Below are 72,089 nucleotides of genomic sequence, written 5' to 3' on the forward strand. Positions count from 1 at the left end.
AATTTGTGAGGATTCTTATCAAGCCTTCCCCAGGAAAGGGGGTGTAGGGCTTTGGGGGGATATTTTGGGGGGAAAGACGTCTCCAGGTGGTCTCTTTCCCTGTTCTTTGTTTAACACGCTTGGTGACTGCAGCACACTGTTCAAGGACAAGGCAAAATTTGTACCTTGGGGAAGTTTTTAACCTAAGCTGGAAAGAATAAGCTTAGGGGGTCTTTCATGCAGGTCCCCACATCTGTACCCTAGAGTTCAGAGTGGGGAAGGAACCTTGACAGAAAACAACAAAAAATGGGATTCTGTATGGAAAAAGCAGGCTAATCATCCAAAACTACAGATATTCAGTGGGAGAGAAACATGGGCTGCAATAGTACTAAAACAAATCTAGGACTGATACTGGAAGTACGTTTGCAAGACTGAGGGTGAATGTTTGCAATGTGATGAGGATGTAAAAAGAGACTAATGCAGTTTTGGCCAGCATACAGAAAGGCAGCACACAACAGGGCAGTACTGGGGTCTCTACACACAGCTCTGGTGTAACCCTGCCTGTGACACCCAGAATTCAGTTTAGTAACACTTGAGGGCTGATGAATAATTAAGACAGCAGCTGAAAATGCAGAGCTTTGCTATGTGCGAAGTCAAATATCTGACAGGTAGTAAGACTCAGGGGAAAAGGATCTAGCAAGGTACCAGTAACTGGGAGTAATGAGATAAATGAAGAAATAGAAAAGAAGACCGAACATCAAGAAGATCTTCCAGACCAGGAGATCTCTTAAGCAACAGAATAATCTCCTAAGGGAAACAATAGACGTCCCCTCATCACATGACTAGTCTGGACACAACAGCAGAAGTACCACAGAGGGAGCAATCCTGCTTTGGCAGAAAAATGAACTGGATGAACTAAACAGACCATTTTTCATCTCTGACTTCTGTTATGTATCATCTCCTTCATTTTGTGCTACAGAATACATTGTAGTATAGGATTTCTGGAATTAGCACATGCACCGCTTGCTATCCTAGTGGATTCTGTTGCTTTTCCCTGTCTGAATTTCCTCCCCCTTAAGCTGACACCGTGGGTGCTGTCACCCATATAATGACCAAGGTCTGACAGTTGACTGGCGACATGTCTTCTGTTAGGGAAATTGTTTTTCCCTTACCCTTCACCACGTCAACAAATGCAAATAGCAGATAGGCAAACACCATCATTGCACTTAGTGAGACAACCTCTGAGGTATTGTATTATTATCCACATTTTACAAAAGGGAAAATTAGACACAAAGGCATAAGATGATTTGCCTAAGTGGCATTAAATTCAAGAATTGCATATGGCACTGGGAGGCAGGATATCTGGGTTCTGGTTTGGACACGGACATGTTAAATAACCATGGGCAAGTTACTTATTAACCTCTTGCTGTTTTTACTGGTTTTGGCCTCTGTGATACATTTCCATGAACAAATGCTCCAGCAGTGAATTAAAAGTGGAGATGGGCCAAAACTGAAACCCACATCCAAACGTAAGAAAAGTTTGGATCTAAGCTTCATGGCTTCAGCCTATTTACAGATTTAACAAGAGCTGGTCAAAAGCTTGTAAGATTTAAGATTTTGATTAAAAAAATCAACAAAGTTTAGATTGTTTTAAAGAAATTATTGGTTGAAATTTGTGATTTTTTTTTTTTTTTTACACAAAAAATACATCCTGTTTTTTGACCAGCTCTAATTGAAATGCAGTTTCTCTACCCACAGCTGGTCATTCATAGATGCGTGGATTGTGATTATCTAATCTGACTGCCTTTATAACAAAAGCCATAAAATATCCCCAAGGTAATTCCTAGAGCATCTTTTAGAAAAGCAACCAGTCTTGATTTATCCAATCTTGAATCATTGTTTCCCCTAAATCATTTTAAGAGTTCACAGATTTAGGGAATCAAAACTTGGGCTAAGCAAACCAGTTCAAATAAAATAAGAATCCCCTGAATCTGTCCCCAAATTTCAGAGGGTCACATTCTGATATCCTCTCTCACATTCATTAGCTCCTTACTACACAGGTAGTCCTGTTGATTCCAGTGGGACTACCAACGGCATAAGGAGCTACTCAGTTGGAGCAGGGGTATCAGAATCAGGCTCACAAAAGTGCCAAAACAGTAGAAGAAAGATGCTTTTGTGATATCTCCAGTCTGAATGACAAAAGAAAACAGAAAACTTATTTGGGTTTGAGGAGAAACATCTTTCTGCAAGATTTAAAATCTACTTTTGCAGGCAGACTAAGCGATAGTTAAGTTTTGAATAAGCATCCAAAGTTTTCCCATTAATTAGAACCTAGAAAAATGTTCCGCTGTTTCAGACACTCATTTATATTCACCAGTAATGTAAATGGCATTTTGTTGTACAGGAAACCAGCACTGTTAGCATTTTATAAGTTTACCTAAGCAAAGAAGTTTCCTTTTGGATCTTTGAAATTATCAGGCTTAACTCTTAGATCCTGTATAGGAAACATTTTCCACCAGAACACCCTGATATACTATAGCTCAGCCTTCCACATTAGTGTCAGGCGTTTAGCTTGTTCAAGAATTACCTTATTTTGGACAGAAAATTGGGGTTTGACTAAATGAAATTTTTCCCAAGATGTATCTGCTTTTCTTGAAGATGTTCAGTTGTTGATGGGAAAACCAAAAGCTGAAGTTTTCATTTTTCAGCAAATGAAAAAAAATTGCTCCCTCTCCACCCCAAAATTCTGACCAACTCCTATAATGAAATTAGTTGTGCCTGTGCAATCTAGGAAATAGACTTGCTATAGTTTTCCCAGAGGAGCTAAAGTAGGACAGTCAGATCAGCAAAATAGTCCAGAATACTGGACTATTTTTAGATATGGCTTGCTATTACATACAGCACACTCCTTTCCTTTAGAGTGCCATTTGAGAGCCTATCCTCCGTCATTGCCAATTGTTGCGTCTGTCAATGGGTGACCAGAAACACGGTGTGCTAAGCCATTTAACAGACTAATTTTTTGTAAGGAGGAGGCAGCTATGAGCTGTATAAGGCTCACACTAGAGAATCAGAGTACTGGCGTTCAGTTAGAAGCCTGCTGCTGGACTGCCGAGAGCTCTTGTTCTCGTTCTTTAGATAAGGATCCAGATGAACTGCGTGAAAACTATATCTATGGAATTTATTGGGGGAGTGGGGGTTTTATGTTGTGCTGGTTTTTGGATGTGGTAAATACAGCACAGTTTGCGTTAAGCTATCTTTTCATCTGACCAGTAGGTCTTTCAAAGAGCAGTTACTCAAGGAATGAGGTCACACAGACATGCAGCTGAGTTGTCCGAAAAAAGTTATGCCTAGGCCCCCATTCTTCCATCCACTTTTTATAAGAATAGGCACACTGATTAAAAATCTCCAGCTGCCAGCAACATTTCTCAGTTCATTATCCAGGAGCAACACAAGAGCAGCAGAGCTGACCAAGAACTGTCAGCATATTCAGTTCTACTTATGGTCATCTTCTGAAGAACTTCAGTGGCTATTATTGAGATATCCCAGCCCACCTTTGGAATGCATTAGCACACTGCAGAAAGCAAAGAAGCAGAGGCCCCCACATATTACCAGATATTCTCCTATGGGTCAGCAGTGACAAAACTGGGAACCAACAGTCCCTACCTTTTTCCTTCCAATCATTGTTATAGGCAGAAGTTCACATGTGCACCCAGCCACATTTTCCCATTTATTATCCAAGAGAAGCCAAACTAATTAAGTAATCAGCCTCCAACAATCTATTCTTTCAGCATGAGAGAATCACAGCCTCCCATTAACTTTCCATGAAGTACCAGAAAAGCTAAGTGAGAAACCACAAGCCTGAAGATATTTTCTCCTCCAATTTACATTTTAATGAAAGAGAAGAGAACTTATTGCAAAGTGCTAGGAGTTGATAGGGTTGTGTAGACTCTAAGGTCTGACAAATACATGCACTGACCCACATTTTTACATTTGATAGGACAACGGGGGAAACTGTTGAAGAGCTCATTTGGAGCTGCATTAATTACACTTTCTATGTGAAAATAGCAAAACATGCCACCGAGAGCTAGCTTGCAGGCTGTATTTGTGGGACAGTTTAGACTAGTGTTTAGAACAGATAACTGGGTGCCAGAAAGGTCCAAAGCTGCAATGGTGGCTGAGCCACTGATTGTGTGATCATCATGGTCAAGGCGCTTGACTTTCTTGTGCCTTACTCAACTCAGTTGTAAAAGCTATAAAAGCAGCATGACTTCACTGAAAGACAGATGCTGTGTCTGGGTAGACCTTTCCTGGGTAATTAGATTTCCCCAAGTCATTGTCACTGAAAAACAGAGGAGTTAGTGACAGGTTTTTGGCTGTGGCATTTACTTTCTCTGATTTAGCACAGGCATTAATTAAGGCTACGGTTTGGGATTTCCTATTCTCTTATCACAGCTGGAGAACACAGCAGAAGTGAAAAAGTCCTGCACTGCCATTCAGCTGTTTATTTCGTCCACTTTTCTAATAGGACAGTAGCAAAACTATCTGAGAAATTCCAGCTTGTATCCTAGACATGAGAGCACTTTGAATCACTTGCTATAGCAGAGGACTGGCAGAGACATTGATCCCAAGCCCCATAGTTCTGCCTACTTAATATGTAACTGCTGGGTAGTTGCAGCCTCTTATGTTTTGGTTTTATTCCAGATCATAACAGTAGATTAAAGAGGAGTCAAGTTTGTCCTTGCTTACACTTACTATGCATGCGTAAGTGGTTGACCCTAACAAAGCTCTTCAAATATCATTGAACAGAATGATCAAAAAGTGCCAAAACTCTGTTCCTCCGTAGGAATTGCACACAGCAGCCTAGGCCTGGATTTATGGTCTCTTTCCTCCCTCCCAGTATGGGAGCTTCAAACATTTTCTTAAAAAAAAAAATCTCACCTTCCCTAGATCTATCTAGATATACAGATGGCCCCCACCACTGTAGCATCTGTGCAGCACCTCCCACGTTTGCATGGATTTAGCATCACAATACCCCTGTGAGGTTGGGAAATGTTATTGCCATTTGCAGATGGAGGCACAAAGAGACTAAAACATCTGGCAGAGGTCACACAAGAAATCTGTGGCAGAACCAGTAGCTGAATCCACATCTTCTGAATCCCAATTCAGCACCTTTGTTGCTCTCAATGGCAGAGCAGAAAGGCAACTGAAACACACGAGCCTGCTACAGGGCTCTTTTAAATGAGAGAACAATGGACTTGACTATGGTTGGCAGATGGGTAGCCATATTCTGCTGCTTACCTTCTATGGAGTACAAAGTTGAAAAGAAGAGGTAGCCAGCAAATGAATTCACCATTGAGCACTGAATAAGGAAAGCAGCATTGTTTAAGAGAGAGAAATACTTCCTGGATAAGTCATCATTTTACCCTCCAGGGAGTAAGTGGCAAAGGCAGTTGTGAAGTGCCTGGCCATTCACAAAAAAGAGATGGTGTTCAGAAAAGTAAGCTCAAGACAGTGACAGATATCATCGGCCAGTGATAAAGCAGCCTTGGGTGAATGAATAGCATTTCCCTCTCACTGTCACAGTGAGAACAGCAGAGCATTTAAGACATACAGACATTTTTTTCCCTGCTCATTTTTTAAAATGTGGAAACAGTGGGTCTCCTAAGCAGGCTCCCATCTCAAGATGTGTGTTCCCTCATATTACAACTTCAGCAAGACAGCACAAATTGTACTAGCATTAGAGCAGGGCACACCCTGCCTCGACCTCAAGGATATGCCTCCCCTACCTCATCTTGCAGAACCTGATGGATCAGAGCAAAAGAGTAATCCCTGAGCAGGAAGGGAAACTTGGGTAGCAGTAGAGCGCTTTAAGGGCTTTCATAGGAGTCTCTCAGTGTTATCAGGATATGTAGAATCTCGATACTGTAGGTCTTAACCCCAGCACATCACACGGATGAACTAAAGCCACAACTTAGACAAAGTTGAAGGAAAAGTATTCTAAAAAGATACAAACAAACAAAAACCAGAACTCACGAAGCATGCGGCTATCACCACCACAAGTACCTGGCTCGTTGATTGGTCCCTTTGCCCACATCCTTCATTTGTTTTTTGTCTGTTCCATTTTCACCAGGACAAGGACCTATCTTCATACACACCTGTAAAGTACCTGTGGGCATGCTCAAACAGTAAATAATAAAGTGGAGAACTTTCCACAGGCTGCCTTCTAGCCACATAGTTCATTATTCTCCTGCATAGCAAACGGACTAGAATTACAACACTCAAATTTCAATCTACCAAAACCAATCCCAAACCACATTAATTTTAAGACATCAGAGTTGTTTCCTTTTTGCAGGGTGGGGGTGGGAGACACAAGAAACCACCAATAAATATTTTGTATAGAGCTTTACATTTTTAAGAATGAGTTCTACAACTTTCCTCTAGTCTTTCCTATTATCCTAGAATTTCCTAATTTAGAAATAATTATGTATGTGCTAGTAACAGTCTGTAGAAATAGTCTGTATGTAATTCCATTAATTAATCCTATATGCCATATCTGAATTGTAAGGGATGAGTTAGAAAAGAATTCTGCCAAGATCATAGGATGTACTGCCCTGAACTTATGGAATAGGTGTTTGTTTCAGGACCAGACGGTAAAGTCTTCCAGTTCAGACATTTCATCTCAGCTGGCTATCGCAGAGATCCAGATGCCTAGAAAGGAGAGCAGCAAGCAGCATCTGACGCCACAAGGGATCATATTCAAAAAGCTCAAACTGATCTGAAGTTGTGACTTATCCATTGCCAAGAAGATCTTGGCCTTGGATGTGCTAATAAATAGTGTTTGTTGAATTCTCATTGCAGATGTTTACTTTTTTAAAAAGTTATGTATGTCTGTATGGTTTCTGCAAGTGTTAGATAAAGTTACCTTTTCAAACACCTTAGCCCAAATTTTCAATCTTTATTCATGTTGGTAAGGACTTGTCAGAGTGTTTTTAAAGGGACTTATTGTCTACATATGCCTCATTATGAACAAAGTTGCGCAATGAGGCTGTAGGGAAAGAAGCATATGCCTGAAAGCTCTGATTATTCTATTGTTACTATTCTGTTGTTGCTTGGGCACTTGGAATGAAATCCCGGCCCCTATGAAGTCAATGGGGCGGGGATTTTACATTTATTTTTTGCTCAGTTGCAAGCACAGGTTTACAAGGGCATTCCAGTTCATCCAAACATTGGCCCCAATGATACCATAATGGAGGTGAGGCTGATTCCAGTTTGTGTAAAAGTCAGTTGGATCAAGCTAAGATTTTGTCATTACAGAGATGATACCACTCATTTGACTCAATTACAAATTTCCCATTGACTTTCATGAGAGCAGGATCAGTCCTTTTCTTACTGATAAAATTAGTCACTGTAAGACTGACTGACTATATGTCCTGGTTTTCTGCAAAACGTACATTGCATTATCTTGCTAGTACATGCGACAGGGCCTCTGAAAACTTGCGGGAAACCATTGACTACATTTTAGCCTATACTTTGCTGTGTGTCTAGTAACGAACTATTGAAATTCTTGAAGGACAATTCCAATGTATTGGGAGACTTTAATTATTTTAATTTTCTATCCGAACCTCAGGAAAACAACACCTGTAAAGGTCTAGTATACTAGCAATGGAGTTGATTCTACAAAAGTAAAAACAGCTAAAAACTGAAATTTCAGAGTGGGGGTAGTAAATTGGCATATCTGGAAAAAAACATTTTCTGTCGATACTAAAATGTGAGTGGCTTTCAGGAGATGTACTCATGCTTCTTAGAAACATATGATTAGTTTAACAGTATTGTCCAACAACTTACATTTTCACTCATATTATAATACATCAAGATGGATACAGAGCTTTGATATTGTATCTGTAATTATTAGACATGTACTTCCTTGTCTCACCCCATTCTTCATTTACTAAAAAACATTTTAAGAACAGTAAAAAGAAACCTTGAAAATGGACTCTGATCATTTTGTTCACCAGAAATTGCTCTCTGTGGACACAACTTTCATGTTTAGATTTATCAGACTAATTCTATATAACCCCAAATTCACACCTATAAAACCAATTTACAGGTTTGTGATATATAGCTAAATACCAACAGAAAGAGGCTGAGAGTCAGAATGGATAAAACAACAATTTCATTTGTATAAGTAATGTGATTATATTATTCTAACATTTTATTGACTCTTTAAAATGAAATAAACTCTGAGATTAAGAGGGCCATAGACAGACATTTTTATTGACTAGTCTGGTGTCCTTTCAATACCAAATTGATGAGCAATCATGGCAGACAATCTTATTAAGCTAGTTTGCAGATTTATGAAGACCCTGTAGTTTAATAAACTGTTATGGGGCAATGAAAGTTTATGTAGATCACTAGAAATATCAGAAGAGTACTCCAAAAGGCACCATAAAATGGCACATTACTCGTTTAATTCACGACCTAACTAAAATAAAATCAGTAGTTGTTTTATTAGTTTGTCCTCATCATAGCAAAATCCAGTTTTCCTGCCTAGAGTATCTACTACTTGGTGAACAGACTGGAGCCCTAGTCTGGAGAACAATAAGTTCAAGAGACCTGAATTTCACTTAATGAAAACGGTCTTCTCTTTGGGGGGGTGATAGGACACACTTAAAGTAAGGACAACAGAAAGAAAGATAAAGGTGGATGGGACGCAAGTACAGAGAAAGTAAATGACAACAAAAATTAAGCCGATGATCCCTTCCTCTGTCAGAGAGAAAAGGTACAATGGTTACATCCCCACCGTCTCTTCGGTGCCTTTAAGGAGAGAAGCTAGAGTTATATCCCGCCCCCCATTTTCCACCATCTGAGAGGAAACACATTTACACCTCCCCTTTTTCTATGCCCACCAAACTACATGGAAAGAAAAACAGTTCCTTGCAGTTCTCCCTTCTCCCACATACCCACTCTGCTTCCTTAAAGAGAAATGGGGAACCAGGCACACCTTTTGTACAATCCCATTTCACCCCCCCTCCCGCTCTCTCTTCAAATGCTTAAACTGAAAGCTCTTTGGGGCAATGACTGTTTAAAAGACATATGAATAAAGTGTCAAGCATGGTGGAGACCTTTAGGTACTGCCACAATACAAATAATATTGTAAAAGTTTAGATTATATTTATGAGTAACAGGAGCTAAGAATAATTCTTTCAAGCTACACAGTATACCAGCTCTTACTTGTTACTCCACCTCCATCTGCTCTGGAATGACATTAACACACAGCTACTCCCCTGTTCCACACCTGACTTGGAAAATGCAGGTCACTTTATCCTCTGGACAGCATAAAACACATGCAAATTCAACTGGAAAATGAGACTAAAGGCTACGGTGAAGGCAGTTACGGCTACCAGAGAGAGAGAAAATGATTCTGTAGTCCAGTGGTTAAGGGCTCCAGTCCCCCTACTCCCACCACTCTTTCATTATTTATCCACAGTGGAACAGCTTCAACGGGAGAGACTGAGGAACCCCACATAGGAATTATCTGATAGCAGGGTGGGCAAACTTTTTGGCCTGAAGGCCACATCTGGATATGGAAATTTTATGGCAGGCCATGAATGCTCATGAAATTGGGGGTAGGGATGTGGGAGCAGGTGAGGGCTCCAGCTGAAGGTGCAGGCTCTGGGATGGGGCTGGGGATGAGGGGTTTGAGGTGCAGGAGGGTGCTCCAATCTGGGACCAAGAGGTTCAGAGAGTGGGAGGAGGATCAGTGCTGGGGCAGGGGGTTGGAGCATAGGGGGGAGTGAGGGCTCCGACTGGGGCTGTGGGCTCTGGGGTGGGGCTTACCTGAAGCAGCTCCCTGAAGCAGTGGCATGTCCCCCCTCCATCTCCTATGCAGAGGCACAGTCAGACAGCTCTGCATGCTACCCCATCGCAGGCGCCACCTCCGCAGCTCACTTTGGCTGCAGTTCCGAGCCAATGGGAGCTGCAGGAGCAGATCCTGGGGCTGAAGCAGTGTGTGGAGCCCCCTGGCTGCCCCTACACGTGGGAGCCAGAGAGGGGACATGCTATCTGCTTCCCAGGAGCCACACGGAGTGGGACAAGCCCCTGAGCCTGCTCCCAGGCTAGAGCGCTGGAGCAGAGCAAGGCCCCGACCCCTCTCCCAGGAGGGAGCTCCAGGACTGCATTAAAAGGCCTGACAGGCTATAGCATCCCCACCCCTGTCCTATAGTTCAATGGTTAGAGTACACAGAGTTGGGAGACCCCTGTTCAAGTCCTGTCTCCTCTTCTGGCAGAGAGAGGGAGATCAAACCTGAGTCTCCCACATCCCAGGTGATTGCTCTAACCACTCATCTAAAAGTTATAAGGTGGTCTTTGGGTTCCTATGGGTATGGTACTTGGAGGTAGGGTTAAGATTCCTATGGGTAGGGCTCCCCACACTAGGGTTAGGGTTCTTATGGGTAGGGTACCTGGAGTTAGGGTTCGGGTTCCAATGAGTAGGGTACCTGGAACTAGCCTTAGCGTCCCTATGGGTAGGGTTTCTATGGGTAAGGCTCCCCAAACTAGGATTAGGGTTCACATGGGTAGCTTACTTCCAGCTACAGTTAGGATTCCTAGAGTAGGGCACCTGGAGCTAGAGTTAGTGTTCCCATGGGTATGGTATTTGGAATTTGGATTAGGGTTCCTATGGGTAGGGCTCCCTGCCATAGGGTTAAGGTTCCTATGGGTAGGGTACCTGGTGCAAGGATTAGGGTTTCTATGGGTAAGGCTCCCCACTCTAGGGTTAGGTTTCATATGGGTAGGTTACCTCCAGCTAGGGTTAAGATTCCTATGAGTAGGACACCTGGAACTAATATTAGGGTCCCTATAGGTAGGGTGCCTGGTACAAGGTTTAGGGTTTCTATGGATAGGGAACTTGGAGCTAGGTTTAAGATTCCTATGGAGTAGAGTTCACCACCTTACGGTTACAGTTCCTCTGCATAGGGTACCTGGAGTTAGGGTTTTGGTTCATATGGGTATAGCTCAACTCCTATGGCTAGGGTTCCAATGGATAGGGGACTTGGAATTGGGATCATGGTTCCTATGGGTAGGGCACCTGGAGCTACAGTTACGGTTCCCTTGGATAGGGCCCCAGCCCTAGGGTTAGGGTTCCTATGCATAGGTTACTTACTGGAATGTTTAGGTTTCCTATGGATAGGTTCCTTGGAGCTATGGTTAGGGTTCCTATGGGTAGGGTTCGTGGAGCTAGAGTTAGGGGTCCTATGGGTAAGGTAATTGGAACTAGGTTTATGGTTCTTTGGGATAGGGTAGTTGGAACTGGGGTTAGGGGTCCATTGAGTAAGTCTCCCCACTCTACGGTTACAGTTCCTATAAGTAGGACTCTCCACTCTATGGTTATTGTTCCTATGGGTAGGGTACCTGGATCTAGCGTTTGGGTTTGTATGGGTAGGACTCAACGCCATAAGGTTAGAGTTCTTATGGGTAGGGCACTTAGAGCTAAATTCAGGGTTCCTATGGGTAGGGCTCCCCGCCCTAGGGTTATGGTTCCTATGGGTAGGGATCCCTGCCCTAGAGATAGGGTTCCTATGGGTATGTTACTTGGAGGTAGGGTTTGGATTTTTATAGTTAGGGCTCCCATCCCTAGGGTTACGGTTCCTACGGGTAGGGCTCCCCGCCTTAGCGTTAGGATTCCTATGGTTAGTGTACTTGAAGCTAGAGTTAGGTTTCCTGTGGGTAACATTCTTGAAGCTAGGGTTAGGGTTCTGATGGTTAGGTTACTTGGAGCTAGGGTTAGGGTTCTTATGGGTAGGGCTCCCCGCCCTCAGGTTGGGGTTCTTATGGGTAGGGTACCTGGAGCAAGAGTTAGGGTTCCTATGAGTAGGGATCCCAACCCTAAGTTTAGGATTCCTATGGCTAGCATAGTGGGAGCTGGGGTTAGGGTTCCTTTGGGTAGGGTACTTGGAGCTAGGGTTAGGGTTCCTTCCTATGGGTAGGGCTCTCTCCATCCGTTGTATAGGGAGCCTAGCCCCTAATTCAGCTGTATGGATCATAGTATCGTTCCTCTACTTTCTAGGTGCTGTGACACTCAGCGTTGCAACACCAGTGCCTTTGTGGGTCCCACCTCTTCCTATATTTCTCATTAAATTGTTTACTCCCTATTAAGTGCTATGCACGTTACCTAGAAACAATGTGGATAGAAAGATAACTCAGCACCATGTTGTGGCTATGTATTAGAGGGTGTTTGGAGGATATGATTCTTAACTGTGAATTTCCATCCATTTGTTAATACAAGATGAACTTTCTTTTAAACAATAGCTTATCTCACCAACTCTTCTTTTGTAAAAATGTCCTGGTATTGCTTTTTGCTAGGACACGACCCCAGTCTAAAGGTATGAAGAAAACAGATCAGTTAGCAGTGCTCTCTTAAATTCAATGTACTGTGGCTTACAACGGGATTCATTAAAATCAGCTTACTGATTTCAAGCTGAAGCAAACTGTAGGTTCCTTTAAAAACTGAAATGCTCCCTGAATTTCAATAGTTCTGTGCTGCATATTTCCTAAAATCATAGGAACAGACCTTCAGCTGGTGTAAACCATGGTAGCACCATTGGCTTCAATGGAGCTATGACAATTTACACCAGCTGAGGATCTGATCTGTAATTTTGTTAGAACCCAGAGAGAGACATAAGAATGAATTAGGGCATTTTAAAATAAGTCATTCAGTCTTTATTCCCTGTTTCTGTTCTCCTAGATAGGAAAAAGCAACAATTTGTATCTCCAAGATAATACCTACATTTGTATAGAAATATTGATTATTGCACTGCTCACAGTGAGCAACTGAGTTAGTTTAGCTGTCTGACAGGCCATAAGACCCCGGTGATCAAAAAAATATGTGCCTAAGTGTGTGTGTGCCAAAGTTAGACATATCAATCACGCCTTCCCTCATGACCACTATGGCACACACATAATTGCATGTTTATATTTAGGGCCTGATATAAACCCACTGAAATCAATAGAAGATTCCCATGCACTTCTTTGAAAACAGGGGGTTCATTTTGCGGGAGAGACTGGATCCTCCCCCCACTCCTTAGTTGGTTTTAAGCAATTAGGGGTGGGAATTTCAGAAGTGCTCAGCATTGACCTATATCTGCTCTCATTGGCAATAATTTCAGCAGGAACAGAGTGAGCCCATTGCTGAACACTGAGGTTAGGGATTTGGGAATTTCTATTTGCTGTCATTTTTCATGCAAATGTTTTTTTAAAAATTAGTTGGCCTGATGTAAATAACTTTATATGGAAAGCTACTCTCTTGCTGAATACCAGATGCATTTCATTTTGGTAAACAGGAATGTTTTCTCATTATTTAAAAGCAAACTGTTGAACACTTTCAATAACATTTAAAAACCACAATGAAGCAAAATAATGTTCACCCAGCTTGTCAAAACATAGAATAAGTAGTTCAAATACCATTACATGCAAGGAATGATATTATAATGCATGAGGTAGGGGAGGGAAGAAATCATTAAAAGAAGATATTTGGACCAAACGCTGTTTCTGTCCAACACTATGTTCTAGCATGTGGCTTTATTGGTCCAGTGGTATATTTAAATATGAAGATTTATCATTTGAATTCCAGTTAATCACTTTCTAATTACCCAATTAAGACCATACTATAATACAAGACCTACTGCATTAGATCAGCAAGTCAATCCCCTACCCGCAAATGAAAGATATAGTCTCCAACAGAAGACTTACTCAATATTAAATTGATACTACACTTGAATTTCGCTAAAGGCTAAGATGTAGCCACATAATAAGTGCTTCTCATGCAACAGATCACAGGTATTTTAGGGTTTGATATCTTTATATATCCCTTCCATCAGTCCAGACATAGAAAAAACTGTAGTTACCATAGCAGCACTACTAGCTGAATTGGCAGGAAAGGTCTTACTATCTGGATTAACACACCATCTCCCACAGGACAATGCCAGGAGAAAGAGAGTTTCAGTAGAGTCTTGCAAAACTGGTGCATACAGTTCCCCCACCTGCCACTGTCAATAAAAACAGCAACAGCCCTGAGTAATGGATGGTGAAGTCACATGCAGGGAGATATTCCCATAATTTATATCTAGTCCAAACCACTAGAAATGGAAAGTCCTGAGTATCATGAAGAACAATGAAGTCCTGTGGAACCTGAGACTTTAAACCAGAGACCCCATCAGAAAAGTTTCCCATCAAAATGATAAGATACTACTTTAACCTTTGGGTCAATGTTTTATAGCCTTCCATGCTTGATCTGACTGCCTGATCTCCACAAGCCAGTATCAAGGGCTATGATTCTTTAGCCACCTCTGTCTCTCACTTTCCTGTGTACAAATATGCTTATTTATAGAAAGAAAATCCTAGAAGTGCCAGCATTAGGACTATTAAGCCATTTTCTCTGCATCTTCACATGCTGGGAATTGAGCTAGGTGGGGACAAATTTAAACTGACCCAGATTTTGGTTTTGCAAAACTCAACCAAATGACAAGGATTAGCTAAGAGAAGACAAATTCAGTGTCTGCTCATCTCCAGTTTTATGTGTAATTAATTTGTATGTGAAAACAGTGGGCAATACACATTGCTGAATAACGTGAGTAGGGCTTTAAGAACTTCTGCCGCAAGACTGGCTGCAACAGTATATTCAGCCTAGTTCTCCTCTCACACTAACAAAAATAAATAAATAAAAAAACCCACCAAGCTAACTTCACTTTCCCTATTTACATGCATTCCATTTTTTCAGACTGCTTGACTTCTTCAAGTTTAATATTACATTAACATTCCTATTTTGCAGAGTAGAGATGTAGACACATTGTAAAAGTATTTTGGGTGTCCTCTGGAGGAAAGGTGATAGATATGTGTATGTGTATATTTACCACCAGAGAGCTGTTGTGTAGTAACAACCTTCAATACCAGCCTTCATTGCAGTGTTTGAACCAGTGATCTAGAAGGAAACATATTATGCCCTATTACCGATAACCTCAGCCATCCTCCTCCCAGCTTCATCTGTACAACTCCTATTTCAGTAAAAAAATATCATTGAAATTGTTAAAGTATTATGGCAGTGCTCTGACCATGAACAAATAATAGTGAATATAGCAAAACAACAGTGCCAACCTCCCCACCATTTGATAAATATTCCCTATTAAGAAGCTTCTCCATTTTACAGACACTTCTGTTTAACTGTATGTGATAGCCCTTGAACACATTTTAATTTACATTGAAAGATTCTTCCCCCCCGAAAAAAAAAAAGATTTTTTTGGTCCACACAATAGACATTATAGCAAAGCTACAAATCTTTATGACACGTATCAGTCCTTAAAGTGAGATCATTTTATGGTGTCTTTGAAACCATTATGCATTTATTTCATGAAATCACTGTGCTTTCACTGAAACACATTCATTTTTGTTCAAACTGGTCTACAGCACTTGAGCTGCTTGCTTACCTGGCTGCTTCCTATGCACTTGCTGATTAGTCATGTCCGCCCTGATACACCTAGAAGAAAGGATGAAAAAAAGGCCCCACTGAGCATGAATGTCTTGCTGATTTGCAGCTTAATGACAATAACAAATGGTATTTCCCAAAGGAGCGTGTGATTGGTGAGAGATTACATCAGCCAGTACATTAAGGAAACACCAGCAGTCAAAGGATGCAGCTTTGCAGGTGGCCTTGGTCCCAGTGCAAACCAACTGATCAGGCTAGTGGGATGACATGTCTGAATGCAAACCGAATTACCCACAAATACAATCCCCCTGAACAGAGGATAAATGAGCAGCAAGGAACATTAGCAGAACCAAATTATTCAGTGTCACCTGTGAAGCCTCCCCCAGTGTGCAGAACAGAAATTACAATATTGCAGACAGGATATGGTATAACCTGCATACGGGAAAGCTGCATAGGGGCTGGGGTCAAATTCACCCCTCATATAACCCCACTGAAGCTAAAGGGGTCAAACTAGGGGTAAATTTAGCTCTTTGTATGGTGACAAGATTAGTATTGTAATATACATCATAATATTCATATTACCATTAAGTCATTAGGTTGATAACTGATGTGGGGAGGGGAGACTGAGAAGCATAAGCAAGTTAGAAGTAAAACATTTTCAAGTAAGAACTGAAAGAGTTCGGTAATCTCAGCATAGTGGATTGCTGACTCATCAGCATCAAGGGGTGGCATAATCAGGCCCTAACCTGTATACCATTGTAGTTTGTTTAGTTTGTGCTGATGTGAAAGACATTGTATAACATGAAACTGTTGCACAGAGGCCTGATTCCACAGACACATGAATAAATACAGTAAATGGAAAACTGGACAGTGACATGGACAAGGTCCTGGAGCACACATTCATTTCAAATGATTTAGGGCATTATTAATAGAAGAGCACAGAAATACAACTTGATTTCCATTTATTTTTATAAGTTTCTCTTTTTTAATGATCTAGATGTTCCCCCGCTGTGATGATGGGGACTACATGAGAACCCAGTTTAGTTAGTTTAATGGGTATGAATTGTACCTAGCAGGTCCTACAAAACACGTTATGCCTGAGTCTCCACTTCCTTTTACTTCGTGTAATTATTCACATTAACACAAAGTGAGTGCAGAACACTCCCATTCGGCTTTACAAGCACTTGGCACTAGTGTAAATGACTGCACAAGGAGAATCAAGCCCACTGATTTTTTTCCCCTCCTACTGCAGCTTGTTGTAAAAGGCACAGTCATTTAAAAATAGAGACTGAGACATTAAGGATGATTTTCTTTCAGGAGAACTTGCGTTATACTGTGGGATGGTGGCAAGTCTTTGTTGTAAAGAGTCAGGAGTTGGGATCAGGGTAGTATTCCTGGCTTGTCCTGTCTGCCCTGGGGTGAGACATTTCACCTCTCTCTGTCTGAGTTTACCTCCATTAAAATAGAGAGGATAATGATACCCCCTTCACAGAAGTGGCTTGAGGTCACGTTCACTACTGTCTCTAGAGAACATTGAGGTTCTCAGATGGAGGGAACTACAGAAATGAAAACTATCATCACTAGAGGTCGTGATAGCCCAGAATCATTTTTCTAGGCTACTGAAAACAACTGCTCCTACATTAGTATACTGAGTACCTGTCTTATTTTCTAGGTCAAAGAGTCAAACAGGAACATTTTGACTTAGAAAATAAGATAAGATGTTTCAGTCTGACTAAGTAGCAGCTGTCTTTACTATTAAACAAATATAGAGAGAATAGAATATTTCACTATGATATGACTGAACTTGATACGCCAAGATGCAATACTACTGACATGTCATGACATAATAAAATGAAAAATTTAATTAACGTTTTGAAATGAAATTTTATTTTCCTAAATGAAATTTCAAAATAAAGAAAAATTCATTTCAGGATGTATGCCCCCATGGGAATTCTTGTCAGTCTACAGATTTGGTTAAAAAAAAAATCTGAAATGGTATTTTCCAGTGGAAAACTGTTTCAGCAAAAAAAGTTTTCTAAGCAGCTCTAATTATTATATATCCAGCCAAAATTCAGCTCTTCATAGAACTCCTCGCTCACCTTATCACAGAAGCAACAGATGTGAATGGGATTTATTTAAGAAAAAGGCAACAAAAAGGATAAAGCCTTGTTCTGCAGCAGATGTAAATAGACCTGCCAAGTGTCACTGATTTGCAGTGTGCAACACACAGCAAGACAGCAAATCTGCATATTTCTTTCCATTTCAGTCCTCCTTCCACTTTGCTTGGTTTAAAGAAATTAAGCCTTTTGATCAGGAAAGTTTTGCACGGCCTCTCAGAGAGAGGAAAATTCTAACAGGGCAAGAGCTCTGTGAATCTCTGCTTACAAAGGGGTGGGGAAGGGGTTAATGTGTGTATTTGTTTGTGTGGAAAATTAAAACTAGTTTGGGGCTATGTATAAGCCGCACTGTAAGTTGATCTGATCAAAGGCACTTTGACTAATAAACAAACACTTGGTATGACTGAAATAAGAAAGATACTAAATGCAGAACAATACTTTTCAGCACATTGTTGTTAAGGTTATTTTATATTAGATAAGATCATTCCTTTTCTCTTTGAAAACACGTTTATTTTTCTCATGGGCCCCAGCTCTGATGAACCCTGACTAAAATCTATCAAGAATCCAGTTAGTTTATCTGAATTAAATCAAGTTTATACAAGGAAAAATAGAACGCACACAAACATGCCTCACACACACTTTTTAAAAGATCACCAAGCAGGCCAGAAGTTCTAAGTTACTTACAAGTATGAAATAGTATCTCCCACCTGGCTGCAACTGATACCCAGCCTTTGGGAAAGCAGCTTGCCTTATCAGTGACCCATCCAGTGTTACTCTCTCCCTTTCCAGGAAGTGGTTCATTACAAAATTCATTCCACCTGCATAAAACCTGAGGCTAAAGACTCTAACCAGGTGGAATGCAGAGGGAGTGGAGAGGTGAGATCCACTATCCCATCCCCACGTCAGCGAGCCAGGCTGCTGCACTGCCCCTGCCAATAACAGTAGCGACTATTGCCTACAAGCTGCAGTACCAGTCACAGTCCCTTTATCCCATTCGCACAGGGGTCTTGAGGGCCACTGGATTTGTGTTAATGTGCACCCTGCAGGCCCTCCCTTGGCCTGGCCCAGCCTCCCACGTATGGCCTTCCGTGCTAGCCCAGACCCTTTCCATAGCATGTATGGGTGCACAACACGCCTGCACAAATGCTCTGCTTGCAATTTCCCCACATAGTGCCTTCTTCAGGGTTTAAATGTATTGAGGACTCGTGCTGCCCCTCTGCACCATAGGTGAATTCCACCCACAGAGTTTTGTAAGGAAGCAAAGGCTTCGTATCTTCCAAACCATTCACAGGCAACACTTGGCCTGCATGAACAATGAGTCATTTACCATTGCATCCCTGCTCTCTTCACAACTTGCATATAGAATTACTGGCTGCTGTTCTCCACAGAGAGCCAACCAATTTCTAGCGAGGACTATGTGGACAGTTTCTGCAGAGCCCCCAAACCCTGATGAGCTGTTTTCCCCAGAAAATGACATGTAGTTTATTCATACAGAAAGTTCACAATTCAGAAGGAGAACAGAAAATTGTTGGATGTCCAGATACAGCCATCTGTTACGTGGACCGCGTGTATTGCCGTGGGCATGCACAAGTAACTAAGTAGTACTATGACCAGGGCCGGCTCTAGGTTTTTGCTGCCCCAAGCAAAAAATTTGCCACCACAAGCTCCGAGAGTGCAACTGCCCAAATAAAAGAAAAAAAAAAAAAAAGGTGGCCGGAATGCCACTGCTGGAATTGTGCCACCCCGAGCATGTGCTTGCTTTGCTGGTGCCTAGAGCCGGTCCTGACTGTGACAGCAGAAGGCCAAACTTATAATATTTTTTCCACATATTTAACAGTTGTCAAAGAATTTATAGACCATACCCTGCATACTTTATCTTGTTAGCACTCTGAATTCAAACCACACACTAAAATACTCAGAATAAGTACCAAATTAAGTTGCAACTACTTGAAAGCTGGTACATGTTATATTTGAATTACCAGTGTTTAAACTGAGCTGTGAGGCTGATGAGTTGACAGACATTTTTAATTTTGCAGGTAGATAGAATCAGTCTTTTAAAATTGGCTTGTCTTTTATCTTAGAATTTAACAGAAGTTCTCTGAAGTTAATTTTCTCAGTGAACATAAGAAGCCTTGCTATGCCTTAATCTTGATACAATATTAAAAAAAGTAGAAATGAAGTACATGATTTATGGTGGTATTTAAAGAAGATATTGAAGTCATGATGACAATTTAAGTGAGAGAAGCGAGTATGAAAAGACCACTTAACCTCTCCAATTCACTGTATTTCTTTAAAGTCTGATCCAGCATCCATTGAAATCAATGAAAAGACTGCCATTGACTTCAATTTACATTGGATCAGGACTTTGTAATATATAATAATACCACAAGAAAACTTTAACCAACCACAGCAAGTGTCCTTTGCTGAGAGGGAGCACAATCCAGCAGATAGAGCACTGAACTGGGAGTCAGGAGACCTGGGTTCTATTCCTTGCTTTGCAACTGACAGGCTGCTTGGAGAATTCACTTCAACTCTCTGTGGATGTTTCCTTCCTATCCTTTGTCGGTTTTGTCTATTTAGATTGTAAGGAGCAGGGACTGTCTCACTATATGTTTGTGCACTACCTAGCACCAGGGGTCCCTATCGTGGTAGGGGCCTTTAAGTGCTACAGTATTACAAATAATAACAGTGTTAAAAATATATACAAAGTAAAGTCATAACTCAAAACTAGTTGGTACGTTACCAACTCCGAACATTGAAATAGATCCCCTTTTGGAGGATCGTAGTTGAACTGTTTGGGCCAAAAAAGTGACCTACCTGGAAATGATTGTAAATGGAGTCAGCAAAAAGTGTGTGCAACATTCCATCTATTTAAAAGACAGTCATCTGCTCCACAGACAAGAAACAGTGTTGCTGATTCAGAATGTAGCAGACTTCCTTCTGAGTCACTATTGAAACAAATCTCCATTTAGAGGGCTTTGAGGTGTCACCATCCAGATTATATGTGCACCAAGGTCTTGACCACTGGCAAAAATGCAAGAGACCCTTGTTGTCCTGGCTACATTCCATCTTCAGTAGCAACGCTACACTGAATTTCTTCCTCTTTTGGTCTAAAATGGGGTGTTGTGTTGCTATACAGTGTTAAAACGTTGCCTTGTTACACCCCAGAGGTGGCCATATTTTAATTATGGGTGAAGTGGTTCCTATGTATATAATTTGTATATCTGTATATAAGACACTTTGGACTATGAGGATGTACGTGACTAGTGGAGTTGCACATCTCTCCCAGAAACATTGCCTGTACAATTCTATTGGAAAGCTGACTGGGCCTGTTGCTTTCTCTTGGTGAAATGCCATTATGGCAGTGTTAATGTTGTTGGATGCGATTTCATGCTCCAGAGAATGCCTGCCTTGGGCAGAGAGTGAAGCTAAATTAATGTTTTGAAATTCTGTTTAATTTCATTAAAGCTGTAGGTTTTAGTGGATCTTTGTATTATTCATACAGGATCTGGCCTGAAACCCATAAACTTAGTTTTCCATTCACTTCCATGGGTTTTGGAATCAGGCTTTCTATCAAGGTTAATCTCTGGGGGATTTTATGTGGTTTTTACAGTTTTTACTACCACTTCTTGTCTAAGAAGCCATATGGGAATTCCCCTTTTTGATCATTGAAATAGTCATACTAAATCAGACCCAAGCTCCCTCTAAGTCCATGTCCTATCTCTGATAGTGGCCAAAACCAGATGCTTCAAAGGAAGGTGAAAGAAACCCAGATACAAGCTGCCCCTTACTTTGGTCTCTCCCGAGACTCTCACTCCCCCATCTACATATCCACTGATCTGGTGCCCTGGAAAATATTTTCCACAGGTTTGTTTTTGATGTTTTCCAGCTTTAGGAGGTCAAATCATTTTGTTGAATCCCTAATTCTATATCCTTTCCAGATTTGTGGTCTGTGTGTCCATAAAATATTTGCTGAAAAGTTCATAAGGCCCTGATCTGAGACCCCGGCTTCTAGCCTCCCAAACAGAGTCAGCAAAACAAAGTCTATACCTTAGTCCAGCTAGTTACCAGGAGCCTAAAACAGACCTTCTCTAATGACTACCCCCTTCCTAATTAATCTGCTCTCTCCCTTCCGCATGTTCCTCTTTCTGATTATATAGGCCAATCCCAGGCCAGAGCGGGGAGCCTCCTTAATTACACACAAACTGTTTTGGTTGTGAGCTCCTAGCTGTGTCTTAAAGGGGTAGTGAGATTCATAGTGAGATTATGGCCCTCTGAATGGTTACTCTAGAATCCTACCACCCATGAACAAGAACGCTATCTTGGTCATTCTTTTTGAAGTATAATTTTGTCTGTGAGTGCAGGTAGCTGTTGAACTGTGATTTCCTAAGAAGTGATGGTTCCAATACCAAGAATCGGGAGAGAGGAATATGTGATGTCACTTTCATTGTAGCAAGAGAGTGATCAGAACCATTCCATTTATCATACTGAATATGTCCAATGTTGTTCTAAAGTTCTAAAAGGAATTATAAAGTTAATCAATGTGAGAGAAGGCATTGAATGGCCTCTGATCCAGTACTTTCTTAAGCTAATAAGGACCTAGATCAATTCTGGTATCCCAAGATTACTTCATTTCTTATTTTTACTTCCCTAAATTCAGGTTGGCTTTGGCAAAGGAATTCTTAAAAAGTTGTCCATGTGTTCATTAAACATTCACTGAGTTATAGGACCTTTCTGATCATACGATGATATGCTTCAGCCAAACACCATTTACAGAAGTACTTTTCCTCTAAATCATTTGAACTAATCGTTCCATCAGCTGCAATGTTGTCCACCAACACATTAATGTATTTTTCTCTGTGTATCATAGGAAAAAATAAATTAGATTAGGCAATCATCTTATTTTATTCTTTACTGTACCAAAGATATTCAGTTCTTGTAAATACAACAATAATTTGATGAACAAAGAAGTTTGCACTGATTGAGTGATTATAATGCAATTGCTAAGTCAACCTTTTATTCCATGCATTACTATGTATAAAGTAACACATAATACTGGTTTGATAGCAAACATTTTTAAATCTATTAACATGATTTGAAAAAACAGACTACTTGCAATTGTATCTGATTAATCTCTGAGTCAAATCCTGCAATCCTTAGCTAAAACTTGAAACTCCAACTAACTTCAATACTGACTCCCATGGACATTTTGACTTCTAATTACTGCAAGATTTGGCCTTATCTGAATTAAACTAATATATTGACTTTGTGTAATTTTAACAATTTGATGATCTAGCATGGGTCTGAAGTATAAATAAAATCTCTTTGGGATCTATATCTTCCTGAATGAATTTGTGTAATATTTCCTTATATGATCATGACAATTAGGCCTCAGCATAGAGGGTGGCTGTATCTTTTGGGGCTCCTTAGTTAAAATTAATCAGTTTATTACAAATATAAATATTTGTATAGAAAGATTATGACATCTATTTCACTAAAGTGACACTTTCTTTCTCCTTCACCCTTCTCCCTCCACCTCCTACTAACAATCAGAGTGAAATAAATGTTATGTTTCTTAGTCATGTGTTTATCATCATATATTTATGCGAGGGTCTCAAAAATATCATCTGGATACAAAAGAAACCCTGTAAATATGCTGTCATCTTCAGCACTGACATAGATCCCATTCCAATCCCGTCCAACCTCCAACCAAACCTGATCTCCTGCATTTAATTTCAAAATGATCAGGAAAGATGCCTGGTCTATCTCTTGACCATAAAGTGTTTCACGGGTTTTGACTATCTTCTTGTTTTGTGCCACAATGCTGATTCGAGCAGGCCGCCCTCTGATCGTCATGTGATAAGCAAAGACATACGCTCCAGGAATGCTACAATTGAACTTGCCTGTAGAAGGATTATAATCTTCCTGGTCATTGTACAAAATCTTGTCAAATTTAATAGGGACATTTGGTGGAGGGAAAGACTTTGACAAGCCAGCACTGAAAGCTGATCTTCGGACTTTTGAGTTATCACCCTTGGAGCCTTTGATACCTCTGGAGCCTTTCTTTCCACTAGCTCCTCGTGCCCCTTTACTACCAGGATTTCCCTTTGGACCAAGAGGTCCCATCACACCAGCTGGTCCCAAGTCCCCTTTTTCACCCTTACTACCTGGCTCACCCTTTTCTCCCTGTTGTCCATTCATCCCAGGAATACCCTCAACTCCAGTGTCTCCTTTGCTGCCTTTTTCCCCTTTTATTCCAGCTTCCCCTTTCCCTCCCCTCTCTCCTCTCTCCCCTGCCTCCCCACAATCCCCCTTTTTGCCCAGGTCTCCCTTTTCCCCTTTATCTCCATTTTCCCCATCTAGCCCCTGTAAGCCCAGTTCTCCCTTTTCTCCCTTCTCTCCTTTGGTCCCATTCTCACAAGTGTCCCCCTTCACTCCCTTCTGTCCCTTCATTCCAGGAAGGCCAGAGTTTCCTTTATCTCCTTTAACTCCAGCTTCACCTGTTAAAAAAAAGATCGAAATAAAGAGTCACAAGAAAGAATAAATACCTCAAACCATGCAGCACTACTAGCCTTGGGCTGGTCACTGTGCTAAGTAGGGGCTAGCAGAAGCAGATGTAAATGCCATGTGCTTGTGGTTAAAAAGTAGACTGTATGTTCCATTCTCAATGTTTTCTTTCTGTTTTCCTCTGGAGTGGGTTGAGTGAGTGGAGGGAGTAATTTGTGTGTTGAGTGAGGGTGGCAGTGGATTTGAGGGAGGGGAATCATCGTGGGCTGAGTGGATTTGATGGGAACAAGTGGAACTGAGGCAAGAGGAGGAAAATGTTGAGAGGAGAGGTTAGAAAAGGGAAGAGGGAGGAGTAAGAGGCTAAGGAGGCTTGGGAAGGCAATTAGAAAACAAAAGAGAATAGGAATAAAAGATGAGGACAGAGAAAGAGACTGAGAAAGTGGAGAAGACCAAAGAGAATGCAACCCTGAGTATGTGGGGAGGAAGCCAACTTGATGGAAAAGAGAGAAGTGATGACTTTAAAAATAGTGCCAAGGTATATGGCAAGAAAAAGAAAGTGGAATCAAAGAAGAAAAAAAGGCAGAAATAGTAAGTCCGTTTTTTAAATGCATTTACCATAAATTTGAGGGGCGACATACAATTGAAAGCACTAAATCCACAATATTAAAAGCAATTGATAAAATACCTGTATTCTATACAGGGCAAGACTCTCCAGTGCCATCTATCTGCTGGTGTGATCTGGCTTTAAAGCCATCTTAACCAAAGGAAGATTGCCCCAGTGTGAGGGTCATCCTCTGGTGGCATAGAGCCAGTTTAGCAACTCCTACACCACACACTCTCCTGACTGTCAAGGCAGCAGAGAAAAAAGGTTGTGGCTTCAGGAAAGCAGGTAGCCAGGACAACTTTACACTGAGCTAATTCTTGGATTGCACCCTAAGACTCCTCTAATGCAGCCCAGGGATGACAGGCCTGCACAGAGCAGCAGAGAGCAGAGTTTTAAACCACATTTGCACACACATCCCTGTGCATTCTGTCCCATTAGGCTGCACCAGAGAATCTGATCTGTCTCTGGTGGGGTTTTTCACACTATCTAAATATGGCTGAAAGTATCACTGCCAGGTGTGGATTTTATCTCTGGCTCATAAAGTTACTTTTCACTGAAGAATAACTTTTCTTGCCTTCAGAATGCTCCAGATTGCAAAAAATCCCATCTCCAATACATTTTCCAGGTGGAACATACTTCCCTACAGGAACACTCTCTCTTTTACTCTCTCTCTTACACACACACACACAGTCTCCTCCCCCCCGCCACCCCTCACTCCAAAAATTATTAGTTTGGTTGGTTGCTCAAAGATATTGACTGGGTGGTTTCCGTTGGGCCCTGTTTCTATCATACACTAGGACAGGCTACAGTTTATAGTATCCACACACTTAACAAAATGACATGATTCAAACTGCACCATAGGTAGACAGGAAGGTGACAGATAAACAACATAATTTAGAATGTAGACTGTGATCTAAATACTGAAGTCCACATTCAGTTCTTACTCACACATAGCTCCCACTCACTGTAGTGAGTTGTTCCTGAATGTGGACTGAATAAAAACTAAGTAGTGAATTCCAGATTGGGAAAAAACAGATTAAATATTAGAAAACCAGATTAAGAGGAAGATAGATCAATGTTCTTGAGTACTCTGGTGTAGCCTTACGTACCTTGTTCTCCAGGTTTGCCTGGATACCCTGGAATTCCATTTGTTCCTTGGTCACCATGTTCTCCTTTATCTCCTAAGACATTGTTACCATTAATATGCTGCTATGTATATTATTTGTAGCAAAACATTCTTTATGTGACATGGGGCTTACACTATTTGTGTGTGTGTGTGTCACTCTCTCTTTCCTGTAGTAAAAATGAACTTAAAAAATGACAGTTCTAAGAAAGTTTCTTGGGACCCCTTAACTGAAAACTCCAAAACACCAGCACCCATCAAACTACCCATCGTGTTGTACTTCTGTAGTTATCCAGTTCATCTTAATGCCTAAGAAATAAGTAACTGTATGCAATCAGTAATGTCGGATGGGGAGGGCATTTACTGTCATTTAATGGCCCGAAAGAGAGGCTGACAGCCACTAGACTCAGTATTGTCATTTTAGTTTGACAGACCTAAAAAGCATTAATCAAGAGAGGACATCGTAGCAGAGGACATTGATTGAATCACACTCTGATGTCATCGTTTTTTTTTTTTGCCTGAAAAACTGTTCAAGTGCATTCAGTACTTATTGAAAAGAGAGATTAACTGCATTGGCTTTAGCAAAGTATGATGCATGCAAATGCTGTGCAAGCAACCACTTATAGCTCTGCCAATAGAATTCAGTCCTCATGCACTCTTCTAGTTTCTTTGGACAGAAACAGGCAATTGAGCTAAATTGTGTCCAGTGTGTGGTAGTTTAGTGACATGCAAAATGAGAACTCTGCGATGACCATCAAACTCATTTTCACTTGGGATTTGAACACAGGTTTCCAGGGCAAATGATTAATAGAACCAATAACCACAAAGACAAACCTCTTAATCAGAGGATGGCTTAGAAGAGGATGCACAACCTGATTGGGTACCTATGGTTAATGCATATATTCCGAATGGGACCATGCTTGACTTTTTCCTCTCTTTTGTATTGTATACAACTCTCTAAGTGGAGGTCAAGGATAATCTAGGCATGGCCCAATACCTAAACAAATATTTTGCCTCAGTCTTTAATAAGGCTAAAGAGGATCTTAGGGATAATGGTAGCATGACAAATGGGAATGAGGATATGGAGGTAGATATTACCATATCTGAGGTAGAAGCGAAACTTGAACAGCTTAATGGGACTAAATCGGGGGGCCCAGATAATCTTCATCCAAGAATATTAAAGGAATTGGCATATGAAATTGCAAGCCCATCAGCAAGAATTTTTAATGAATCTGTAAACTCAGGGGTTGTACTGTATGATTGGAGAATTGCTAAAATAGTTCCTATTTTTAAGAAAGGAAAAAAAACATGATCCAGGTAACTACAGGCCTGTTAGTTTCACATCTGTAGTATGCAAGGTCTTGGAAAAAATTTTGAAGGAGAAAGTAGTTAAGGACATTGAGGTCAATGGTAAATGGGACAAAATACAACATGGTTTTACAAAAGGTAGATCATGCCAGACCAACCTGATCTCCTTCTTTGAGAAAGTAACAGATTTTTTAGACAAAGGAAACACAGTGGATCTAATTTACCTAGATTTCAGTAAAGCATTTGAGACTGTGCCACATGAGGCATTATTAGTGGAAGTGGAAAAGATGGGGATCAATATGAAAATTGAAAGGTGGATAAGGAATTGGTTAACAGGGAGACTACAGCTGGTCCTACTGAAAGGTGAACTGTCAGGCTGGAGGGAGGTTACCAGTGGAGTTCCTCAGGGATGAGTTTTGGGACCATTCTTATTTAAACTTTTTATTACTGACCTCGGCACAAAAAGTGGGAGTGCGCTAATAAAGTTTGCAGATGATACAAAGCTGGGAGGTATTGCCAATTTAGAGAGAGACAGGGATATCATACAGGAAGATTTGGATGACCTTGTAAACTGGAGTAATAGTAATAGGATTAAATTTAATAGTGAAAAGTGTAAGGTTATGCATTTAGGGATTAATAAAAAGAATTTTAGTTACAAGCTGGGGACAATTAGAAATAACGGAGGAGGAGAAGGACCTTGGAGTATTGGTTGATCATAGGATGACTATGAGCCGCCAACATGATATGGCCATGAAAAAAGCTAATGTCTTGGGATGCATCAGGCAAGGTATTTCCAGTAAAGATAAGGAGGTTTTAGTACCGTTATACAAGGCACTGATGAGACCTCATCTGGAATACTGTGTGCAGTTCTAGTCTCCCATGTTTAAGAAGGATGAATTCAAACTGGAACAGGTACAGAGAAGGGCTACTAGGATGATCCGAGGAATGGAAAACCTGTCTTATGAAAGGAGATTCAAGGAGCTTGGCTTGTTTCGCCTAACTAAAAGAAGGTTGAGAGGAGATATGATTGCTCTCTATAAATATATCAGAGGGATAAATACTGGAGAGGGAGAGGAATTATTTAAGCTCAGTACCAATGTGGACACAAGAACAAATGGAAATTAACTGGTCATTGGGAAGTTTAGACTTGAAATTAGACAAAGGTTTCTAACCATCAGAGGAGTGAAGTTTTGGAATAGCCTTCCAAGGGAAGCAGTGGGGGCAAAAGACTTATGTGGCTTTAAGATTAGACTCGATAAGTTTATGGAGGAGATGGTATGATGGGATAACATGATTTTGACAATTAATTGATCTTTAACTATTCATGGTAAATAGGCCCAATGGCCTGTGATGGGATGCTAGATGGGGTGGGATCTGAGTTACTACAGAGAATTCTTTCCTGGGTATCTGGCTGGTGAATCTTGCCCATATGCTCAGGGTTTAGCTGATTGCCATATTTGGGGTTGGGAAGGAATTTTCCTCCAGGGCAGATTGGAAGAGGCCCTGGAGGTTTTTCGCCTTCCTCTGTAGCATGGGGCACGGGTCACTTGCTGGAGGATTCTCTGCTCCTTGAAGTCTTTAAATCATGATTTGAGGACTTCAATAGCTCAGACATAGGTGAGAGGTTTATTGCAGGAGTGGGTGGGTGAGATTCTGTGGCCTGCCTTGTGCAGGAGGTCAGACTGGATGATCATAATGGTCCCTTCTGACCTTAATATCTATGAATAAGTTTGTTTCATCTACAGCACCCATCGTCGGGACAAGTGATTATTCAAGTGTAGGTGCTAAGTGTTTAGGGATACCAAAAATCACACTGTTGCAAACAGAGAAGCATTGTTCTAAATAACAGTTAGTTTAGTGGACCAACTTTTTAAACATGTTTTTAAAAATATGTTTTCTCCATAAGCAAGAAACTGCTGGGCCATACTTAGAGCAATACATGATAGTAGAGTGACCACTGAGGGCCTGGTCCAAAGAATATTAAAGTGAATGGGAGTCTTTGCATGAAGTTATAGCTAATGAACTAAATTCCACTCTCTTGTTGCGTGCAGTCAATTTGGTCTGAGAGATTTAACTTTTAAAAGCTGCTTTTATGCCTGCCTGTTGCTTTCTTTACTACACATGGGCCTGATCCAAAGCCCATTGAGGTAGAACTTCAATGAGCTTTGGATCAGGCTTTTGTGAATATCCATTTTTATTTTGTGCTGTTATAAGTTATTGGTTTACGGTATTACAGGCTATGGGAATTACAAGGTATTAATTTGTATCAAGACATTTCAATTGCTTTAGAAAATATATGAGCAAAAAAAAATCTCATGTGCTTTTCAAATGACAGCTACTGTTCCTCACCCTTGTCTCCTTTGAAGCCCTTTGGACCTTGAAGTCCAGGAATTCCTGGTAGGCCCTGAGGGCCAGTGTCTCCCATCTCTCCTTTAGGACCTGGAAAATGAGCATTTGCAAATTCATTAGGCAATGGAATTCTATCTTCACAGTGACTGAAAAGGATGAACTTTATAAAGTGACCTATGAATGTTAGTTAGGTAATAAACCACAAATGATGGGGGTTGCCACATACTGATGGGTGCTTTGTGGAAACAGAGAAGAACTGAGTATTTTCCTTTGTGTCATAGGAGTGATACAAAAGAAGCAGAGCAGGGCTCAGGACTGAGTCATATTTCCTTCACAGATGAAAAACAATGTAATTGTTCGTAGGCAATTAGGGGGGTTAGCCATACAGCTGGCACTGACATTAATGGGAACTGTGTGGCTAAACTCTCTCGTCAGCTATGAAAATCCCAGTTTATATTTCATGATACTTCTATTGACTGGTTCATGGACCTTTGTCTTTCACATAGTGTACAAATGCCCATGCCATCTTTAAGACCTTGATTTTTGAGTTTGGAGGTCTCTTAGCTTGAAAAACAGCTTTCAACTGCTATACAGCTATAGAAGCCCAAACACACAGATTACATCAGAATTTGCGTATCCAGTATTTAAATGCATCTGAAGACATCCTATATCTAATTAACTCCTCCCCCTTTCTTTCTTTTTTTTAATCTGCAAATGCAAGTATGGTAATCGGGCAGATCAGATCCACATATTGTGAGAAACGTCAGAAAAACAAGCAAGCAAGATACTCGGTGGTTTAATTTAATTAAGCTTTAAAAAACAGGGATAGCTAGTGCACATCTGGCCCTGTTCATTGTCACAATACAAACAACTTGACATGAGCTCTTCTTCCATCCGTGCTCAGGAGATGTATGCATAGAACTCCCTCTATAGCTAATACAATGTTGTCCCTTATTAACAATGGGAGACTAGAGTCCCTTGAATACAGTATATTTAAAAGCTCTAGGTGTGGTTCTACCACCTTTACTCCGATGAAAAGTATCTCTCTCCAAAAGTAGTTCCATTAAAAGAAACATGAATACTTGCAGATTAAGGTCCTGCTCAATGTAAAGGTGTCAGAATCAGGCCCTATCTGGGTGTGTATTTTAATAATAAAAAGTAACATTACATAATATATAATATATTAGGTTACAAAATATATAGCTCTTATAAAAATATTTATAGGGTATTTATAGAGACTCTGTTGAGCAAATTAATCATATTTAAAATTTGGAGCCTTTATTGTCTTTTGCATTGAACTTCCCTGTTTCCAAGAAAGGGTCAGGGATTTTATTATTAATTATTATATAACCCTGTAGAAAAACAGAAAACTACTTTCAGGTAGCATGAAGGGTCACAAAACCATGCTAAAGGGAATATGAAAAACAATCTGCAACTATTAGAAGACAGTAAACACAAAAGTGCAGGGAGAGGAAATGTCTGTGGGGTTCCAAGAGGATATGACAAGGACTAAAGGGATCAACATGAGCAAAGGGAAATTGAGACTGAATATTGGGAACATATTCCTAGCTACTAAATCATATTTCTCTGTTGAGTAGTCTCCTAAGAGAGGTAGTAAAAGTCTCACTGCTTGGAAGACATAAAATCAGACTGCAGACAGCATGGAAGAAAATATTGCATTGGCTGGTGGAGGGATTGGGTAGACTATCAGGTTTTCTCTATTTTTAATTTCTATGCTCTAAGTGTCTGGCAAACCAGGGAAATAAGGAAAATTAAAACTGTGGGGAAGGTTAAAGCTTTTTGGGGTGATCTATCCTTCTCCAAATGGCCACTCTTTCTCTTTTCAAATCCCAGGTATAATTCAATTATAAAGCAATAAGAATGATGTAAGTACAACAGTCCTTTGTCTTAGTGGACTTTTTGTATAGTCTGTCTGTTACAGATTGTAAGATACCCTCAGTGCAAGGACATTGTTTTCTTCTGTGGGTTGCCTGGTGCCAGCTGATCTATTAACACTCAGTTAAAAAAAAATAATAGAACACAATAATCATACCCTTCTCTCTGTAACAACAACATAAATGAAATGTAATATTGCACAGTTTTCTGGGATTTCTACAATACAAAGGGAGAGAGAGGCAGAGGAAGATGGAGTATTGTCCAGGAGTTTGTGTGTAACAGTAACTCTGATTCTCCTTAATTTTGTGTGTAAACCTGAGTCCTGTAAGACCTCTACATGCAGAACACTGATTTTAATTGGAGTTCCACATGTGAGGGACTTACAGATTTGGGCCCTAAGTTAGCATTGTTTTAATGTAGCATTTAAGAATAATTAGATTTTTATCTGATATTATATGTAATATGAATCCATTATGTCCAATCCTCAGCTGGTGTAAATCACCATAGCATGATGATCTGGCCTGCAAGAGAATTTATTCAAGACTTAATAAAATTGGAGAATCATTGCCACTTTTCTCTTAGTTCATATGCTACAGCTGACACTGCCTCTTGAGAAATTAATAATGATAATAATTGCTTTCCCCTACCTGGCAGTCCATGCTCTCCTGGTTCCCCTTTCTCACCTGACACAGGGGTACAGCAATCACAGCAATTAAAAAAGAAATCGGCTGTGTCAAGAGTAAAGTTTTCAAAGGGAAACAGAGTGGTGGCCGTTCTGAAAGCCGAGTTGAGCGTGGATAACTCCACCGGCATTTCGCTTGTTTCCGATATTTCTGTGAACGGACTTTCTTCAGTAGGTGGCACAATGGATGTGTCAAAGCCATCAGTGACCTCTATCTCTGGAGACTTTATCTTAGTAAACTTTTCAGCCAGGGTAGCTTTCGCCTCTGTGCGAACAGCAGCAGCAATCAGTATAATGAAGGTGGCACTGTGCCCAGGTAAACGCCACATTTTTGTTGCTGTAAGAAAAGATTAATGCAATTATAAAGCATTGCACCAGGTTACTGGTAGTAGCAATTTCCCTGTAAGGTTCATTTGTTTTGCATTCGTTATTGCTTTTCCTGCACTTCTCCCTGTGAGCCTTTTCTTTTTAAATCCAAGAGAAGAAGCTTGACATATAAACAGCAAAGAGTAAAGGAGCAAAAGTAAAATTTTTGTCAGATAGGCAGGTTTCTTCTTAATTAAAAACAGCTCACGGCCCTGATCTTGTTAGTTGATCTATGAGGAGACACCCCTGTATCTGTACAGAGCCCCATTGATTTCAGTGCGGGCCCTATGCAGCTACAGAGGCCCTCTACCTAGGCCAACTTATCAGATTGGCATTAAGTGGTGTGGAAAGTAAAAGAAGTTAAGAGTTCCTGCTGTGCGACCCTGCATTTTATAATGAGTAGATACATTCCTGTTGTAAAGAGACACAAAAAGACAATACTGCTAGGTGCCCAGCTCTCAGCAATAGTTCCAGAAATCTCAGAGGTTTCAAGTGGGACACACTGGGAAGATGGTTTAGATTGGATATTAGGAAAAACTTTTTCACTATGAGGGTGGTGAAACACTGGAATGCGTTACCTAGGGAGGTGGTAGAATCTCCTTCCTTAGAGGTTTTTAAGGTCAGGCTTGACAAAGCCCTGGCTGGGATGATTTAACTGTGAATTGGTCCTGCTTCGAGCAGGGGGTTGGACTAGATGACCTTCTGGGGTCCCTTCCAACCCTGATATTCTATGATTCTATGATGTAGGCTTTGTCCTAATGCAAGACTTATCTTTGTAACACATGAAGAAAGCATAAATGCCACAAACAAAGTTAGAGGGGGGAATATTTGACATCCTGTTAGATACTTTCTATGCCATCTCTAATTTGAAAAGAAAGTTTATTGAAGGTTTTTACATCTCACTATTCTTCTGCTTAGCAACCTAACTGAAGCAATTAGAACACAGTGAAGTATCAGTAATTTGAAACTAGCAAAACCAGTCCTTTCTGCTTGAAATCTAGAGTGATCACACTAACAAATCTAATGCTGTTTCAAAAGATTCAACCGGAATGAGACATTCTATATTTAAAACAAGAAATATTGTCTGTGGCTAGCACGTTCCAGTAGCAACTTCCCCCCAGATGTCAAGTGGCATAAAGCTGGCATAATGTGGTACAGAACCAGGCCCTCTAAGTGTGACCATGGCTACCAGTGTTGCCAACTCTGCCAACATTTGGTGTCTGTCATAGAATCCCAGTTCCTGGTATCAAGAGATGGCATGAAAATTTTGGCTTTTTAAGTATGTTTTCTAGCCCTCATTGTGGAGAAAACCTTGGAGGCAAGAAGGAGTTGGTAGTAGTGGTTTCAGAGCAAGAAGCTGAAGCCTGACAGATATTTCATCACAGCTGGAGGTAGCTGCGCCCCAGCTCCCTGTAAAGGAAAAGGAGAGATACTAGCAAGCAGTAGCTAGGAAGCTGCAAGAGGAGAGGAGGAAATATATGCAAAAGCTCAGGTGGATCTGAAATTGTGACTTACCCCTGAAATGCTGACTCTCCTAGATGAATAAATACATTTTACTCTTTTAACTCGAATGGCAAATGTTTTTTGTTTTGAATAAGTGTACTAAAGCTATTGCATTCATAGGGGCTTCTGTATCTCTGCAGGTTGCTGGATAAAACAGCCTCCTTCAGATAACCAAGATGGGAAAGGCAAATGGAGAAGGAAGCAGACACCCAAGAACTCTGCTTTTGTGTTATCTAAGCACTTGGGACCAATTCTCTTCTCAGTTACACTAGTGCCCCAGTGACTTCAATGTGGAGTGTATGAGTATACATGAGAGCAGAAATTGCCCCTTGGCTTTTTGTCTGTAGAAGATAAATCCACATATTTACAAAGGACTCATGGGTACTCCCTTCCTCCAAACATCGAGTCAGATTCTGCAAAACACAATCGTTTGAGTAGTCCCTCTGATTTCAGTTGGGATTTTCCTGGGATTCCAATGGGACTGTTCTTGTCATTGGGGTTTTTCAAGATCTAACCCATAAACCCCTTCCCAAGTGGAGAGAAACAATGGGCTTGAGCCCCATTTCTCTCTGCAGCTTTTCCTCGACCTAATAACACTGCAATATTTCTTATAAAGCTTGAGAAACATCTGGTGCAAGGGCTGAATGATCAAGACCATGCAGGGTGGCTCCAAAAATACAGAAAAGCCAAATTCTGAAGTGTGTGATTTACTGAAATGATTAGAGAGAATTCAATAATGACTTCAGAGTCAAGCACAATTACCTGCTTTGAAAGGCTTTGCTTTAAAGGAATAAGTGGAAACAAAATTACACCCTAAGTATTCCAAGCGGTCTGAAGTAAATGTTTCAAAGAAGGTAAGATTTTCCAATTACATACTCCATCTTGGTCTAAATTTTCATCTTGGTTTCCTTATCTTTCATATGGCTAATTGCTTAAGCAAAGAAGGGGAGCCTAAATAGGGGGGTTGCAAACATTTTCATAGTGTGGACCACATTTCAAAAGAGGGATGGTCTTGTGGACTCCCTCTTTCCTTCCTTTCAACGATTGTGTTGACTACCTCACATCCAGCTGGTTAATATGAAGACTATCTCCCCTTTTGCTAACTAATTTCATAACATTGCAGTGGCAACTACAGCAGTTCCTTACACTGAAAGCTAACACTAGGAAAGCATTGACATATTTTTTGCTGTCCTCAATCGAATGAGTTCTGTCTACAGAAAATTCTGATGAAAACAAAAACAAAATTCATTTTCATCTAAATTTTCCATGGAAAATTATAATTTTCAGCAGATATTTGAACACTGAATACTTCAGCTGAAAACCAAAATATTTCAATATAAAATGCTGTATGGTACCTTACCCATTCTCTTCTAGAGGCTGGGCTCCCCGGTCAGACTACAATGACCATGATTCACACCAACGGCCCCCTCTGGGGCGGGGATGCACTGCATCATGGGAGTACATGTCCACAGTGCATCACAGGGCCTGCAGTTCAACTGAAGAATCTGGCTCATACAGAACAATGGAGACAGGAAGCAACTGAACTGAAATTGCCATAAAGCATGGCAGCAGCATCTCTAAATCTTGGTTTTCAGACAGACTCTTTCCATTTTTAGGTGTTTGGTTTCTGACAAAAAAAAAATCTGCAGAAAGCAGACACTTTTTATGAAAAAAAATCATTTCATCCAAAAACCCAATTTAGGAGCTTCTGGCCTACGTGATGCAATTCATGCAGAAACCCTAGGCCAATTACACTTCAATATTATATTAAGGGCAAGAAAGAGACTTTGGGTCTCACTCTAAGGACTAGTGTGTAGCTGTACTGTCCCAGAAGCAGCCAAGGAAGGAATTGTGAATCAGACTCTGTAGCCCACGAAAGCTTATGCTCAAATAAATTTGTTAGTCTCTAAGGTGCCACAAGTACTCCTTTTCTTTTTGTTCCTTCCTTGGTTCCCATTTCTTCCAGAAGGGCAGTAATCTGTTTACTCCACCCTTACTTCCCTGAGTGTTGTCTAAAAAGAGAAAACAGATTAGATAATGAAATGCTCAGAATGTTTATTTGGTGCAGTGAGTAAATTTCATATTGTCTGATCATGCAACCAAGGCTAGCATGCATACCTCAAGGGGCAGTCACTGTCTAATGTGCGAGTGTGACCTGATCTGACAAGGTACCCTAAAACTGACATAACTTCAGCACAACTTGGGACCACTCTTCACCTTACAGAAGGCACTCTGCAGCTCCCGTCCCATAGTTACTGTTTCAAAACTTGCTCTGATCATCCCAGGGGAAATAACCTAGAACTGCAGAGCATAAGTATCTCTTAGTGCCCATCTAGTCACAATGCGGTGAGTGGCTTTTGAGCCAAGAAGCTGATAATAATACATTTACCTCAAAGCAGCAGGTTCAGCACCAGCCAAGAACAGAACAGAGGGCGACTGTTTCTAAGATGTTAGCAACAGATTAATGCAAGATGTGAAAGGTCATCAGCCACTTCCTTTTTCAGGATATCCTTGCTCCTTTATACTCCAAATGTCTAAGAACAATCCATGGCTTTGTACAGAGCACTGTAACTCAGGCAATTAGCAAAGTAAGGGCTTGTGTGGTTCATTAGAGCAGAACGTCAATTTAAACACCTGGCAGGATGCTTTGGAAAACCCATAACTTACAATTGCTACAAACCTGCAACCAGAACAGCAGAACAATAGCATTTGCACTGTCAGGTTACACCTAGGAGCTAGCAAGCAGAACAATACAGTAGTATCTGAATTGTCAGTTCATTTCCGTGCACATTATAGGATCATAAATAAAATATGCAAAATAATATCTGCAGGGCCTATCTTCATCCCACAAAAGTGAAGAAATACCATGTCACTTGCTGACTGTCTGTCTCTTAGGCATGAGTTTGGGAACACAAAGGCTACAATGTGCATAAAGCATTTATTTTAATTTTTAATTCCATGACTTTTTTTCAAGTTAGACATTGGATGACTTTTAATGTAGTTATTATAACACGAAGAGCAAGAGCTATTATAATAAATATTAAAAACACCTAGCATGAAATCCTGGCCCCCTGAAACCAATGGCAAAACTCCCATTGATTTCAATGAGGGCAGATTTTTACCCCGTAGAGTGTCAGAAGGTATATAAACCTTCATGTTTCAGCACAAAGCCAACTTCTAGCTATTGGACATTAGGAGGAAACTTTAACTTAGATGGGGGGTTTTCCATAATTGCTTAAAGCAGAATTTCCTGCACCTTCCTCTGAAGCAGCTGGTTCTGTCCACTGTCGGAGCCAGGATACGGGGCTAGCTGGACCATGAGGCTGATCCACTATGGCAATTTCTGCTTTCCTATTAAATGTTAGAAGTAGTTGTGTTTTATTTTTATTTCTTATTTAAAAATCTGAATGGCATGAAATATATTTAATTCATTGCCAAAATAGCTTAATTATGCCAAGTTGCCAAATTGTAGCCTAATTATCTTTAGAAAAAAAATGTAATTTTTCAAATCAAAATCATTTGAGAGTTTGACAGGCACAAAGAGTTTCTGTGACTATTTCTAAAAACAGAGCTACTGTACATTTAAGTGGCCAAATTCAAATGAATGGATTTACATGATAATCTATCATAAAATGAATACAAATAAAATAAATTGCCTAGATGCTCTGAGCTTGTATATGTTTCAGCTAGTGGTGAATTTTAAAGTCTGAGTTTTATACCCTTGAAAATAGGGCTGATAATTAGACTGCTGAACCCTGTATTACAGTGGGCAAAGGTGTTACTAAAATAAAGATGTTAATATATGTAAATACTTTTTAATAAATGTGAAATTGTTCGTTTTTCATTATATTAGATTTCTTTCCAATTGCTCTAAAATAATTCACTCTAATATACTCACTTGACGTTTATATTTCACAATAGACCCAAACTGAGAGCAATTATTCTTCGCTGTAATGATGTCAAGTTTAGCACATCTATCCTTTATTGGGTCTAAATGTCCATGAAATGTTAGCATATATCTCACAGCTGTATACTCGTAATGCAACTGTACTTTTGTTTTTGTCCCTGAATAACTGAATTCAGATATTCTAGTTCACAACAGAAGTTTATCCACAACCAAAAGACTTTAAATAATGGGCAGATGGCTGTGTTTCTTTATTGTTTGAATAACATTTTGCGCTTTTATTCTGGGGTGGGGGAATAGAACAGTCTTCTTACAATTACACATTCATTAAATACACTCGGATTTTTTGAGGTTAAATTATACTAATAGCACCTTTTAAACTCCATAATTTCATTGCAAAAGCCATACTGAAGATAAAGTGAAGCAATGTTTGTTATCTCCTACCTTATGAATGTTCCCTTTATCAGGAATACCCGCCCAGGATGGCACATTGGAAAAGCCAATCTTATTCTCAATCAGGCAGTAATCTGTTTTATTTCTTTAATTACTTTTATTGTAACCAATGAGATGGGCCACTGTGACAGAGAGAAAGTGAGATTGGTGAATTCTCCTCAAAGTAACTAGAATGACACTGAAATTTGAGGAAATGCAAATGTTGCCCGCAGGCTGGGACGCTGCTCTTCACCTGGCCCTTTCCTGGCGACTCTCCAGGCCCCTACTACCAGCCTGCCGAGCATAAAGGACTCTCCTTGCAAAGCAATGCTTTTCAGAAGATGCTTACACAATCCTTTATGCTACTCCAGACAGATAGGAATTTATGGCATGCTATTTGCTGCACCCCAGGGTCAGATGAGAAGAGCAGAAGGGAAGAAACACTTGGAGATTGTTCATGATGAGCAGTGTGAGAGATGCATGCCGCTCCTCACTCAAGTCCCAGGCTGCATTGAAGTCAGTGTGAATTTTATCATTCACTTCAGTGGGACCAGGATTTCACCCCCAGGATTTAACAGTCACTGAGATTTTCTACTTAGGTATGTGTAGGGTTTTGCAAAGTAAGGGAATGGTCTTGTTTATCTTAACCCCACCATCTTTCAGTGTCTACAGGAAAGGTGAAGAAATAAACTGTAGCGAGTGTGCATAAGTGTAAGAAAGCCAGTGAGAATAAGGCAAAAATCTCACATTTCCTAATGTGTTGGCAAGTCTGGGCTGGTGAAATGTGTCAGATTGACAGCTCTAGAGTATGAAGTACGCACCACAAAACAGGTGGGGTCTAGGCAAGCCTCTTTCCTAGTGTCTCGTGGCTAAACCAGGAGCTACTGAAATCATGAAACCTGGGTTCTATTCCTGACATTCCCACAGACTTGTTGAATGACCTTAAACATGTCACTTCACCTCTTTGTGGCTCAGTGTCCACAGACAGTAATTATACTTACCCTACTTTGTAAAGTGCTCTGAGATTTAGAGAGGAGAAGTACTCTATAAATGCTAACCAAGTTAAGTGCTTTTGCCCTTAGCAAGAGGGATCACCTCTAGGGATGGAATGGTAGTATAGTTTTCACACCTTGACCCTTTCCTGTACATATCCAAACCAGAAATATATTTCCAACATCCAAATTGTGTAGAAGATCCATAGATAACTGTCATAAACAGGGCCTCTCACTCTATTGTAATATTTGGAAAGTGTCATTTACAGCAGAAGCCACTTAAATGTTAATATTTGCCAATTGTCATCATGTAGTAATTGCAGATATATTGTTAAGTATATAGCAAAACTGTGTATCTCAGCTACCGCTGTATACTCCCATTAACAAATGGCGACTACCATAAATGCATTCACTTGAACACTTTTATATTTGATTTTGGATCAATTCCAATTCCTGAAACCATTTGTTTTAGTGGAATTAGTTTGGATTTCTCATAGAGTACTATCCTCAAAGAGGTTTTTTAGATGGGGAGTTGTGAGATGTTTCTGTTACTTTGGTTTGTTTTGTTTTTTGCCTTTAATCCCCTGAGCCTTCTGACTTTCATTCTGATAGAAGAAATTTCATTTGTTTCTTGGTATATGTTATGTTCCATCAGAATCATTTTACTTTGGAGCAGTTTGGAAAAATTTAACTTGTGTTTCTGTACTGGGATAAATTATTAGATATTTTTGGTCTAACGAAGTATGGAAAATGTAATATACAATATATTCACTTTGGATTCCTTCTTGTACCCTCCTCAGCTTCCTCAATTCTTATATTCACATATATTTCCACTTTCTCTCTATAACCACAGGTTTCAGAGTAGCAGCCGTGTTAGTCTGTATCCGCAAAAAGAAAAGGAGTACTTGTGGCACCTTAGAGACTAACACATTTATGAACATAAGCTTTTGTGAGCTACAGCTCACTTCATCGGATGCATCCGATGAAGTGAGCTGTAGCTCACGAAAGCTTATGCTCAAATAAATTGGTTAGTCTCTAAGGTGCCACAAGTACTCCTTTTCTCTCTATAACCAGCTTTCATCTATTTTTAGCAAAGTGCATGATTCTAATATAATCATTTTCCTGCTTTAGACTCTTTCATGATTTTCCCCAATAACACTTGGCAAGCTGCCAAATAAGAATACCAATTATAATAGCAATATATTTCATTGATTTAGGACCAAATTCCTCTATTGCAATAGGAGCGGGATTGAATGTCAAGTCAAACTGAGTGAAGTGTGTAGACAGTATTCGATTGTAAAAAATATGTATTTTTGGTCATGTCAGAACTCACATTTTTCCTTTATTATCAACCTTCAGGGCTCAATCCTGCTCCCATTGTATGAGCTGAACATTTTGGCATTCACCTAGAATATTTGCAGAGAAAATTAGTTTTGAACTGGTTTAAAGATGTTTAATTCCTTTTTGTTTTTCCTTCTCCACACCCAAAACTGCCTTTATAAAGAGTGGTTTCCCTTTCCTTTAACACAAGGTCCATTTTGGTGCTCTCATTGTTTTAAATTTTGGAAACTGCATAGTTCACCAATCATGTTTGTTCATTTTAAAAGGGAAGCTAAAGGTGGTGTCTCAGTGATATTATACAGCACTGTGCCTTTAAGTAAAGACAGGACAGACTTAGCACAATGGAGGGTTCAGTGTGACTAGGCCAGGAGACTCGAAGTTGGAAACAAACTCTGGCAGCAAGAATTTTTAGCAATGCTTTTCAACTGGAAAAGTCCGACTGATAAGAGATGTAATTTACAGCCAGGATCCCAAAGGTTATTGCTTGTCTCATGATGTTTAGATTGCATGTGATTCACTGTCTTCCATAAATACACAGCTAAAGTTCATATAATTTTACATGCTAATTTTCGTATTTTATTTGAATGTTCTCACTTACCCTCATTGCCAAAGCCAAAAAGTGAGCTACTGATCAGACACCTGTTCTGGAAATAAAGTGGTGACAGTGAGGAAAAACCTCACCAGCATACATCAAATACAGGGCATGGAAAACTCGATAATTGCACTGTTCTGTTCAGTCCCTCAGAAGCATCTGGTACTGGCCACAATCAGAAGACAGGATACTGGGCTAGATGGACCATTGATCTGACCAGTATAGCATTCTTATGTTCTTTTTACCCCTTTATCATTGCTTCTAGCAAAGGAAATTAAACAGCCAGAACAACACACTCTTTCACAATTATTGTGCAAACCATGGGTCTAATTCTGTTATGCTTATTCACTCTGAGCAATACCAATCACCGGGGCAAATTGACACTTCCCACATTAAAAATTGTGGGACAGTACTTTTTTACAAGTAAATTCTCATGTGAATTCCCAAGTGAAGATTACTCCCCATTGTCCTATCAGACAGATCCCATGGGATCCATGCAGAAGCCCTCATCCCCTGCTTCTGCACCACCTGTCCACTCCACAAACTTTCTGGCTGCATGGTTTCTATTGGAGTCACTCTACACCAGGGAATAGTGAGTGGCTCCTGGGGATCCTCAGTGGGGCCATAGCCTTGAAATGTATTACCATAATCAGGTAAAGATCTGCAGTACTGGCAGAGAGGATGTTCTGCCTACTCTCCAAGCCTGTGTGGTGTATTGAAAATTGTGTTAAAATTACATTTTTAGAAGAGATTTCCTGGTCCTGCTTGCAGGCTAGGGAGCTCAGTATGGAAGTGTGCAATCTGGGTTTTGTATAGTCAGTCTGCAAAGAGTCAGCCTAGAGCAAGGCCAGTCTTGTTATGGAAGCTGAGTTAGGGACCAGCCTGTTTTGTCTCAATGTGTTGATGGTGTTTTTTTCTTGCGTGTTAAGGTTCTGGATTCTAAGAAATAAATTAGTGTTATATTGCAACCTTCCAAAAAGTGTATTTTATGTTTTACCATGTGTGTGTGTGAGAAAGAGAGAGCTGTGAAAATAACAGCCTGCACCCTCCTTTCACCAGTCCACATGAATAGGTCTCCAGCAGGTCTAGCTGGTATGGTGCCAAAAAAGGTGACTGAGATCCACAGCAGCGTGGAATGAGGTGACCTGCAATCTGGCCCATTGGTGCTGCCCTGGAATACAGAACTACTCAATATGAGTATGGGTGACAGGATATTGTGTCTAAATTTTTATCTACAGCAATAGCTCTTTGGATTTTTGTCCAGAGAGCATAGCAGGTGAACAGAGGGTATGTCTACACGGCAAAGAAAATCCCGCAGCTGGCCCATGCCAGCTGACTCAAGCTCACGGGGATCAGGCTAGTGGGATGTTTCATTGCTGTGTAGACTTCTGGGCTTGGGCTGGAGCCCAGGCTCTAGAACCCTGCAGGGGTCCTCATCCTGGTGAAAATAAAACCAGAAATTAATTTCATTTGATGATTCAGCATTTACCGTGTTACAGTACATTCAAAATTCAGTTTGGCCATTGGACAAGAAAGAATTAGTTTGTTTCAGACCTTCTTAAAGTTAACAATCAATTCTCCTTTGATAAAAGGTGCTGGAACGGTAATCTTCCTCTATCTATTTGTAATTTAAACATTACCTTTTCTCTCCCCAACACTCACACTCTATGACTTTCAGAAATAAAAAAAGCTCAGCACGCTATTAAACATACCAGGCCATATTGATTCATCAGTTTTTCAGAACACCCAGTTGATTTAAAAGAGTTTTGATGTAAAATCCATTATAGCCCACTCTTAGCCCACACATCCTGACAATATCATGGAATAATAACCACTCACAGCGACACTAAAAGTTAATGCTTACTAAGCTGAAAATAGGACTAAGATCCTCAACCCAACAAGGTCAGTTCATTTTTAATAATATTGGTTTGTGTATCCATTAATCAGTCCCAATTCTGCATATTTTAAATTGAAATTCAAAATATTTAAAACCTGACGAGACAAAGGAGACAAGCTGCATCGTTTCACAGGGGATTAGGCCTTTGTAAAGGGATATATTCTGTTCACAGTAACACTGATGTAAATCCAGAATGACTCTACTTAAGTGCTTTTGAAGGCAACTGATTTACACCAGTATAATAGAGCAAAATTTGGCCCAGAGTCTGCAACAATTTGCGATCTTTACATTCTACTTTTTTTGCTATTCAGTTTTTAGACTCTTGTTCTGCTTACGAACAGCAGTGAACAAGAAGAGGATTGACAACATACTATGGGCCCAATCCTGCCAACTCCCACATGCCTCCTGAGAGATGCTGAGCATTCTCAACTTTTATGGAAGCCAATGGGCAGGAAGACCTCAGCCCCTGACAGAATGAGATACGACACCTGGCAAGTTTTTAATTTCTTTTTAATGTGTTGTTTGTTTTAACATTTTTTAATTGCACTCTATTGTATTCTTCTGTATGGAAGGACCAAAAATAACAGGGAACCAACAAAATGAGACTGTTTTGCAAAGTATTCTCATTAACCACAATGATAAATTTCCAGGATTAAGGAAGAAAATTACTGGTGTTAATGGAGTTCCATTCTACAACTGGAAGCCAAATAAAATATGATAAAAGATACAAAAAAAATACTGTGTTGGTACAAAAAGGGTAATTTGCACTTGTAATTTGAAATGAAATTGTGTGCATTAGTTTAATCAACTGCATTACAATTACAATGAGTATTTGGGTCAAAACATGTAATTGTTTCTTGAATGCTACCAAAGTTGCTCATGTATTTTAAATGTCTTGGAAAAGGCTAGGTTCAGCTGATGACTCATTTCTTTCTGCTTCCTTTAAAAAAAAAAAGCTACTTAGTGCAAATAACCTTACGGTGTCAGTGTCTAAAGGAAGGCAGGAGTTATAATTGTTTCCATTGTTTAACGACTCAGCATTGTAATATCACATGTATAATAGTAGAACAGCAAACCCTTTCAGAGCCTTTTACATATTATTATGAACAGGCTGCACAGTACAATGGTCATAAGAGGTTGCTTGGTCTATTGCAGCCTGAGCTGCACCAGTTGCTCTCTATTCTGTGAATTATCATGGACCAGCTCTTCCAATCCTTATTCTTGCAAGTAGTCCCACTAATATCAATGGCTCAGATCAACACCAACACCTGGATTTTGAATGGCCCTGATCCTCTAGATGTGGTCAGAGCATGCCCGACCAGGTCAGACCCAAAAGGCAAGATATCTTTCCCTGGTTTGATGATCACGCTGGGGCTTACGGCTCTGGAGATAGGCATCCAGTGAGGCATTGTGTTCGTGCCCAGAGGCAGAAACATAGGTGCTTAGGGAACTTTTACCACAAAAACATAGGCACCAAGTGAGTTCAGGCACCTACAGAATTATGCAGTGGCCAAGCATGAGATTTTGCAGATCTCAGCAGTGCCTAAATCCAGGGTTTAGGCACCTAAATTCCTTTGTGGATGTGGGTCAATGGGACTGCTTATATGAGTAGTAGATAGCAGCATCAGGCCTACACTGGAGAACTTGACACATCTGTTCAGTCAGGAGCTACACATCGTGAAACGGCTATCAAATTGGTTGTACTGTAATAAAATCCTGATGCTGGTTTCAAATCAGAACCCTTCAGAAGCAAAATAACTTATTCAACAGTGCAACTTTTTAAATCAAGATTATTGCCATTCACAATGCTACCTGTGTATTCACCAAAGCTACTCTTTCCTGGCTTCCAGTGTAATGCCATATTTGTGCCTGGTAAGGTTAGAGCATTATCTTTGCTACAAAGACAGCTTCGATCTCTTGTTGGTATTTGCGTAAATGACTTGAATGCTGTCTGTGTGGGAGCTGAAAGACTATTACTTGGTTCTGTGAGAATTTCAGGTGGGTCAGTGAATGGGAGATTTTATCTGTAAGTCGACTGCACATGATGGAAAACTCAGAATGTGTCTTTGTTTTCACGCTAAGCAGTAATTATTGAATTTTAGGCACAGTTTGGAGCGCCCAAAGGCTGGGCACGTAAATGAATGTTTATCTTCACTTAAATCACTTTCTTTATTAATATAATTTAGAATTCACATTTAACTGATATAAATGAGGCATGCAGGCCATGAAATGCCTTAAAGTATATACCCACAGACATTGCTAGCACATGCATTTCCACAGGGAAAAGCTGAGATTTGTAAAGCTGACTAGGAGATTTAGGAACACAATTCCCATTTAAATGAGTAGGAGTTCTGTGGCTAAATCACCTATTCATCTTTGAAAAATCTCAACCTATACCTCTGTTTAATCCCAAACATCCCAATAAAGAGCCTTTGTGAAGAAAACTAAGGCTACCGCAAAACAAGAAAAAATAACTTTTTCTTATTTTACCTAGTATGAAAAGAAATGTTTCTCTTTTTTAGCTAGTTGTGTGGCTCAGTAAGAATCCAAGGCGGGAAAAAATAACTCAAACTATTGTTTATTTGCCCAGCTAAATAAAGATCAAATAATGTACATAAGGTTATGCCAAAGTAACATTAAGGGCCACTCTGCCTTCCTTCCAGCCCCTAAGAGTTTTTGGTGCATCAGGAAATCAGGATCAGGTTAAAAGATTGTGACAGACCAATAAAAGCAAGGAAACACAAACCTAAAGGCAAAATCAACTCTTTGTGAGCCCTAAATATGCAAAGTTGTCCACCCCCCTTGACTTTCAGACAGGAAGAGAGAAAAAGGGACACCCCTAGCAATTCCTTATTCTCCCTCTTCCTCCACGAGTAGATTTTTTTTTCAGAGGTGTTTGGCGTTGGTTGAACTTGAACAAGGTTTTCTGGATGCTCTTTCTTCCACTACAACCTCACACCTAACCCCTGTTAGGAGACTTGTGGGGGTAATTTATGCCTTTAGGGCTGAGAGGAAAGGGCAGGATGTATGTTGCTGTCTGAGGCAGGGAACATAACTATCAGGGCTATTCACAGTACTAACCACTATGCCAAAGAGGAGCTGTTTGCAAGAGCAGGCCTATGGGTGGCATTTTGGAAACATATTTGAACAGTTTGAGTATATTTGGTATAATGCCAGCAGCCAGTTCAATAAAGGAGACACAGAAAGTTCCTCTAGAGGTGGTTTCACTTCCACTTGTTACCTAAATGTAAAAAATGAAATTGGAAAATTGCATTTACAGGCACAATGACAGACCAAAAAAATAGCACAAAAAATAGAAAAAAAGGTGAATATCTGAACATTGTAGAAAATAGGCCAGGATTTTGTTAAAAAGAATTAAACAAAATGGATGCTAAATGGACAAACGGAAAGAAACAAGTAAATCCATCAGGATAAAAAATTCAAAGGAAAATAGGCAATGAGATGAAATAACAAAGAAAACAAAAAAAAAGATGTTTAAGGTAGAGCTGGGTGGTTAATTGTTTTCTGCAGAAAACTTTGAAATATTTTCATTTATTTTTTTCAAAATTTCCCACAAAAATGTATTAAATTTTTGACAGAAAACCCAATTTCAGTTTTCACAAACTGAAACATTTTCTGTTTTTTCTGCCTTTCTCACACACACACTTTTTCCTTTTACACACCCTTTTGCAGAGGCAATGTCACAAAAATGTTTTCTCTTTTACATTGAAAAACTAAAACATTTTGATGGAAATAAAAATTTTCTGCTAAAATGTTTGATTAGAAAAAATACTCATTTGGACCAGCTCTCATTGTGCCCTTTCTCCCACTGCTGTCCATATTATAGTATAGTATCTTTTAAGAATCTGATCCTAGATTCTGTGATTGTAAACGTCTTGGGGCAGGGACCAGTGCTTTTAAATTTCTGTAAAATGCACAAGACACACTTTGGTGCTACATAAACAATTCACAACAGTGATAATAATGCCCTTGCTGAGGTAGAAGAAAAAGAAATTACACCCATTCATAGATTCCATAAACAGAATTTGAAGTTAAATGAAATAGAGTGAAATGTACAAATATGTAACATATTACAAACAAGAGCAATTTGTCTTTGTGATCTGAGTTGAAACTGTCAATAATTGGCAGTTTATAATCACAGCATATGTGCCTTATCCTGCAGAGTGCTAGATGTCCCCCAGCTCCTATGTTTAAGTACTGCAGGAACCACATCTACAGTATTTTATATGATTTTGAAATTTTCTAGTCAGGGAATACCAGAAAACCTGAAAATACAGAATCAGTGGTTTCATCAGCTATCAGGCCATTTTGAGATGCATTCAAAATCTGGAGCCAAACTTTATCATCTTCATTAAGATGAATCAATATAGATCCAGAAACCTGACACACATTATATGCAGCTTGTTTGACAGGTCTTACACTGGACATTTGCAGAATTCTTTTACCATTGTGGAAAAGTGCACCCCTCAGTGATTTGCTAGAAACACTCACGTGGTAACTGAAAGAGTAGATGCCTCCAGTACTGGCTACAAACACACCTGACTCCACATTATATGCCTCATTTTCATTAAGGAAAATTTTATCAAATCTCACTGGAGACCCTGGTGGTGGGAAGCTGTTTCTTTTTTGAAGACCAACGGAGAAAGCTGTGATGTCACTTTCTTTGCAGTCTCCTTTCTGTCCTTTTTCTCCTTTCCGTCCTGGAAGTCCAGATGGTCCATGTTTTCCAGGATGACCCATTTTTCCATAAACCCCAGCATCTCCTTTAAGACCTGGAGGCCCCCGGACTCCTGGTGGCCCTGCATATCCCTTTGGTCCCCTCATACCTGTTTGCCCTCTTTCTCCTCGATGACCCTTTTCTCCAGGACTCCCACGCAGTCCAACATCACCTTTTGGACCCGATTTTCCACACTCGCCTTTGTCTCCCTTAAGTCCTTGAGGACCTCTAGAACCAGTGCTTCCTGCATCACCTTTATTGCTGTTTGGACAGGAAGAAAACCGACCTTGTTCTCCTTTCTGACCAGGAGGCCCTGGTTTACCTAGATCACCTTTGGATCCTTGATTACCCTTTTCTCCCTTTCGTCCTTGTTGTCCAGTTTCTCCCAAGAGCCCTTGTAGTCCTTTTTTTCCTGGGTTACCTACAAAGAAAACAGTTGTATTTCAGACATTACCATCCTATATATGCTCTTTATCAAGTGTGGAATGTCCCAAACAAACATAAAATTCCATATCAGAATGTTCACTTGACATTTTCATTTTATAATGGTCATTCTATACTGTGTGATTATAGAAAGCTAAGCTGTAAGTTTTCTATGTGAAAAATTACCCATTTGATATATTTTACAATAGACAAATATTTAAAAGAATGAAAAGTCTTATCACCTCATGCTATTTGTCATTTATACATTACCCTGCCTTTAAAAAAAATACAAAAAAAATTGTTAAATTAAAGACATATATTTTTTAAATTATATGTTTATGTTTTTAAAGGTTCTGAAGATGAAATTTAAATTATGTAATTTAGAGATGGGTCAACATTTAAATCTGGATCTAAACTTCTCCAAAATTTAAGTGTGCCAGATCCAGAGGTGTGGTTTGGAGCCATCTCTAGTCTGATATGCTAATGTTTCATGCGAAATAGTGAACTACAGTGTTTAGGAGTGGTCATCATGCCATCTCAAAAGAACACATAATTGCGGTGCTACTGGAAGAGCTACACAATTCAAGATGGTCAGCCGTTCCACTCTGCAATCATTTGCAGACTTTAATTACCTATATAGGATTTCAATCAAAACTAAGGGGCCTGATCCTCTAGAGGCTTACACACATTAGTAGTTTTATACATTACCTACTCATGGGATGACACATATGAGTAAGTGGTTGTAAATTTTTAGAGCCTGGTCTTGCAAACATAGGGTCATCCTTGATTTTTCTTTTGAATACAACATTAGAAAAAATTGGTATATTGGGGTGACAAAAAAGTTACATTAACTTTACAAGTTTACAAGTTTTACAAGTTTTTTTAGAAACATTTTTTATTTAGAAAAGAAATTACTGTTCATGTGGAGTAATCTTTAAAAACAATTCCAAAGGGTTTCTTGTTGGCTGCAATAAGGATAAATCCTCTCATTTTTTATGCTATCGTAATTGATATATCAAGGGGAGAATAGAACCAGTACAAACACTGCACTGATACAAAAGAATATGCCCAGATATTATTCTGTATTATGCCGAAAATTTTCTAAATTTGCTTCATGGCACCTTAGTTGCTCCTAAATGTGGATTTATTACACGTGTTAAAATGTAATAGCTAGGAAGGTCCAAAAGCTACAACCTAGTAACTCCCTAAATGCTTGTTTACATGAAAGACTATAAACACTTCATGATAGCCATTTCAGTCTATTGAATAATAGCTCTTGTCTTGAAGAATCCTTAAATACATATGTAAAGTATCTGTAAAGTGTGTTTATTTATACACCAGATAGCAATGATTCCAAATGAGCCATTATTACTCATCATGCTGAATCTCAGATACTTCTAGGAAGGTTTGCACTTTTCTTAGCTACCATTAACAATCCTAGGTGTGCTATAAACTAACACGTGCACATACATGTGATCAGTAACATCATGAGTTGTGACACAAAAAAGCCAGTGCAATCAGGATGGTCCTCAGCTTGTCCGAAGTTGTCTATTGCAGGTACAGCAAGAATACCAAATTAGCACACAACACTGTGTGTGACATGTGTTACAGTGGCTAGGCACAATTGGACAAGGCGGGTTTTGTTTTGTTTACATTCTGTAGTCAGGGGTGAAAGTAAGTTAGAGGACTTACCGGTACACTGGAGTCCTGAGCAGGGGGCATGGGAGCAGGACAACCGGAAGAGGCGTGGCCTTAACCGGAAGAGGCGGGGCCTTAAATCCCCTGGCCCTTTACATCTTGATTTAAAGGGCCCAGGGCTCCAGCTGCGGTAGTGGCAGCTGAGAGCCCAGGGACCTTTAAATCACCCCCGAGTTACCAGCTGCAGAGGCGGCTGGGAACTTCAGGGCTCGGGCGCGATTTAAAGGGCCCAGGGCTCCAGCTGCTGCTACCACAGCGGAGCCCTGGGCCCTTTAAATCACTGAGGAGCCCTGGGGGCTCCCGGCTGCTACCGCTACCCCGGGGCTCTGGGCTCTGGCAGAGCTTTAAAAGGCCTGGGGCTCCGCTGTGGTAGCAGCTGCCGGAGTCCAAAGCCCTTTAAATCCCCTCCTGAGCCCTGCTGCCCGAGCCCTGGGGTAGTGGCAGCCAAGCTCCCTCGGGGATTTAAAGGGCCCCGGGGCTCCAGTCCGCCGCTAGCACCCCAGCCCTTTAAATCCACTCCGGAGCCCCACTGCCGCTACCCCAGGGCTCGGGCAGCAGGGCTCAGGTGGGGATTTAAAGGACTTGGGGTGGTAGTGGCGGGCTGGAGCTCTGGGGCCCTTTAAATCTCCACCAGAGCCCTGCTGCCGCTACCCCAGGGCTCGGGCAGCAGTGGAGATTTAAAGGACTTGGGGCTCCAGAAGCCACTACCACCCCGGCCCTTTAAATCCCCTCTGGAGCCCCACCGCCGCTACCCTAGGGCTTCGGCAGCAGGGCTCAGACAGGGATTTAAAGGGCCATGGGGGTGGCGGTGGCTGGAGCTCCAGGGCCCTTTAAATCCCCACCAGAGCCCTGCTGCCCGAGCCCTGGGGTAGCGGTGGCAGGGATTTAAAGGGCTGGGGCGGTAGCGGGGGCTGGAGCTCCGGGGCCCTTTAAATCCCCACCAGAGCCCCGCTGCCGCTACCCCAGGGCTTCGGCAGCAGGGCTTAGGTGGAGATTTAAAGGGCCAGGGTGGTAGCAGCAGCTGGAGCTCTGGGGCCTTTTAAATCCCCACTGCAGCCCTGCGGCCGCTACCCCAAGGCTTTAAATTGCCGTCTGGGAAAGCTGGTCCCAGTACAGCTTACTTCTAGCTTACTTACAGCTTACTTACTAGGGGTGTACCGGCTTACTTTCACCTCTGTCTGTAGTTTCATGCACAGTCAGCGCATAAGCAACATGTCCAACTTAGAATTGCACATAGAATCCAGAGTTGTGGTTGCTCAGCATGATACTGATGCATCTGCTTTTACCTAGGAAATAATTGAGCTCATTTGAAAAATCTAGCTGACCAAAGGCATTAAGTGATAAAATTACCTGGATCCCCTTTTTCGCCCCGTTCTCCCTTTTGTCCTTCAGGCACAGGACTGTCACAGAAGCACTGTTTTTCTGTTGCACTTCTGTTTTCCTTTGGTGTATTAATGGAGAAAGAAGCAAAGTGATCATCAAATACAATGCTTTCACTAGCACCAAGTAATGGGATTAAGATGGTATCGTTTTCCTCCTCTCCTCTAGGATCAATTGTTACTGAAAAAGTGTTCTCAGTGTTTGTGTTGGTAAATACTTCTGAAATGACTGGTTGTATAGGGCCAGGAGAAGTGGGCTTCAGCTCTTGAAGGTTAATGTTATTTTCTACTCCACCTGCCTCATTGTTAAAGAGAGAGGTTGCTGGGGGTGTTACAGCATGCTGGGAACTTACTTGAGTTCCAACATCTGCGACTGGATCAGTTTCATTTCTCCCCAGGTCTGGACCAGGGGGAACAGTAGATGCTTGTTTGGGATCTTCAGTTTCAGCAGCACCATTGAGGGCATCCATTGTGAATAACTGGTTGGGAGCTAAACTGAAGATAGTTGTAGATGCCACAGGACACCAGACACTGCACAGCAGAGCCTGTGTCAGGAGTGTAGAAATCATTCCAGCAATAGTCAGAAAGCGCACTGTAAAATAAAAGTGACCAAACTATAGCCATGCTCTTATGAAAGACAGAGGTCTGAATGGATAACCATGAACATGCACATTTATAGGAACATAAAGTAATTAAAATGACAGTCTATATGATATCTGAGTGTATTTCAGTGAAGTAACTTGCACTCCTAAGTCCTGCCACAGGGCCCAGTTATCTAGGACTTCATTTGGGGGCATAAAGGCCAAAATTTACATGTTTCTTGTGTATTATAAGGAGGCAAAAAGAGGGGGGACTTCTCTCTCTCTCACACACACGTGAAATGTGAAGGGGACAGCTCAGAGAGGGGAGGGAAAGTGCCAGTGTAGTGTAATACTATATGTAGTGGTCTTCACACAGCAGTGATCTACATGGCTAACACCCACAAAGGAAGGAAAGAGTGGCTTGAGATCGCTTCCCCCCCCCCCCCCGGATCCAGAAGCAGTGAATATGTCCAGGTAACATGAAGTATCTTCGAGCTTCTTTCCAATTTGGGAGTTAGAATCTCTTCAGCTTCCTGGGAGCATTTGTGGGTAGATTCAGAATGGGGCCCATAGACCGCAACAGGTAACCAAGTCTCAAAATAAAAAACACTTAGTGTTTATAAAGCATTTCCACTCAAAGATCTCAAAGTACTTCACAGACATTAATAAATTAAGCTTCACAACCCCTCCTGTAAAGTAGGTGTGGCAATTTTTATTAGCCCCATTTTACAGATGAGGATACTAAGACAAGTAAAGCACAGAGAGGCAAAGCAATATGTCCCAGGTCACACAGCAAGCCATTGTCAGAAACATGATTCGAACCCAGGTCTCTGGAGACTCAGTCCCATGCTCTAACTGCTTAGACCTGGCTGCCTCCAACAATTAAACCAAATTTGCCTCCCCAAATTTCTATCTTCTTCTCTTCCCAGTGCTAAATGCAAGAGAAAACTATCTGGCAGATTTCACCAAGTAACAGAGAGATAAACTTGAAAAAACACAGACTTAATGAACTTCCAAGTATCTTTCTACAGTATGTTTATCTGGAATCAGAAAACAAAATTAAAGATTTAAATTGAACACACTGAAGAAACTGTGATGAAATTAAGGTTTTGGTTTAACCATCAGTACAAAAGCAAAGGAAATTTTGCATTAGTTAAGCATTGAACAGCACTCTCAAATGAGCCTGTAGGTATTATTATGTAAATCATTTATATCTAGACTTAGGTATATTTTTAAAACATTTTAGTTAACATACTAGTATATTTTAAAACCCTGGTGTAGACATGGGACAAGCTGTATTTTAACATGTGTTAGCTGGCAGAGATGAACCCTAGCAGTTGCGTTGCCTACACTATGGTGTTAAACATGTTTTCCAACATGTTTTTAAAAGACACCTTTCAGTCTAGCCTAGACACACCCTCGGGGGTTAACAAGCCCAAGGCTTGAAAAATTCACTTGCCACTGAAGATGGGGAAGCTCTCCTGGGTGAATATCAGCATCTCCGCAGCATCTAAGCTCACACATAGAAAAATTATATTTCTAGCCCTTATGGCTGTGATTAAAGCCTTTTAAACAAAAGTCATATGCACTAATCAGTCCATATGCAGTGAAAATTCCCACTGCAGCTAAGAGGATTAAGACAGACAGGATGAGTCCTTTCCTCGTGCACACATAGTTTTCCCCCCATTGATATTAATGGGAGCTCTTCACATGGATGAAGAGGAAATACAGATTGCATAATATGTTGAATTGTAGAAAAAGAGTGGTAAAGATACACAGATATACAAATTCATTGCAAGCTTCTTACCTGAAAGAAAATCTGCAGATATATAGGCTTTTTCAGCATCCACAAAACTGAAAACCCAAACTGAATTAACAGACTTAAATACCAAAATGAAGAACAAAGACCATGTACACAGTACAATAATTAAAGACACACATACAGGAAGATCAGTATTTCTCCATAATAAATAAGCATCTGCAGGAAAGGCTGCTGAAGGCAATGGTTTGTTCATCCTTGTGCCCTCATAATTAAATTTTTTTCTTCACAATTTCTTTTTTGATGTATAAAATAATACCTCAGAACTCAAAACCTATTATTACATCCAATACCTGTTATTTATGGGGATAATAGACAACCAGCCAATGGAAAATGCATTTAACTGTTGAAAGGAACAAAGGCCAAATCCTGAATCAGGCATAGGTCCCACAGAAGACTGAGTAATTTTGCCTGAATAAGGACTTCAATCATTTGGACCAATGTTAGAAAGTAATTTATAAGAAAACTCTAGAGCTTAAAGGGCCAGTTAGGTCAAATCTGGACAAGATGCAGCTGTTATAAAAACAAGGTTTTAGATCAACAGAAATATTTCAATGACGTGAGAGTTTTATAATTTCAGTAGAGACAGACACTGGGACAGATTGATTGTCAGCTGGTTAAACCAGCATGGCACTATAATTATGCTGATTTATGCCAGCTAAGAATCTGACCGGGGTTTAAAAACATATTATTATTCATACCTATGTCTCTTAGCATGCCCCAAGAGCAAACAGTTCTTTTCACCCCCTGGATAACACTATTAGGTGTAAGATTTCAGAGTAACAGCCGTGTTAGTCTGTATTCGCAAAAAGAAAAGGAGTACTTGTGGCACCTTAGAGACTAACCAGTTTATTTGAGCATAAGCTTTCGTGAGCTACAGCTCACTTCATCGGATGCATAACTGAGGCACACATAGGATTCATAAAAATATTACAAAAATGCCTACTTCAACTCACCTCCATGATACAGACCTCCCCACGTCAGGCCCTATGGAGGACTCGCACAGTTCAGGGTGAGTGCTAGGGAAGGGAATGAGACTAGGTGAGCAGGGAAGGGAGTCATGGATGGGGCAGGGATGCACATCATTTCCCATCAGATTGCAGAAATTAGACAAAATGAACATAGAGCCGAGGCCATATTATCTTTTACCCTTTCAAGGGTCTCGGGGACAACTAGGACAACAAAGGGGTGCTCCTGGCAGCCTGGCTCCCATGCTGGCGGGGGGGGTCTGTTGGAGCTAGAGCCATTGAGGACGAACCAGGGATTCCACCAGGTTTGGGATCAAGCCCTACAGCCTTTTCCATGTGATGGCAATCTGCCCCTGACTCCCTGAAAGGGGACACTGGGGAAGAGAGGAATCTCTGTTAGGAGATCTTCACAGAGGTTCAGTCCTTGTAGGAGGTGTTGTCCTGGCCCTTTACTCTTTAGTGGCAGTTTCCATCCTGACACCGTTTTAAACCATTGCAGACATTATCTATTCCACTAGAGAGCAACGTTAGACCACCTAGTTTTCCTTTGTTCCACACTGTTGAAGGAAGTACCTGTGCATTAGCACAGACAACTATGCTGCAATCGTTTGCTGTTAGCAACACTGAAGATATTTGCAACCAAGGTAAACAGTAACCAACAGCCTGTTCATCATTTGATTATATAGGGAATAAAAACAGCATGAAAGTTTTTTTCCTATCAAATAATAACAATTCAGTGACAACTTATATTAACAAGCATTTGGTATCCATTTGTGTTATATTACAGCACTGCATTTGAAAAGAAAAGAAAAGAAAAGAAAAGAAAAGAAAAGAAAAGAAAAGAAAAGAAAAGAAAAGAAAAGAAAAGAAAAGAAAAAGCCTAGCAGAAAACTTGTATTATTATCCCTAATTTTCTGGAGATGATGGAGTCTTTAACAAGCCATGCATTATGAAGTTTTTAATAGTCTTTAATTTTTGTTTTTACTCCAAACTATCAGAACTTTTCTCTCCTGACTGGTCTGTCTGTTGACTCACTGATTCTCACACTCAGTTTGCTTTAGGGGCACACGCCAGCATGGATGTGCACTACTATCTCCTCCCAGATTTGTTGTCAGCTTCACAGATGCAGGTATTAGTGAATAGCTCCACTGGCTCCCCACCTACCAAGGTAGCCCCCTGGACTGTGGATATTTCCAGGGCCAGGAGAAGGGTTATGACTGGATACATTCCCCACCCTCATGTTCTGATGTGAGATTCATTAGATGGTGAAATAGTTCCAGTCCATTTCCTACATATCCCTATGACAACGGGCACCCTTGTTACAGTCTCCACACAGAGGCCATGCAGTTTTGTTTTTGAAAGAAACTTATTCTACAAACTTAAAAATTCCTAAAATTAAAGGTTGATTTGACTTATGTCACCCATAGTTCATGCTGTCATCAAACTCCTCATTGAAATTAGAGACATAATTTACAGCTACTTCACTATTACTATGTCCCTCAGGAGACTATTTTTAGTAGGATCCCAGTCATATTATTGTACTAGGTTTGTTTGTTTGAATAATAAATAAGAATAAGAATAATACAAACAAACAAACAAGGGAATATGATTCAAATGTCTCATCCCTTCACAAATATAAAAATAAGTATCCATTTCCTCTACACTAAATTCTGAAATCACAGACAAGTTCTGTAAAGATTACACCTTAATCAAGACCACCACATGGTCCTGCGATGGATCATACAATACTTGTTTTTTAAATAGCAGTTAGTGTAATTCACAAATTTGTACATACGCCTATATCCTTTGCAATTCAGAATACTTTACAGGAAAATGTGGAGCTATTTTCTATATCTTTATTTAGATCCTTGATTATAAACCAATGCACTTATGTGACCAAATTATCAAATCTGAGTGAAGTCTCTATCAAGTACATTTAGAACAAGAAAGAATGCACAAATGAACCCAGATAGGTTAAAATGGGAAGACATTCATGAAGGCAACTATAATATTATATTTCTCAGGAATCAGAAAAAGGATAGATTAAAACTTTAATGATCCTGAAAAAGAAGATCAAAAAACAAAATATCTTGAGAAAGTGATTTAATATAGTATAGTCTAAAACAATTCAATACAAGCTATAATTTAGTGAGGAATGGGTAAGACTAGAACCACAGAGAGCTAACATATCTCTGTTTATCATCGGACATAGGTTACATATGGTGTAATGAGCCAGTTGCAAGTGATGGAGTCAATTCACTTCAGTAGGAGAGTGAAGACAGTAAATAGGAACAAGTTTGATTTCTCCCTTCTTACCTCTCCCATCTCAAACCCCACCCCAAACTTTAAAGCATGGGTTTGTTTAGATTCAGATTTCTGCTAAATTTTACAAATTAAGGAACGTATCTACACACAACTGTCATTGTACTTAGGTTATGTAAAGTTATTTTCATATATTTGGTTCATAGAAAATCCCACAGGTGTGGATGGCTGCCAAGTTTTAAGAGGTTTTGGATTTAAAATAGGCAATATTTACAAAAGGTAAGCACCAGGATTACTTACACAGCAGTGCCCTATTAATCAGTACAGGGCAGGTGTTGTTATTTAAGACTCTTTATTCCAATTTTGTTGACTAAGCCAAATATGATCAGTTTTCACCTAATTATTACACACACCAAAGAAGGTCTCTCTATCTCCATATCCCTGCCACTTTCTGCTAGGAAAGCCGGATTTTAATTAAAATTAGGAGCCTATATCTTTACTAAGAAAGATACAGTGTCAAGGACTCAGTGCAGACATCAGTGCTGCCAACTTTCATGGTTTTATCATGAGTTTTGGGATATCTGGTGTTTTTCAGGAAACCACACCTCCTGGAATCCTGTGATTCTCAGTTTTCATTGAAAAGGTAAGTTTCTAATCATCATATTGTAGAAAAAGCTTAAAAAGTGAGCCCTAAAGGCTCAACCACAAGAAGGTAAATAAAATATCTCTAAATTTATTATTTTTTAAAATCTCATTATTTTTATGCTAAACTAATGATTTGGGGGGCCTGATTCATGATCTTTGAACCCCTAGAGTTGGCAATACTTAGACATCTAGAATTTTGATGTGAAGAGATAATAAAGAATGTTTGTGGGTCTGATTACAGCAAGCTGTTTCCCTAGCCAGAGAAAGGAAGGAAAGCTCACAACATGATCAAGCCCTTTTTAAGTTTACTGACTACCACAAAGGTCACAAACACTACAAAATAGACAACTTAGCTGAAAGCAATGCTTGTATTCTACAGAGATGCCTCTACCAGGTTGGGGGGAGAAGGGATAAAGAAGGTGGGCAAACCCTTCCACTGACGCCTCCTCATACCCAACTTCCTCTTCCTTAAAATACCCCATTCAGCCATACCAGGAGGCAGGGGATCCCTTAACTCTTTCCTGGCTGTTGTGTCTACCTACCATATACTAAAATTGGAACGATACAGAGAAGATTAGCATGGCCCCTGCGCAAGGATGACACGCAAATTCATGAAGCGTTCCATTTAAAAAAAAAATAAGTACTACGGCTCCATACTGTAACTTCAGATCTGAACCACCACCAGAGTTTGGGGATGTTCAAATTCAGATCCCTAGACCAGACCTACCCCTGTAGTTTTTGAAGCTGGATCAGACCTGATTTCTGGATGTGGAACCCTAGATTACAGAAGCCTCTTGAATGATGTCTCAGGAGATTTGGGGGGAGGGATAGCTCAGTGGTTTGAGCATTGGCCTGCTAAACCCAGGGTTGTGAGTTCAATCCTTGAGGGGGCCATTTAGGGATCTGGGGCAAAAATTGGGGATTGGTCCTGCTTTGAGCAGGGGGTTGGACTAGATGATCTCCTGAGGTCCCTTCCAACCCTGATATTCTATGATTCTATGATTTCAACCCATGATCAAATTGTAGGCTGAAATCTTACCAGTAGAATGAAAACATGAATAATCAGTCACAAAATCTTTGATTGTTTGGTATGACAAAGCTATTTTTCTCTGTTCAGCTAATGAACACGTATGTGTTTCTATATTCCTTCCTTGAGATACAGAAATAACTCTCCTCTACCCATTGGACAAGTGGCAGTGCATTCACACAGATGAACTTGTGATGACATGAAATACTAAATACAAGCTGAATTAATGCATAGTAACTAGAAATATGTCCAAACAGTTCAGTGTTCTCCCACTATTAAAAAACAAAATCTAAGAAAAGGCACGGTCTTGACATCAGTTTTCATGTCCAGTCTGTTTTGCCTCTGTGGACAACTTCCTTTAGTCCACACACACTTCGCTAGGTGTTATCTGTCCAATCAATGGCAATGTTCGACTGTCAGACATTGCCTCGTTGTTCAAGTCATCCTTGCCCTTCACTAGCAAAAGCTATAGTGCTACACTTATTCCATATTAAAGGGTATGTCTACACTACGAAATTAGGTCGAATTTATAGAAGTCGGTTTTTTAGAAATCGGTTTTCTATATTCGAGTGTGTGTGTCCCCACAGAAAATGCTCTAAGTGCATTAAGTGCATTAACTCGGCGGAGCGCTTCCACAGTACCGAGGCAAGCGTCGACTTCCGGAGTGTTGAACTGTGGGTAGCTATCCCACAGTTCCCGCAGTCTCCGCTGCCCATTGGAATTCTGGGTTGAGATCCCAATGCCTGATGGGGCTAAAACATTGTCGCGGGTGGTTCTGGGTACATATCGTCAGGCCCCCGTTCCCTCCCTCCCTCCGTGAAAGCAAGGGCAGACAATCGTTTCGCGCCTTTTTCCCTGAGTTATCTGTGCAGACGCCATACCACGGCAAGCATGGAGCCCGCTCAGCTCACTGTCACCGTATGTCTCCTGGGTGCTGGCAGATGCGGTACTGCATTGCTACACAGCAGCAGCAATCCATTGCCTTCTGGCAGCAGACAGTGCAATAGGACTGGTAGCCGTCATCATCATGTCCGAGGTGCTCCTGGTCGCCTCTGTGAGGTCGATCAGGAGCGCCTGGGCAGACATGGGCGCAGGGACTAAATTTGGAGTGACTTGATCAGGTCATTCTCTTTAGTCCTGCAGTCAGTCCTATTGAACCATCTTATGGTGAGCAGGCAGGTGATACGGATTGCTAGCAGTCCTATTGCATCATCTTCTGCCGGGCAGGCGAGAGATGAGGATGGCTAGCAGTCCTATTGTACCATCTTCTGCCGAGCAGCCATGAGATGTGGATGGCATGCAATCCTTCTGCACCGTCTGCTGCCAGCCAAAGATGTAAAAGATAGATGGAGTGGATCAAAACAAGAAATAGACCAGATTTGTTTTGTACTCATTTGCCAAACCCCTCCCCGACCCCCGTCTAGGGGACTCGTTCCTCTAGGTCACACTGCAGTCACTCACAGAGAAGGTGCAGCGAGGTAAATCTAGCCATGTATCAATCAGAGGCCAGACTAACCTCCTTGTTCCAATAAGAACAATAACTTAGGTGCACCATTTCCTTTGGAACCCTCCGTGAAGTCTTGCCTGAAATACTCCTTGATGTAAAGCCACCCCCTTTGTTGATTTTAAGTCCCTGTAAGCCATGTCGTCAGTTGCCCCTCCCTGCGTCAGAGCAACGGCAAACAATCGTATATCTGAGTTGAGAGTGCTGTCCAGAGCAGTCACAATGGAGCACTCTGGGATAGCTCCCGGAGGCCAATACCGTCGAATTGTGTGCACAGTACCCCAAATTAGACCCGGCAAGGCCGATTCAAGCGCTAATCCACTTGTCAGGGGTGGAGTAAGGAAATCGATTTTAAGAGCCCTTTAAGTCGAAATAAAGGGCTTCATTGTGTGGACGGGTGCAGGTTTACATCGATTTAACGCTGCTAAATTCGACCTAAAGTCCTAGTGTAGACCAGGGCAAAATGCTGTAATCATTATGTTTTTTAATACTGTGAAATCCAGGCTACCAACTGTTTTATGAGACAATGGCTTTATAGATCTATACAAGACCAAATTTCATTCAACGTGGATTCTTGTCCTGCTCCTTCCCAGAACCATGTTGATAGGCAGTGATATGGTTTCCCTTGTAGTTCATTTTTTTTACAGCATAATGATAGATATGCCAACCTTGAAATGAAATAAGGAAATGGGAATATTTTCCTTTCTCTATGCCACCCACTTTGGAGGAAAAACAAGAGTCTGACTCATTACAAAGCAATTTTGTTTTAAAGCTATGACTTTCAAATAGAAAAACACCCTAATGAGAATTTTATTTTTTAAGTTTACAAGACAGTTTCATGTGTTTTATAATAATAATGTTGTCTGCTCCACAGTACGGTCAAAACATGAGAGATCCTTAGACCAGAGGGTAAACAAGCTCAAAAGAAAAAGGAAAGAGGCAGCTGAAAAGGAAAATTCACCAGCATCAATGGCTGATGGATGGATGAAGCCCAGTAAATATATTTTGCTTATTGGTTTGGTGATTTTATGAAGTTTTGTATTTTAACCAAATACATAAGTGTAGGTGAGAAAGATGGTAAAGTTAAATTTTGTAAAATGTTTATTTGATGGTAAATTGGAACATCTCTGTTTTTCTTAATCAGACATGGGCAGCTCTCCTGATAATGTTGTACTCGGAGCTACAGAGACACCTCCACCAGAACCACCAAAGAACCAGGAATCTGCTCTGAGACCTTTAACAACAACAACAATGCCAACGCAAAATAGCAAAAGAGCGCAGACAAAGCATCAGTGCAGTTCAAAGCTCATATACGTCAAACCCAAAGACAAAACAAAAGACTCTGGTAAAAAAACAACCACACAAACACAACTCCAGTTCCTCAGTGGTCAACAGCACAGCAAACGGTGAGAAAACTATGAGTGAAAACACACACATTCACAAACCCGGAGCACACTCTTTAGGGGTAAAGAACATAAGAACGGCCATACTGGGTCAGACCAAAGGTCCATCTAGCCCAGTATCCTGTCTTCCGACAGTGGCCAGTGCCAGGTGCCCCAGAGGGAATGAACAGAACAGGTAATCATCAAGTGATCCATCCCTTGTCACTCATTCCCAGCTTCTGGCAAACAGAGGGTAGGGACACCATTCCTGCCCATCCTGGCTAATAGCCATTGATGGACCTATCCTCCATGAATTTATCTAGTTCTTTTTTGAACTCTGTTATGGTCTTGGCCTTCACAACATCCTCTGGCAAGGAGTTCCACAGGTTGACTGTGCGTTGTGTGAAGAAATACTTCCTTTTATTTGTTTTAAACCTGCTGCCAATTAATTTCATTTGGTGACCCCCTTGTCTACTTTCTCTACACCAGTCATGATTTTATAGACCTCAATCAGATCTCCCCTTAGCCATCTCTTTTCCAAGCTGAAAAGTCCCAGTCTTATTAATCTCTCCTCATATGGCAGCCGTTCCATACCCCTAATCATTTTTTTTGCATTTTTTCTGAACCTTTTCCAATTCCAATATATCTTTTTTGAGATGGGGCAACCACATTTGCACACGGTATTCAAGTTGTGGGGATACCATGGATTTATATAGAGGCAACATGATATTTTCTGTCCTATTATCTATCCCTTTCTTAATTATTCCCAGCATTCTGTTCGCTTTTTTTGACTGCCGCTGCACATTGAGTGGATGTATTCAGAGAACTATCCACAATGACACCAAGATCTCTTTCTTGAGTGGTAACAGATAATTTAGACCCCATCATTTTATATGTATAGTTGGGATTATGCTTTCCAATGTGCATTACATTGCACTTGTCAACATTAAATTTCATCTGCCATTTTATTGCCCCGTCACCCAGTTTTGAGAGATCCTTTTGTAGCTCTTCGCAGTCTGCCTGGGTCTTAACTATCTTTAGTAATTTTGTATCAGCTGAAAATTTTGCCACCTCACTATTCACCCCTCTTTCCATATCATTTATGGTTGTGAATAAAAAAAACGAGGACTGAAAGCTCCTGAGATGCTGGGGTATCTCCTATGAAGTATCTGAAAATCATTATGAACCATTCTCCCAACACAATAAGCTCAGCACAGCTCTTTGGTATTCTAAAAAGATTTGAGGAAAATATGACGCTTCGTAAAGGGGGGGACAGCATTTGGGGGATAAACAGATGGCTGCCCAAAGGTTACAGGCCAGGGTCACTGTAAAAAAATTTTAAAAGGCTAAAGATGTGATAAGGAGAAAAAAAACAAAAGAGATGCCCCCTATTGGAGGCTCTCAAACTGATGTGTCTGAGAATGGGGAGGTGGAATCTGACCCGCGGGGTGATGGTGACTCTCACACAGAGTCTGATTTAGAAAATTCCCCAGAAAGCTCTCTAGATGGGTCCCTGTCTACTCCTGATGATCCTCACCGTGGCCCCTCAAAGTCTGACTCTCAAATAGCGTCTCACGTAGAAGACGCAGCTGATAGTCCCATAGAGGAACCTCCAAATAACCCTGAAGATGCAGACCCCCAAACAGACGTGTATATGATGCGAGTGAGAAGCTGGCAACAGGAATTACCTAGACTTGGGGGTTCAGTGTATTATGAGGAATTTTGTTTTGTCAATCTTGAGCGAATGAATTCAGCTCAGCAGGTCATTGAAGCCATACACAGGGGAATACAGTTAGTTCTCGATGACCTTAACAAGAGGGTAGCCCCTGACGATTATGTTCAGTTACATTTAGAGAGTCGTAATTTAACCAACCTTTGTTTTCAGTAAGAACTAGAGATGAGCTGTCTGCTGAAAAGTTCTTAAATCAGAACTCAAAGCTGTTACAGAGCAATAGGGAGATGCATGTCAATGGGACATTGCGCCTCGTTGTGACACGGTAAAAACCATGGGCGGGGGTGGCCACAGAGTTTTAAATTCTATCCTCAGTAATCAAACCATCCATAAAAAGAGACAGTGCTTAGTAGACCTGACTTACACCGGTACCAATCTGCGTTTTGCGGCCGGGTTCTTGGCTGTCATGTCCGACTACAAACCCACAGACGGGGAGTTCTTAGACGGGGCGAGAAAGTTGCATGAGAAACTGGGGTGGGCAGATAAAAAAAAATTATGCTCAGCAACCTAGCGGCGTTTTAACAGCATTTAGGAGTCAACATACAGGTGATGCTTTATGCGGCAAAAGGCAGGTGGGTTTTTTTTTAAACAGGAGGCCCAGTGTACCCCAATACTTTTTTCATCCTGTTGCACGATGAGCATTATTATGGGGTTCTCGATGTGAAAAAGTTGTTCAGTGCGAAAAATTATTGTGACATTTGCCACATAGTGTACAGTCACGACCACTCTTGCAGGTATCGTTGCCACCTCTGCTTGAGTGCGACGTGCTCTGACAGTGTGGGCGTGCAGCTGAGGTGTCCTAGCTGTAGACTGTATTGTCACTCCAAAGAGTGCTTAGACAGACACATTGACTGCACATAGAAAAAACAAGTCGAATGCCTGTCTAAAACGTTGTGTGATAAGTGTCAGTCTTACGTGGACAAAGGGCAGAGGTGTAAAGGGAGGCATTGTAAGCACTGTCAGGGTTTGATCATCGATGATGTAGACAGCCACCTGTGTTTTATAGATAGCATTAGAAAGCCTGAATCATCAAAAAAGTATATTTTTTACAATTTTGAATGAATGCAGGAGACGGGGTTGCATGTGCCCAATTACATTTTTGCTATGTCCCTAAAGCCATAAAAATCCTGGGAATTTATGGGCTGTGAGCGTCTTTCTACCTTTGTTAAGACCTTCATTGGCAAAAAGTTCCAGGACTACATGTTCCTAGCACACAATTCCAAACGTTATGATGCGTACTTCGTTGTTAGTTACTGAAGGAAAAGATGGGCATAGAACTGATAACTCAGGGTAGTAAACTAATGTGTATGGAAGTTAAGGCCCTAGGCATTCATTTTATAGACTCTTTAATCTTCTTGCCCATGAAACTTAGCAAGCTCCCGGAGGCGATGGGGTTTGAAGGTTGCAAAGGGTATTTCGCACATTTTTTTAACTCTTTAGAAAACCAAAATTACATGGGGCCTATGCCCGGGGTGAAGCTCTATGGCGTAGATAGCATGATGCCCAGGGAGAAAGCAGAATTTCTTGACTGGTATCGGGACAACAGATATGAGACGTTTGACTTGCAGAAAGAGCTCGCACATTATTGTCAGCAGGATGTCCACATTTTGAGACGGGCCTGTATCCTGTACAGAGAAGAGATCATGAAAAGGACAGAGATGGCAGTTATTGTAGAGAGAGGCCCTGGTAAATTCACAGAGGTAAAATTGTGTATATAATGCTGGCATTTGTCTGCATGGCTATGTACAGGTTTATGTTTTTGCAGCCTAACACAGTAGCTCCTCTCCCACCAGACAACTATCACAGGCAGAAAAAGAGATATTTGACCCCCTCTATTCAGTGGCTCTTGTATACCTCTTACAAAGAAAATATATAGATACAGCTTGCTTTACAGGGAGGAGAATTACAGGTAGGTGCCCTACTTTCTAGACCATTACACCATCGTTAAGGGGGTAAGCACAGCCTTTGAGTTTAATAGGTGGTTTTTCCACGGCTGTGTCACCTGTTGTTGTGACAAAGCACAGAACCCTATGACGGGGACAACTTTTGGGTTTCTTTATTACAAGATGCAGCTCGAGACCGACTATCTGAAAAGACTTGGTTATGTAGTGAGGACCCTCTGGGAGCACGAGCGGGAGGTGATGATAGAAACAGAGAGGGAGACTGCAGATTTCTTAAACAAAGCCCAGCTGCCTCAGCCTCTCATGCCTACGGATGCTCTTTTTTGGTGGAGGACTAATGCTATCCGCCTATATTACAAACCTAACCCCAGTGAAGAAATCCACTATTATGATTTTACCAGCCTGTACCCTTTCATAACAAAAACCAAAGAATACCCTATCAGAAACCCCCATTTTGTTCATGACAAATTTGGACCCTTTGCAATTTTGGAATTGCAAAAGTTAAAGTGTACCCCCGCAAGGCCTCTTTTTCACATTGTTACCTGTCAGAGTGGGTGGCAAACTTATGTTTCCGCTATGCCGAACCTGTGCAGAAACTGAGCAATGGGAGACATGCACCCATACTGACGAGGAGAGGGCCATTCTGGGGACTTGGTGCACAGTGGAATTGAACGCGGCCATAACGAAGGGGTACGTGGTGGCTAAAATCTATTAAATCTGGCATTTTGAAGAAAAATCTGACAAACTCTTTTCAGAGTACATAAAATTACACCTCCACCAGAAACAAGAGGCTTCAGGGTATCCCAGCTGGATTTTCCTCTTGAGATCTGTGTCTCAGACACGAGCAAAAACAGCTGATGCATGATAAATTTACTCCCACAGGGCTATCAATGTGTGAGTTCTCAAAAGCCTCTAGAAAGACATCGTCGAGCTGAGAGATTTTCAGAAAAGAAACACTGTAAGCCCCCCTACTGCTTGTTTTTAGATTTACACAACCCTGGGTCAGTTCCTAACCCCATTTTACCCCATCCTCGACCATCACTTCTTAATGGTTCATTTACCTAAGTGATGTCTTTTCCATTCACCTTGCCACCAGTGACTCCATTGAGCTGTGGTCACCTTCCTCCATAGGGGTAGACAACGAGAGGCCATCACGCTCATCGAGCTGCCTCACAAGTGCTTGGGTTTCAGGATCAGGTTACAGTGTATCCATCAATGCGATACAAAGGGCTCCCCATGGCCACTCCCTCCTCCTCTTCAGAACTGTTGCTGATGTAGTGCTTCCTCCACGGGTGGTCTAAGGTCCTCAGAGCTAAAACAAAGTCTGAAGTTCTCATGGGGTGGTGAAGGAGTCCATGTTTCCTCTCATTATTTCCATGATCTCTAAAACACACATTTTTAGAACAAAATGGCCTCTTCTGCACAGCACTGGGACTTCTGGGGGCGGTGCTGTGGTCTTATTGGTATACGGCGGTGGGGGGAATTCTTAGAGGGGTCACATGACACCCTTTGCTTCTGGTCATGTGTCCATCTTGACCCTGGAATTAATACCCCCAGGGGGTGGGTCTTAGGGTGACAGGTGGGTGTGGCCTGAGGGATCAGGGGGCAGGGCCTACATGTGATTGACTGTAGGTCCCTCAAGTAAGTGAGGGACTGATCAATATCGCTTTGAAGATAATGGAAAGACTCCATTGACTTCAGCAGGCTTTGGATCAGGCTCCAAGAATCTAATTTTTAAAAGCATTTAACTGCCTAATGATGCAGATAGCCACTTAGTGGGATTTTCAAAAGGGGCCAAGTACCTACTTGCATCTTTAGATTCCACTGTCACCACCACCACTGTTGCTTTTACCATCAACCTCCCTTTTCTTCATCCCCTATCCAGCTGTTTTTCACTGGTCTGTCTGTTTGCCAGGTTTGGTTTTGGTAGGATGTGAAAACCAAACACATATTTATGTATAACAATTTTGCATTACATTTTCTATTAGAAAATCATTTAAAATATTAATGTACTGCATCATACTTGTTACTATTCTTACTTCTCTCACTTTCCTCCAGTTTCTCTCCACTTCTTTTTTTCTCCTCCTCTCCCCTTCATTTTCACTCCCTATGGCCGATCAGCACTGCAGAGGCCTATGCTATTTCCTTCTCCCCCTCCCAGGGGAAGTGAGAACAGCACCTGGAATCCCTTTCTCTCCACAAGCCCACACAGTTAGGAGAAGGGGTCACCAGCCGCTATTTTCTCTTCCTCCTCCCCCATGGACAAGAGGCTGGACTGTGGATCTTCAGCTCTTGACCACTGGGGAGAAAAACCCACCATACTGCCACCCAACAATAGCTGTAACCGTCTTGTACTCCCCTTGTACTCAGAAGAGAAAAGTGCAATGCCAACAATTTAAGGATCATGAGGAAAAGGAGAGGACATGGAGGGAAGCCAGGACTTTTGGCCAAGTGCAGAACAGGTGAGCATGATCTATGCCAGGGGTCTCAAACTCAAATCATCAGGAGGGCCACATGAGGACTTGTACGTTGGCCCGAGGGCCGCATCACCTCCGCCCCACGCTGCCTCCGCCCCTCACTCCACCCCTGCCCACAGGGTGCAACAGGGGGCTCAGGGCAGGGGTGCAGGAGGGAGTGCGGGGTGTGGCAGGGGGTTGGGGTGTGGCAGAGGGCTCAGGGCAGGGAATTGGGGTGCAGGAGGGAATGTGGGGTGGGGCAGGGGGTTGGGGTGCAGGCAGGGGGCTCAGGACAGGGAGTTGGGGTGCGGGGTGCAGGAAGGGTTTGGGTTCCGGCCCGAGCGGAACCTTACCTTGAGCGGCTCCGGGGTGGCAAGGGCGTGCACCAGGGCCTGGGTAGGCTCCTGCCTGCCCTGGCCCTGGCCCCGTGCTGCTCCACTCCGGGAAGTGGCAGGCACCGCTTCCCTGCGGCCCCGGGGGAGCAGAGAACTCCGTGAGCTGTTCTTGCCTGTGGGTACCTCCCCCTAAGCTCCCATTGGCCGCGCTTCCCCATTCCCGGCCAATGGGAGCTTAAGGGGAGGTAACTACAGGCAAGAACAGCTCACAGAGTTCTCTGCTCCCCCAGGGCCACAGGGAAGCGGTACCCGCCGCTTCCCGGAGTGGCGCGGGGCCCTCAGCACCACGGGGTTGGCAAATGCTCGGGCCAGATCCAAAGCCCCGAGGGGCCGGATCTGGCCCGGGGCTGTAGTTTGCCCACCCTTGGCCTGGAGGTAGGCTGGGGACACAGCGCGCTGGGGAGGGGATGGCGGGGGCTGTGGGGAGCTTGGCGGGCAGCAGGGAAGAACAGGCCGCGTGTTTGAGACCCCTGATCTATTCCCTGGCTCCTTCCCTACTCCCTGTAGATTCCTAGGAGGAGCCACTCCCCAGGTCATTACATTCTAGCTCCAACTCTGCAGCTGGTCTGCAGAGAATGGTGAGAGCAGTTGATATGCCTCCAACGAAAATACCATGGTGGCTGTGCTCTGTACCACCATCCCTTTTGAGGATCCCGATCAGGCTGGGCTCAGGATAATTGTCCTCCCTTGGATGGCAGCTGCTGAGAGGGGACAAATGGAGAAAGTGGGCCTTTGTGAAAAGGATTTCGGAGGTAGTAGCCATTATTGTGGACCCCAAAAGAATGGTGGCAGCAATCCATTTTTTGATTCAAAAATAGCAGCAATATGCCAACCACATGATAAACCTGCAGAGTGTGTGTGTGTGTCTGTGTGTTTGTTGACAGAGCAGAGAAGTGGATTGCCACACTGGAAGATGGCGGCTGTGGAAGAATCAGATTCAGAGACTCCAGAAGCTAAAGTGGAACCTTGTGGAGCTGCTGCAAGAAAGATCAAACAATGCAGAAAGCCAGACCAAGAAAGAGTCTTCATGTAACAGATCTCTGAGAAACCACTGAAGAGCCCCATGCCAATATATTCTTCTAATGTTGGCACCAAGTGTGAGATGCATACTGCCAGTAAAACCTATAACAAATTCTAAGCACAAATGGCTAGCCACTTTCCATCCCTGCCAACCACAGTCACCCACATCGTTGCTGAACATGTTAGGCAAGGAACAGAAACACTACCATGTGACTTAGATTTCCCATCACACAACACCAATCGCATAGACCATTGGAAGGAACAGTTCGCAAATAACTTGTAGACTAAAAATTATTTGGCTGAACAACACTGGATTAACAAATATCTTCTTCAAAATCAGGATTCTCTCAAGAACATTTCACTAAACAAAAACAGGCTATGCCTTTCAAACCATCTTGATTCAACTGAAAGTAGAAATACAGGCTTATCCTGCCATGACAGAAAGTGGGGGGGGGGGGGAGCTAAGAAAGAAGAATAGAAAATTGCTACATCTGACAAGGACAATTACCAAACACGTCATGGAAAAACACCCAAATCAGAATGAGGAGGATTAACTAGTCCATACTATGGCTGAAGAGATGTGATTGTATACATCTGATTGTGAAAGAGCACACACAAAAATGGAACAGATATGGAATGGAAAACACCTGACATTATAATGAAGGCTCAGACCTTCCCCAGGCAATGGATGCACTTCATAGGAGCTGTAGAATTAAAAGTCATTGTTGTTTGATGCAGGACTGTTTCCAAATTATTGCAAAACACAAGCTGCTTCTTATTTCTAAATAAAGCTTCATTGTTCAAAATATATATCTACAGAGAGATGTGACAGGGTGCTATCAGCAGCACCCTGATTGCTGACATTGCTGCCGTCTGGAGAAGGCTGTAGGCCCAGCAGAGGGCAATTATACACTTTCTGGTGGGGGATTGTGAGCACCTGGGTGACAATCACTGGGTTAATAAGGTAATTTTGGAGAATATAAGGAGAGGAAGGTTGGGGGGCTGTCTGCTTTGTTGCAAGGATAGGTTCCTGGGTTAGTAGTTCTGTTATGTGGTTGCTGGTGAGTATTTGCTTCAGGTTGGGGGGCTGTACAACCTGAAGCAAATACTCACCAGCAACCACATACCACACAACAGAACCACTAACCCAGGAACCTATCCTTGCAACAAAGCCCGTTGCCAACTGTGCGCACATATCTATTCAGGGGACACCATCACAGGGCCTAATAACATCAGCCACACTATCAGAGGCTCGTTCACCTGCACATCCACCAATATGATATGTGCCAGCAATGCCCCTCTGCCATGTACATTGGTCAACCCGGACAGTCTCTACGTAAAAGAATATATGGACACAAATCAGATGTCAAGAAATATAACATTCATAAACCAGTCGGAGAACACTTCAATCTCTCTGGTCACGCGATTACAGACATGAAAGTTGTGATATTACAACAAAAAAACTTCAAATCCAGACTCCAGCGAGAAACTGTTGAATTGGAATTCATTTGCAAATTTGATACAATTAACTTAGGCTTGAATAGAGACTGGGAGTGGCTTAGTCATTATGCAAGGTAACCTATTTTCCCTTGTTTTTTCCTACCCCCCCCCCCCCAGACGTTCTTGTTAAACCCTGGATTTGTGCTGGAAATGGCCCACCTTGATTATCATACACATTGTAAGGAGAGTGGTCACTTTAGATAAGCTATTACCAGCAGCAGAGTGGGTTTGTGTGTGTGGTGGGGGGGTGGGGGGTGAGAAAACCTGGATTTGTGCTGAAAATGGCCCAACTTGATTATCATACATATTGTAAGGAGAGTGATCACTTTAGATAAGCTATTACCAGCAGGAGAGTGGGGTGGGAGGAGGTATTTTTTCATGCTTTGTGTGTATATAAAAAGATCTTCTACACTTTCCACAGTATGCATCCGATGAAGTGAGCTGTAGCTCACGAAAGCTTATGCTCAAATAAATTGGTTAGTCTCTAAGGTGCCACAAGTACTCCTTTTCTTTCAGTGTAGACACTAACTAAAGCGTCAGGAGGGGTTCTCCCATTGCTGTAGTTAATCCCTGCTCCCCTTCCCCACACTCTGGCTCCCTACTTTACCCAGTGCTTTTGCAGATGTACCTGCATTTACATTAGGGGGTCTTACTAGTGCAGCTATATTGGTCAGAAGTCACACTGTATCACACCGCTGATGGACAAAGCTATGCTAGCAAAAGTCTGTAGTGCCAACCTGGCCTAATTTGGGGGCTGTTTTTGTTATTTTCACTGGGTAATTCACAGGGCTACTCACATACCACAGGAAAAAATACCTCTACTACCTGGCAAATAAGTAAAGGAAATCATGCAAGTCACGGTAGGCAGAACCCCTGGAGTAAACATGAAACGCAGGTGGAGAATATGTAATGCTGCCAGTAACGTCAGCCTGCCACTGTGATATCACTTTGTAAATATTTGCAAATTCAAAGCTTTCAAATATCAAATGCACGTACTGGTTATGAAACACATATATTCAGCTAACAAACCGTAGTCTTTATTCTTAGCACTGACATCTGTTTTGTGCTCTCAGAGAACTGTTCATTAATCCGTAACAGTCAGCCGCATAGTCGTGGTGCTTTAAATTCCAGGAAGCACAGAACTTGTATAGGTGATAGAGAGACAACTAAATGAAAACAAGGAAGATAACATTACAAACCTGTGGCAGCAGACACAGCAGCAGCCAAACTACACACTGCCATGCTAGAGTTCTGAAGATATACTACACAGAACTTAGAACTGAGTTTAGTTGTGGGTCCCAGACTCCTAGGAACCTATCCAACTCCTAATAATGTCAACAGCAGTCTTTCCACTGACTTCACTGATAGCTGGATCAGATACTATTATTATTACATGTAAATTTCTGCATAACAACTAGGCCAAAGAGCAGTAACCACATGCATGATAAGGATTGCAGAAAACTGAGCTAGAAACCTCTCAAAAACAGGCTGTATCATGAGATTTCTTGTTTATCTTCCTTCCGTATGAACCTGACATGCCATGAGAATCACCTTTTTCACAATATTTCTGATTGCTGCCATAACTGCAGCCA

General features: G+C 41.3%; 1 protein-coding gene and 1 non-coding gene across 2 annotated transcripts; one reads left to right on the forward strand and one right to left on the reverse strand.

The window, feature by feature from the left end:
- Positions 1–23,172: 23,172 nt before the first annotated feature.
- Positions 23,173–51,775, reverse strand: OTOL1 (otolin 1). The gene is made up of 7 exons (XM_073358884.1): positions 51,277–51,775; positions 47,346–48,226; positions 46,149–46,308; positions 32,006–32,377; positions 29,463–29,552; positions 25,792–25,863; positions 23,173–24,071 (listed from the first exon to the last, which is right to left on the reverse strand). Exons 1-7 carry the CDS (start codon positions 51,773–51,775, stop codon positions 23,173–23,175), a joined length of 2,973 nt encoding a protein of 990 aa, XP_073214985.1.
- A 6,331-nt stretch (positions 51,776–58,106) lies between these two features.
- LOC140917801 (U6 spliceosomal RNA) lies at positions 58,107–58,211 on the forward strand. Its single transcript, XR_012160994.1, has one exon. It is a non-coding gene; the product is annotated as a U6 spliceosomal RNA (small nuclear RNA).
- The last annotated feature ends 13,878 nt before the right edge of the window (positions 58,212–72,089 follow it).

This window comes from Lepidochelys kempii, chromosome 9, assembly GCF_965140265.1.
Source record: "Lepidochelys kempii isolate rLepKem1 chromosome 9, rLepKem1.hap2, whole genome shotgun sequence".
NCBI classification, from domain to species: domain Eukaryota; kingdom Metazoa; phylum Chordata; order Testudines; family Cheloniidae; genus Lepidochelys; species Lepidochelys kempii.

Excerpts from the sequence above, each read along its gene's own strand:
- OTOL1 (XM_073358884.1), bottom strand. The coding sequence starts at position 51,775 with ATGGATGCCCTCAATGGTGCTGCTGAAACTGAAGATCCCAAACAAGCA. Across the intron at positions 48,227-51,276 it reads GGGCGAAAAAGGGGATCCAG|GTAACCCAGGAAAAAAAGGA; the intron begins GTAATTTTATCA and ends TTTTCTTTGTAG. Across the intron at positions 29,553-32,005 it reads AGGAGAGCATGGACTGCCAG|GTCCTAAAGGAGAGATGGGA; the intron begins GTAGGGGAAAGC and ends CTCATTTTCCAG.